At 42.4% G+C, this 72,089-nt stretch overlaps 1 protein-coding gene across 4 annotated transcripts; it reads left to right on the forward strand.

Moving 5' to 3' along the window:
• Nucleotides 1-2,003: 2,003 nt before the first annotated feature.
• SS18 (SS18 subunit of BAF chromatin remodeling complex) lies at nucleotides 2,004-37,910 on the forward strand. Of its 4 annotated transcripts, XM_060243873.1 has the most exons (11): nucleotides 2,036-2,236; nucleotides 6,910-6,986; nucleotides 8,868-8,952; nucleotides 12,526-12,679; nucleotides 21,529-21,750; nucleotides 22,814-22,981; nucleotides 23,746-23,850; nucleotides 25,979-26,071; nucleotides 26,787-26,903; nucleotides 29,759-29,892; nucleotides 36,293-37,910. In XM_060243873.1, the coding sequence occupies exons 1-11, from the start codon at nucleotides 2,168-2,170 to the stop codon at nucleotides 36,317-36,319; spliced, it is 1,251 nt and encodes a 416-aa protein (XP_060099856.1). In that variant the 5' UTR covers nucleotides 2,036-2,167; the 3' UTR covers nucleotides 36,320-37,910. The 4 variants fall into 4 exon arrangements, with proteins under 4 accessions (XP_060099857.1, XP_060099856.1, XP_060099858.1 ...); XM_060243874.1 differs by lacking the exon at nucleotides 25,979-26,071 and having other exon boundaries at nucleotides 2,004-2,236; XM_060243875.1 differs by lacking the exon at nucleotides 23,746-23,850.
• Nucleotides 37,911-72,089: the final 34,179 nt, after the last annotated feature.

The raw sequence follows: 72,089 nt of genomic DNA on the forward strand, positions 1-72,089 counted from the left end.
ATGTGCAGAGGTATGGCAGGATTTTCCTCCTTGACAAACAAGACAATACAGCTGACCAAATGAAGAGCTTAGTGCAGACATTTTGAATCTGACAAAGGGTAATCCCTAATGGAAGATTGTTGATCTCTGGGGCTCCAACTGCAACTGTCTGTACAACAATTGTAAAAGCCAGAGAGTGCCTAAATATACATTTGAAGGCAATACTGGTATTCCATTATTGAATTAAAGGCTTTACCTAGTGTACTGCAGTTTGAAGAAGGCAAATGAAATGGATAGTTACCTAGGCAATCCATTGCTGCTGCTGCTGTTGCTGTAACATCAACCCTCTCTTGTAATTTTGCCAATGTTGTTAAAATCTGGCATCTAGTGTGTATTGCTTTTTTGTCAATAATATTGATAATAAATTGTTTGTTTCAAAATTTAGAGTAACAAGCCAAGATTTGTATCAACGTTGTTACTTTTAAACAGTTTTCTTTTGTTACAAGACAAGAATAAGTAAATTGCCACCAGGTCCATTATTGCCTGTATTTATGCCAAATTCATCTCCATGCTTGTAACATTTTTCACCTAATTTCTCTTGTAAGAAAGAAGAGACTGGGGCTTTCCAGTTTCTTAGTTCTAGCAAAAAAGGGCAGCACATTATTATTTAATATAGTATATTTCTATTTTTGCCCTGTGGCGCAGAGTGTTAAAGCTGCAGTACTGCAGTCCTAAGCTTTGTTCACAACCTGAGTTTGATCCCCGGTGGAAGCTGGGTTTACAGGTAGCCAGCTCGAGGTTGACTCAGCCTTCCAGCCTTCTGAGGTCGGTAAAATGAGTACCCAGCTTGTTGGGGGGAAAGCGTAGATGACTGGGGAAGCAATGGCAAACCACCCCGTAAAAAGTCTGCTGTGAAAACGTTGTGAAAGCAACATCACCCCAGAGTTGGAAACAATTGGCGCTTGCACAGGGGACCTTTCCGTTCCTTTTTCCTTTCCTATTTCTATTACTGTAGTGGCATCTGTTGGATTTTTTGCCTTAAGAACAGTTGATATTGTAGCTTGTTGAACAGGTATATTCTAGCATCTTGAAACTTAACACTTAAAAAAAAAACCTACTTAAGTTGCCACAAGATTTGTCTTTATTTCTGCTGCAACAGACTAGCACAGCTAGGCCTCTGGAATTATGTGGCATTATTGAAACTGTGCATGAAAACTTTATTTTCTCTGTTCACTACTTAAGGGCAAACGGGATTTAAGCCAGTAAAATCTCTTTTAGCTACAGTGCTAGCCCTTTAACACTCCTAGCAAGTTAAGAATTTACCAGGGAAAATTTTCCTCATGTATCCTTGCATATCCAACTAAATTTCTGCCTACAAGCGAGCAGTTAAAGGAACAGGAGTCCTATCAGAAACAAGCTGGCAATCCTATCTGAGTGATAACAAAAATCAAGCAGATGAATTTTAGTCAGCCACGATTTTTTTTTTTTTTGGGGGGGGGGGGGAGAAGAATACTAACTTGGTGACTCTGCCGGCTGCTTAACATGGCAAGCACAAGCCGTACCAAGAAAAGTTGGCAGGCTGAGCTACTATACGCGTTTGCAGCACTCCTGACAAAACCAGTTACATTGAAGGATCATGAGTTACTAATTTTCAGTCTGCTACACCAGACAGCTAAAATCCTTTTACTGAAAAATTATGTTTTTCCCCAGGAACCACTTGGAACACCGCGGAGACAGCCGCTCACAGAAAAGTGGGCTGGACCATTGGTGGGCGGGGTTGAGGCTCATAGAACCTCTCGGTCTCCCCTTCTGCTCAGGCAGTAACATGTTGCAACTCTCAGCCCTCTAAGAAGGGTAGGAGCGTACTATTATAACAAGGAGGAGCAAGATATCATGGTGTGCTTCAATCCTCAACAAAGTTGCTGTCTTTCAACTAAGCCACCAGTGTTGAGTGACAACCGTACAATCATGCGGTGCTGAGGAGACTTTCTTTTGCTGCTGAACACTTCAGGAAGGACATAACTCTCCCCCCTCCCTTTAGGAGGCAAGTGGTTCGGTCCAACAGGCAACCGCTTCCTCCTTCAGCTCGCTTGCTTTCCCAGATCTTTTGCCGCCGCCTCAGAGGCGGAGGACGGATTGGAAAAGGGGCCTGTGATAGCGGGGAGTCCCTGTTCACGCGGGCCCCAAGATGTCCGTGGCGTTTGCAGCCCCCAGGCAGCGGGGGAAAGGCGAGATAACGCCGGCTGCTATCCAGAAGGTGGGCTGCGGGGCCTAACTTGGGAGGTTGCTGGGTGTGGAGAGGGGGCTTGGTTGCATCTTCTCTTGTTTTTTTCGGGGGGGGGGGGTGGCTAGAAGGGGTAGGGGGTGGAAGGAACAGTGGGCTGCAGTCCTGTCGTCATAGTGGTCTCCATCCCATCCCCCGTGGGGGGGGGGGAAGGACGGAGGTTGCTGGGAAGTCACGTGCCCAGAGGTGACTGTAGTAATACTTGCTGTTTCGTGTCCGCTTTTCTTTTCTGCTCTCCTCCCCTATAAAGGGCGTAGGGTGAAATATTTTATGTACTATTTCAAAATAAAACGGGGCAAGCACCTTTTAAAGACGAATAAAGTATTATTTTAATAGCCTTTGCAACAACCTTGGAAAGTAGACCTATTTTATGATTCTTTCGTCTCCCCCCACATTACGGGTGGATTACAAGTTCTGGTGGAACAACCTGGGTTAGTTGCTTTTAGCAAACCGAAATGCAGCCTTATGACAATGATAAATGTTCGTCTTTGGTTTGGGAGGGAGTGGGTGGCCTGAGCTCAACTCCTTGAATTTGTAGCTTATACCTGTTCTTCATGTTAAAGGTATAGTCGCATAATAAAAAGCCCATATCACTTTTAAGCATTCACTCAATAGAGAAAAGAATGTAAACAGTTACTAGACCAAGCAGTCAGATATAGCTAGAGAGAAAGGAGGGATTGAATATGTTTGAAAAAGGATAATAGGCACAGAGTGATGGCATCAGTGGAATCCAAATAATACAGAAATCGTTTTAGATGATAGAGAATTGTTTACTTATGCACAACGAAGTTGTCAAAGCTGATTCACTGATTATGTGACTTTTCTCTTGGTACAGGGAGAGAGAAGGGGGGAGGCAGAGTAAAAAAAACATAAGCTTCAAAAAGGTGCCAGAAATAATTATTTTGTCTTACTTCCCCCCCTTAAAAGTACTTCAGATTCCTGTGTGTGATGTATTTTGAGGATTGGTATACAAATTAAAAACTAAAGATAACTAAAGGGCAGAACAAAATTTTTTCTTGTTTGTGACTTATCTCTCAAATAAGGGTCCACTAGGAAACCACTCAAAAACTAAATTGCAGAAACTTAACAAAAAGTAATTACTTATGGCATCTCTTTGAGGTTCTCCCCCCTCCAAACTGGGAAAACATGGGTAAGAAATAACCATCTTTTTTGTGGGAATATGGTACTTCCAATCGTGCAAGATGATTTCTTTTGACTGTCTGGATCTGAACCATCTGATTACTAGGAATTGTTTACTAAACAGGTATTTATCCTAGATAAAATATTAAAAGATAAGATTAATTGAAGAAAACAAGTGTTAGACTTCATTTTCACAAGAATTTTACCCATTTATTGTGAGAAGCTATGACATTAAAAGGGGGATACTTTTTGTTTTTAATATGTGATTAACTGTTTTATTGGAGTTGATACATTAGGATTTTCATGTTCTTTGTAAGGAGGGAAAAGAATAATGCACTGTTTTGTCACGACAACCTTGCTAGAATGAAAATTCATGCCTTCGTTAAACTATGTTTAATATAAAACCAATGTGAATTAATGGTGGAGGTATTCAAGTAGGGCCTGAGAGACCCTGGCTCTGATCCCTACTCTGCCATAATGCCCACTGGGCAATCTTGGAGCCATCACTTTCTCTCAGCTTTAACCTGCTCCAAAGAATTAAGGTATGAGGAAAGGACTATTGTATGCAGTTGGGCACATTGAAGGAAAGGCTGGATAAAAATGTGCTATGTAGATAAAGCCATTAGTCTGTTTTGGGTGGACAGGACCTTGATAGCCCAGGCTAGCCAAATCTTATCAGATCCTTGTTAGTATTTTGATGGGAGACCACCAAGGAATACTAAAGTCACTATGCAGAAGCAAGCAGTGGCAAACTAACTACCTCTGTTAGTATCTTTCCTTGACAAAACCCTGCTCATTGGCCATAAGTCAGCTGTGACTTCAGTCCAAAAAATAAAACAAAGGCTGGTGCTGGGGTTAGGGTCCATATTTGAAAGATGAATCTGTAAGATACAAGATTGCTTTTTGAAAGTTTGTAACGCTCATCTGTAGAAATACTTGTATGACTGGAAATACAGCTACAGAAAATGTGTAGGTGTTGTGGCTTTTGGTACTGCTTAGTTCATGAAGGTAATAGTTTGCCTTAATAGGAACTCGTGTTGGTACATGTTGCAGACATTAGGACCTCTACTTTCAAACCTGATTCATTGAAGTGGGCAGCATTATCACAGGATTATGTTTTGAGCAACAGATTGAGAGATGATTGTCCTTCACAAGGTAAATTTTGTTCCTGGTATAGCTTAATAGCTGAAAGATAGAGGTACAAATCAGGAAGTCTATAGCAACCTGGTCTTTGTCATACTTTTAAGTGGCTTAGAGAAGTTATTTTTTCCAGCCTCAGCACCTTTGCTGTCCTTTTCCCTTGCCATCCTCTATGGCGGCACTAATATTGGCCTATGTTATGGCTAGTTGTAAGGATTTTAAAAAGGTAATGTATGTGTAGCACTTTGAACATTCTAAAATGCTACATAAGTGCTAAGTATTAATTCTGACAGATGTCTGCATAAAAACTGCAGTAATACTGCTAAAAGTATTTTTTGTGTGTAAATGATTTCAGTAGCTAGCTTATTGAACAAAATGTAAAATAAAGATTTTATTAATTTGATTTTCTTTGTGAACTTTTGTAGAAGGAGTATTTGGCAGAGGTGACAAAATCCTCATTGCTTAAATAGCTATCTCCTGAGAGGAGATGCTCTTTCCTTAACAAATAAAAATATTCCAGGCCTTGATGTTTCTGGACACCAGGTTGCCATTGCAACCTGTAGCTCGCTTGTAGAACCAGAGAGTTTGGTAGCCTTCAACCACTGAAGTCTGTTACAGGTTTTAAAAGAATAAGAAAAGGGAAGGGAAGGTAGCATTCCAGAATTTTGGTCCTGTTCTTCACGTATAACTGGTGTTCTTACCTCTTAGAGTAGGCTCTGACCTGCTGAATTTAGGTGTGGAGAAAAAACTGTCACTTTAATAGAGGCAAAATGTATGGAAGTTGTCTATGAAATTAGTCATTTTCTCCAGGAGAGCTGATCTATGTAACCTGGAGACTATTTGTTGTTCCATGAGATCTCTGGGCCCCACCTGAAGGTTGGCAACTCTACTTCTGAGGTCTGTCTCCAAACCCTACACTCCGCAGGCTCCACCTCCAAGTATTTCCCATCCTGAATTTGGCAGCCCTAAAGTTCTGAATAAGAGTCAGCTACTAAGTTTTGTGAAGCTCTCAGGGCTCACTGATTCTTGATCTTTCCTCTGCTTCTCAAGCACGAAAAAAGTCTTGCTCTATGTGGACCTTCCTTTGAGGCTGACCCAGAAACTCCAACTGGTGCAGAATGCAGTGGCACAGGGTACCCAGCACATATTCAACCTGTGCTGTATGCATTGGCTTCCAATGGAGTACCAGATCTGGTTCAAGGTTCTGGTGCTGACCTTTAAGGCCCTTGATGGTCTGGGACATATGTACCTTTGGGACTACCTCTCCCCAAAATATCCCAGAAGGTCATTAAGTTCAGTAGATCAAAATGTTCTGGTGGTCCCTGGACCAGGGATATCTGACTATCCTCAACTAGAGCCAGGGCATTCTCTGCCCTAGCTCCAACCTGGCGGAATTCTCTGCTGAATAACATCTGGGCTTTCCAGGATGTGAAACATTTCCACAGAGCCTGTAAGGCAGAGATGTTCTACCAATATATGTTGGACTGGATGAGCCATTGGCCTGATCTAACATGGCTTCTCTTATGTTCTTATGTTCTCTTGATCACATCCTATTAATCCTCTAATTAAAGGGACATGATATTTTTCCCAGACTAGTGGGCATCCCTATTTATAACTTAGAGGCTATAAACTTAGAGACTTGCTTAATATGAAACATGAAATTGTAGTTGACTGGTTTCTAGGTAGGGGGGAAAAACTGTTTAGCAGATTCATTGCTTCTGATTAAAGAATGGTTCCCACTTTTGCAACAGAATAATCTTGGTTCTGTTACATCCCCATTTCATAAACATTAAAAAGGTAGTCTCCTGTGCAAGCACCAGTCAGTCTGGGGTGACGTTGCTTTCACAACGTTTTCATGGCAGACTTTTGAAGGAATAGTTTAAAAGCTGTTACATTCCATTTTCTTCATCCTTCCCACCCCAATTTTTTTCAAAAAACTGCATAGAAGAAAATGGTAATGAAACTGAACCTAAGGTTTCCTAAAATAGTTCTAAATCTGGACAGAAAACACCTGTCAAACGACAAGTTTACATGGGATCACCAACCCCAACACTGGTATAGGATATCACCATATGAGATGATAAAATGGACAAAGTGCTAAAATTTTAGTATACATTAAAAAGTTTAAACAACTTGTGATTAAAGAAAATAACTAGAAATGGGCTTTCGACTTGTATTCTAGTATCTGTTCCTGAAAACAAAAGCTAAAACAACCCTGAAAACGAAAACCAAAGTAACTCAGCCAATCAGCATTTAAAATGAAATGAGTAAGCAGTATTGCAATAATATTCATTAGCAAGAAAACCTAATTCAGTGTACATTAGACTGCATTCACTGTGTTCTAAGAATCTGGTTTATTATTTCAGATGTTGGATGAAAATAACCACCTTATTCAGTGCATAATGGACTACCAGAATAAAGGGAAGACAGCAGAATGTTCTCAGTAAGTTTATTATATGAATGTATTTGGTGTTTACTCTTTCCACACTTGAGCCACACTCTGCTCTACCTGTGGAACTGGGAGGTTGCACAGCAAGAGAATGAAGGATATATGGCGAAGTCTGCACCAATACAGGCTGCATCATTACTGTAACTTCTGTGCAGGTATCTTACCAAAAATCTCAGTTCTGTCATGTGATGCAGACAAGTGTGAACTAGCGGATTGATAAGATATTGACTAAACAGAACAATTTAGCTTGCACTTTATCAGAACTGTTATGACAGCTCAGGAAACATAAGGAAATAACACAACGGTTCTTAGATAATAGTACATTTTAGCACATCTAGATAGGGAGTGTTAGTTTTGAAGGGATGGAATTCCAGCTGATGGGCGCTGCATTCTGATATGGCTTTGCATGCAGAGGGTCCCACATTCAATCCCCAGCATCTCAGGTTAAAAGGATCAGGTAGTAAAAACCTCTGTCTGAGAGCTGTTTCCAAAGAGAGTAAATGATACAGACCTTGAAGAACCAATGATCTGATTCAGTATAAGGCATCTGTGTCAGATAGTTTCAGGTTCTGCCTTCCAAGAGCCTCAGCCAATCACTTTCAGATGGTGGACTGGAATATTCAAAAGGGGGAAAGAGGAGTTTGGTAGTTTGGGGGTTGTTGGATTTTAGTAGTAGAAGGGTTAGGAGGTCTTCTGGTTAGCTAAGGAGTCCGTTAGGGACTTCAGGTATTTTGATGGTAGGTAGATTTTGAGTGCTGTTTCTGTCAAAAAAATTTAAAAGCCTTTTCATTCTGTGTTATAAGTCTAAATCAGTAAAACAAGAAGCCTACTCTGTAACAGATTCAGGTGGGTAGTTGTGTTGGTCTGAAGCAATAGAACAAAATTTGAGTCTAGTGGCACTTTTAAGACCAACAGAGTTTAATTCTGGGTTTAAAGCTTTCATGTGCATGCACACTTCATTATAGAATAATAGAGTTAGAAGGGACCTTCATGGTCATCTAGTCCAACCCCCAGATGAGATACATAGATACCCTAACTAGCCCTTCTTGGCAGCTAACACGTTCCCCCAACCTCTGTCTACCTATATGTAAAACTTGAGGTAAATTGTGTATCTGATGAAATGTCCATTACTCCCAGAATTAAACTTTGTTAGTCTTAAAGATGCCATTGCTCTGTAACAGTTATGCTTTCTTAGGCCCCAGGTCTCCAGTAGCTTTGTTACCATAGTACTGACAGGACTGAAGAAAAATAGAACAAAGAAACAATAAAGCCATGCATGCTTCTGAAATAAGCCTGTTTCTTAGTTGTTTCCATGAAGTCTGTCCCTCATAATCGGCCAAGAGCAAACTGTGTAGCACCATGAATCTAAGTATTGCCCTCATTGAGGGCTAAAAGACTAAACAGTCACCCAACCCACAGTCATAAAAATTTAAAGGGGGGGGGGGAGAGGAGAAGCTTCTGGGGTTTGAAATTTAAGTTCCTAGTTTCTATGTCTGGAGGCAGGGTGTTCAAACATTTTTCATATCGGTGGGAGAAGGGATTTCATCTGGTAGGCAGTAGCCAGGCTGTTGGGAGTTTCTGAATTTTAAAAACAGCGCCACCTACCAGGCACTGGCTGTCAGTTCACTTTGAGGCAGTATTCTGCAGGCCAGAATTGGATAGGAAGAGGCACCTTAGCCTCCCTTGACAGTAGATGGACTGCTGCATTCTTCACCAACTGAAATTTCTGAACAGTTTCTTGAGAACAGTATAAGGCACATAATATTACTGTGCCCTAAACAAAAGGGCTACCATTGAAATAGGTATAGTGTGGGACAACCATCTGTAAGAATTCTTAAGTGTTTAAGTGCTCTCTCCTCTGTTCCTCTTTAATAGGTATCAACAGTTGTTGCATACAAACTTGGTCTATTTAGCTACAATAGCAGACTCCAATCAGAATATGCAAACGATATTGCCACCAGTGAGTACCTAAAAAACGTTGCATGGTACATAAAGATATATTTGAACACACATAGCAGATGTATGTGCTGCCTTTTCTGCATGACTTCTTACTACATGTATCAAATTGCTGTAGACTTTTACCTGTATTTTTTCCATACAAGGTATATTACAACAAAATGTTGTGACTATTTAATTCTTAACTTAAATAAAATGTTTAAGTAACTTTTGATTTGTTAAATATGTTGGGCGTACTAACAAACTTATCCAGTCTTTCTATGAATACTGTAACATGTTGTTTTTTATATGTAGTTTGAACTCTACTTCTAAGGGGAAGTAAACACTCCTTTATTTTATCCTGATATTCACAATCTACACTGCTGCAAGCTAAAACCACATGTTGAATATATAGAAAGATGGGAAGGTGCTGTAACAGAGTTTTTGTATTATGTTAAATAAAGCTCCTACTGTTAGGTACTATTTTGTGGGGGAGGGGGTTCCTTGTGTTCTTTGCTATGATAGTGCCACTGGGGCTCAGCTTATGTTTCTTGTCCTAATCTCTGAACAGCTGCTCACCATCCTGGCGTTTATGTGGCCTAATAAGACCATGATTGTCTCTCAACTTCCTGTCAGATCTTGCGTATCATGTGCTTGCAGCCGTCATGGTTCTGAGTCTGCAAAGAACTGAACATTACTGAGGGCCAGTCATATGGGAGGTTGAGGCTTTTAGTGTTTATACCCTTCCTTGTAAATGTGAGCTTGGAGCTGGTAATACCTATATTAAAAATTAACACCAGTACACTCACAATTTTCAAAACCTGCAACTTAAAATTTGTTGCTTAAAGTTAGCATTGTCTCCAACCACTAAGCAGTTGCCCCAGAAACCTTAAAACAGTTCTGGAAGATAGTGCCCCTTTACAAATGTTGTGAGCAAGAAAGCAACCACGGAAAGTGTTTTGACTGAATGGTTCTGTTGTAATAGATTGTATGCAAGTATGCAGTCAGTTGAGGGACTGCGGCACAATATTATGAATAAGAGTCACTTAAGTGTGCAGATAAAAATCAGCACTGTGTGAGTTGTGTGTAAAATGCTATCGGAAGTTATTGTTCTAGCATCTACACTAGCAGTATGCTTCTGATCTACCACCCCTATCACAACATGGGGTTGTAGCTGCACCTCTTGAGACTCCTGAATTGTCTCCAAACAGCTCTAAATAGAATCCTTTAGCCTTGAGGTTGCAAAGGCTGGTTGCTTGATCCTGGGCTGATGCAAAAGGAACTCTGTGAAATTGTTTAAAGCATCCTTGCCAATATTCATAATCTTATTGAGGTGCAAAGTGGACACAGCAGCATTTTGAGGCTGCAAGCCTGAGTGCCCAGGCCAAGCCCCAGGATGTGGAAGCACAAGTTCTTTCAAGATTCAGCTAGTTTCTCCTCTGGCATAGATGGTTTACAGTGATCAGATACTAAGTACAGAGTTTGCCACCCTGAATGCACGGCAAGAAGACTATTTGGTACCATGTTATGATGATGCAAAACTATATCATCAGTTTTATGTTAATAGATGTCTAGCAGCTGAACAAGAACCAATCTTAAGAGATCCCATAATAAGGAACATCTTGGCATTAACGAGCAGGTGCCCATCTGCTGGGACTGCCTTGTTTGTGTCAATAGCTCACCCAAAATTATGGCTAACAGAGTCAAAGGTTACTACACAGTTCTTGGAAGAAGGCAAGCATGTGAAAGTGAAGAGTAGCAGAGTGAGGGGGAAAGGACCCAGAATTCCCATTTTGTCATTACAGCTGATTACAGACGGGCATTTTGGGCCGGATTGGAGACATTCCAAATCAGGCTGGCCCCAAAAGAGCCATCCCAAAACCTCCGCACACTCCCCGGGGAAGGCGGCCCCATCCCATCCTGGAGGTGGCTTTGCGCATTCAGATGGGGAGGCGCCTTAGAAGCTGGACCACTCTTTGTCTCCCATCTTCCAAGTTAAGTGCTAAAGCGCTCCTGGCAGCTTTTAAGGGGGGGGAGAAGCCAAAAGCAGCTTGGGGTGGCTTGGTGGTTTCACATGCCAAGGCGCCTCCCTTGCGCCCTTCCGCTTCCAAACAGCGAGGAGGCAACTGGTGTTCAGCTCAAATATTTGCTGCCACTTTGGAAGTGGTAGCTTTTTGAGCTGCACTGGGGAGAATGGGGCACGGATGGACGGCAGATGTTTGTGTGTGTAAGGATTTTTCTGATCAGTTCTTAAGCCATCTCTGAATCAGCCCAAAGTGTTGGTGTGTGAGCAACCTACTTGAACTTTTTAAATATTTAGCATAAAACAAGAGGTGGAGAAAATCACATGTTAAAAGAAAAAGCAGATTAATAATATTTAGCGTTTAAAGATAATTAAATGCATAATACTGAAATACATTATCAGATGCATTGACTTCTGATTCTGTAATCCTAGCCCAATTTCATTGTTCATTGGCTATCCCACTGTATCATTGCATTTTAAAAATTCTGATATCTGCTTTGAGTCTTAATGAGTAAGGGGGGGTATAAAGTAAGTGAATCATACATTTTAAATCGTATAGTAGGCTTGTAAGAAAGATCACTAGTGTAATCCTCCTGTTGGGGGTTGGGAGAAGTGAAATGATGGCCCTGGGCAAACTGTCCAGTGAGTTCACATCTGAGGCGAGATTGAAACTTGAAGGGAAGAAGGAATGCATAGGTAAGTACTTTTTAAAAACTAACAGCTCGAAACCTAAAGACTGGTGTCCACTGAATCTTTTTATATCTTTGTTTTACTTTACAACCATTTAAGGTAAATAAAAAGCTGTTTCTTCAACTATGCCCTCTGGGAAAATATACACAGCTGCTGCCCTTTCCTTTTGAAGAGACAGTCTGATTCTAAACTGAATGTCTTTAACACATAAAACTCATAGCTTATTAGTGGAGGGCTTATCAAATTTCCTTTAAAACTCAGGGCGGGAGAGCATGCATACCCATGTGCTGTACACACTACATAGATTGATAAGTATTGTGATACTTATAGGAATTTAAAAAAACCTTTTATAGTAACTAAATATATCCATTTAAGAGGGATGAATTCCACAGAATTGATTTGTGAGTTCAGACTTTCATCCATTGAACTATGCTGGGCCTTTAATGCCAGAGGAACAAATCTGAAATCTTTTATAAAGGAGCACATTTTTGACACTGTCATTGTGTTAGAAATCATCTAAATAATTGCTTCAGCAAGTATGGATGGGGTCACTACCTTAGCATTGTCTTAGTTTCACATTAAATATTTAGCATACAAATAAAAATCCTTTAGTAGCAGAAAAAGAATTACAAATTCAAACTCAAACATGTGTAGCTTGTTAATTATGAAAGTGTCATTTAGTGGTTTTGTTGGAATATACAGCAGTGGTATAAGTTTTGAAAAATTTTACATGAGGCAATAAGAGGAATTCAGTGTTCCTGAAGAAGCAGTGAACACTTTTACTGCTTGTCTGTGTACTGTGGTCACATAGGTAGTTGTTGTACCACATGCACATACAGTTATTTGTTGGACTAACTGTTTTTGTTTCACTGAATTGTCTTTCAGCCACCCACACAGAATATGCCAATGGGTCCTGGGGGGATGAATCAGAGTGGTCCTCCCCCACCTCCACGTTCTCATAATATGGGTTCAGATGGGATGGTAGGTGGGGGCCCTCCTGCACCGCACATGCAGAACCAGATGAATGGCCAGATGCCTGGTAAGTTTTTTCTCCTAGAAGACATTAACATCAGGGTTGCTCAGCAACTGAAACAACATGTGCGCTCAAGGGATAGAAGATTGTTGATGACAAAACTGCTTTGAATGCCCCTGGGTGCAAGCTCTTTTAGTGTTTGTTAGCTACAGAGCAACATGACCTGTATTCTGTGTTTATCAGGCTGCCCTTGGGCTTTGATGTAGCTGACACGCAGCATTCCGCTGAACAGAACTGTGTATGTTAGTCTGTCAAAACCATGTGGTGCAGCTGTGTTTAGAAGGCTTATTGAAGAAAGGCATTGGCCTATGGTTAAATATAAATTCTTCTTTAAGAAAATTATATAAAACCATTGCAGCTCCATGAGTTTAAGATTTTCAATACTGACTGCTAGCTGAGGCAAGGCAGTGTTCAAGTAAACATGCAACAATTCAAAAAAGAGTAGCAGTAAAACTTCCAAACATTCAGAGTAGATTAAAATGGAATACAGTAAATAAAATAAATTTGGATTGCAGATAAAGATAAGTCCATCAGAGCAGTTGCAAGACCAACTTGCTTGTGAGGAGAGAATTTAGCAAAAAAACAAATGGTTAAGTAAATAAAACTATTTTGACCTGATGCCAAGCAGATTGTTGTTGGAGGGAGTTCTGTCGCCAAGGTGCCAGTATTGGAAAAGCCCTATCCCACACAACCATTCACCTCCCCAGGCAATATGAGTATGCACAGCATGGCCTCTGAAGCAAATCTTAAAAGTTCAGGCAGGTTCATGTAGGAGATGGCTGTCTAGTCCCTAAGTAAGGGCTTCGAAGGTAAACTCTGCTTAGGGCTTCAAACGTAAACTCTGGTTCTTTGAACTGTGCTCACAAACAAATCTGCAAATATGGAAGTGCTTTCAAAACTGGTGGGAGATGTCTGATGCAGACTGGCCCACAGTTTTGTGTACCATTTTACGTTTCTGCTGTCTTCAGATGTGGACATATTTCTTCATACATAGGGCATAGCTGTAGTAATCCAGTCTGGATATGATTACAATGTTTAGTAAAAAGGAGGACAGCAGGTGTACTGACTGGAACTAGCTTAGGGCACTACACTGCACATTGAGACTGGGATGTCCATTTTCAGTGATAGGTCCAGTAATCCTCTAAGCATAGACTTGATCTTTCAGAGGAAACATGATATAATCTGTAACACCATGTTCAACCAGCAGAAGTACATCCATGCCTGGACTGAACTTCAGTTGATTGGTCCTCATCCTGCTCATTACCATCTCCAAACATCAGCCTTCCACTTTCTCTGCCTTTCTGGATCCTGTTAAAAAGCAGAAATAGTTGCATACTGATATGAGCACTTAAAAAGAAGAAAAACAAAAAGTTTATTTTTACTAGTCCCAATTATGGAGACAGCATGGCCTCGGAAGCAAATCTTAAAAGTTCAGGCAGGTTCATGTAGGAGATGGTTATTTCAGAAACCATTTCTAAACAGTAAATTTGAGAGAAGCTTCCTTTATCAAAAGGCAGTTTCTAAAGAGTTCTGTCACAGCAACCCCAGTCCCTGTGATCTATTGTGTTCCATCTTAAAGCTACTCTTATGATTTCCTTTGTCTTCACACTCCTTGTAATTGAAATCACCATGCCCATGTTGTATTTAATTGCTTTGAAGGAGAGTTGCCACTATAAATTCCTGAAAACAGTCACCAACCTAACCAGTTGTAGGCAAGCAACCTAGAATCAGATCGCGCAGGGGGAAAAAATCCTAAAAGGTAATAATTATTTTAGTCCTTTCCAAACTAATATCCCAGTTTCCCCCACAACTTGGTATAAAGCTGTAATCTTCAGCCTTTCTGGATCATGATCCACCTTCAATACTAAAATGAGAGCCATTAAAAATGATTATAATTTTCCATACACCAGTGAACAAAATATTTATACAGGTCAATTTAAAGAAAAAGAAAATACCATAATCCTACTATCTGTAATATTTAGCACTTTTGTACGCCCATAATTTTGCAGCTGCTGCTGTACTGTATAAATAATATTTCCCCTAATATTTTCTTCAGATATATCAAAATATCATTTTTTGTTTGGTGATTAGACTTGTTTCTATTCCAATACAAAATAAATGAATAATACAATGTATCCATAAATGTCTCCTGAACCTTAGTTTTCCCTTCCAGATTTTCTTATATATTGATATCTTATCCATTAATATACCATATTTTGCTACTCCGTTCATCAATGCCCAGCAAATTTGGCTGTTTCCAAGCTTGCACTAATAATTGTCTTGCTGCAACCGAAAGATTTTCAAGCACATTTTTTTCCTGCCAAACATTACATAACAGGGTATAGTGTGGGACTGACAGTGTCAGTGGCCTTCAATGAGTTTCGTAACAGAATGGAAACTCAGAGTATTTCTAGCACAGGTATTTATAATGAAAATGTGCTACTGAAATTAGCAGCAGAAACGTTATTTTGCTAATGTGTATTCCTTTATGTGTGATTTGTCAGTCTCTTCTTTAGAATCATATAATGAAAAAGTTTTGGATTTGATATGTTGGATTGGATTTGAGAAATTAGTATGAATGTTTTCTGGCAAGCTATATGTTGAGAAAAATCACTAGTTATTAATGTATTTCTTTTCTAAGAAACCAATCTACTTTTAAGTGGACACTCAAGCAGCAAATTTCATATTGAAGGGGACAGTTCAGTACACATATGTCAGTGGGGGCATCCTTCAGCACATACTGGCCATTACTGACCCCCACACATTCTAAGGAGAAGGTTCTACTGGTGTGCATATGCACGTAATGTAGAAGTCTTTTAAATAAGTAGATTCATGAGTACAACTTCCAGTTCTAACTGGGAAATCCCCAAGAGAATACTAGTAAATGAGGTTTTGCATCCCTAATACCAAAGCTGAAAGGAGTTATTTTCAAGTGGGTGGTCGTGCTAATCCGTAGTAGAACAAAATTCAAGACTAGCAGCACCTTAAGGAGCAACAAAAATTTCCAGAATGTAAACTTTGTCTCATGAAAGACTATACTCTGGCAAATGTTGGTGTTTAAGATGCTACTGTATGTCAGTGAAATTAGAACATGAGAGCCCTTAGTCTGTCTTAAAATTTAAAGGTAAAATACAATTCTAAGATTCTGACCAAAGAATTTTCGGAAAGGATAAGAACTAAGGGGTTTTAAGGCATGATTACTTTACATATGACCAGTTTCATTAACTTCACATGATTGCATTAAATCATGTAATAGTTCATTTCCTCTGAAGGCCTGATTTAACATCTCTCTGAGCGTTGAATGACACTGTTCCAAAGAATATTTGTTTCAAACTGTATTCTGGTTATTCTGCTCTTTCTAAGATATAAAGCCATTTATTCTTAAATTATCTTTCTCAAGGTTGGAACATTGAGACCAAAGCTGTGAAACAGTAAGAAACAAATACTTTTTTTTGAAATTCTGAGGCCTACTTTGTATAAGAATCTATACTATTTAAGGTCAGAGCCTATGACAGTATTACTATGCGCACACACACAAACACACACCCCAAAAACCCCATGAGGAACGGCTCTTGTTCTGTGACATCCTCCAGCAGTTCTCACTAACATGCAATATTCAGAAAAGAAGAGTGATGGGAATGCATTGGAAAAATACAGAAAAGGGAAAGTTACATATAAGGACATAATGCACCTTTCCTACATGGTAAAGCTTCTGTGACTTTGCAGTTTAGAAAATAAATAGAAAAAATGTTGGAAATTATAGATAAAATGAGGGACCTTCAAGAACTTGCATATGGCATCTCATTCCCCCTCATCTCTTATTTTCTTTTTTCCTTTCTGGAAAGCTCGTGTCACTTCTCTCTTTTTCCAGCCTCCTTCTCTACTTCCCACCCATGAACCCAGCCTACCATTTGCCTCCCTGTCTTCAGCTTTCTCTCCTTTCTTCTCTCTGACAGCTTCTTTCTAGAAAAGGGAGCCATTGGGCCCAGTTGCATGGTGCTGGCTGCTGGACCAGACCCAGTAGCATAGCGGGAAACCTGCAGAGGTTTGTTGGGGGAGGCTGTTATCCAAATTAGTATATGCATGTCAGGGCCATAATGTGTAAAGATGTCCTCCTGCTTGCATGGAAAGATGTATATTTTAGGCAACTATATATGATATCTTAGCCTGTGTATACCATAATTCAGATCAACACATGGAAAAGCAAAGGGGGGGAACGACTCTTAAACAGGGGTGGCCAAATTTGCTTAGCATAATAGCCATATAGAGCAGATGTCTGAGAGCCACAAGGCATGAACAAATATTACACACATGTCTTTATTAACTCGTAATACTTTCTTTGCACATAAAGATAAAATACGTATCTATGCAATTTACAACACAACCATGCTAGAAGGAGACTTTTTAAAAAAAGAAACCCCCATAGCTGTTGTCCATAGCTTGATAGGCAGCTCTGGGAGCCAATCATGGAGCTCCCATTCTGCTCTTTGGGAGCAGACAACCTGACTCAGCTGGTTTTAGTTTGCAGCACAAACAGAGAAGTTAATAGTCATGAGAGCTGAAGCTGAGCTTTCCTGGGGGCACCTGCTTTTGCTGGGGCTATAACTCAGACACTCCAGACTTGGAGGGCGGGTAGAGGAGAGCCTGCTGAAGACTCACAGTGAGTTTTACACCTCTCAAACCAAATGAACCAATGACCCACAAACTGATTTGGGCAACCATATGAACCAACACAAACCACCATTTCCCTGGTTTGTGCCCATCCTTAGTTTGCCACTTATTCAATTCCTCAACAGTTCCTCAGTGGAACAGGCTTCCTCAGGAGGTGGTGGGCTCTCCTTCCCTGGAGGTTTTTAAACAGAGGCTGGATGGCCATCTGATAGCAGTGCGGATCCTATGAATTTTGGGGAGGGGGGCGGTATTTGTGAATTTCCTGCATTGTGCAAGGGGTTGGACTAGACCCTGGAGGTCCCTTCCAACTCTATGATTCTATGAAAACAAAAGCTGGGAATAACAGTCCCCATAAGTCCAGCATAGGGAAAGGTTTAGGGAATTATTTTTGGCACCAATGGGAGAAGGTACCATGTATGTGCCATATAAATCACCACCATTTGCATTCTTATGTATCTCTCTTTGACTTGACCCCAAGGTTAGTAAATACAAGAGCTGTGGAAATAAGGGAGAATTCTGTGCTACCGTCTTTAATTCTATACTTTCTTCCAGTGGCTCCCTTGGCTCTTGCACCCTCTTTTCCTGCACTAGATCTCTGGGCAACCTCTGTGGTGCAGGAGAAGAGCTTGCAAGCCTGCCTGTTTTCCAATGGAAATAGGCACCTACCTATGAGTCAGCACTCAGAGGCTGACTAAGGGCCTGATGCTAAGCATCCTTACTTGAGAATAAGCCTACATTAAGTTGCTCCTCAGCCTCCAGGAGCTTCACAATATGTGCGAAAGAACTGCACGTAGCTCCCAAGCCACAGTTTGACCAATCCTGCTCTTAAACAAAAGAGTTTTTATTTCATTAACAGAAAAAGAGACCCAGTCAATCTACAAAGTGTAATAAAATGGCAGTACAATTATGAAATGGAAAAAACAACATGATAAATAAAAAATTTCCCTAGAAAGCTGCCTCCTTAAAGGCGGAATGACCTATAAAAGAAAAGGATGCAAATGAGCGTGTCTAGAAGAGAAGCAGTGGAAGGGGGGATGTCCACTGCAATGAAGCTGCTTCAGAAAGCATAATTGATCAGGGGAAGGAAGACTGGCAGCATGTAGGTGGAGTGAAGAGTTGATGTCAGAGAGATGAGAGGCCAGCCATAAGGCTAGGGACTGGAACTATCCAGTTGTTTAGATAGTTTGAAAATTGCTGGACTCAACCTGCTGCTTATTGTTTTGGAGGTCTGTGTTACTGGTTGAGATCAAATTATCGGGGGGGGGGGGGAGGCTTCAATGCCTTTGAAGGAAATAGCACTTGACTGAATCACTCAGGGCAGGCTTTTGCATAATCGACGTTCCTCTTCTCCTTTACTATGACTCTCTGCTGGGCCCATTGCTGGGGGGGAGGCCCTGTGTCCTGACTTCCTGCAGGCTAGGGCCCTGACCTTCCATTGCACCTGCTGCTGTTCCTGCAGCTGCCAGCCTCCTGCACAATTTAAAGGGCACGCCGATCAATTGATGGGTGGGGCCTTTAAATCGCACCGGAGGCCATCACTGCTGCCCCTCCTGCAGACAATTTGAATGGTGGGGGAAGGGGCAGTGGTGATGAGAGCAGCTGCTTGAGGGCCACGGCCCCTCCCTCCCTCGCCCATTCCTTCCCCTGGCCAATCTCACTGCCGTGGCCTCCCTCCCTTCCATTCCCAACATTCAAATTGCATGTGGCAGAGGCATGAGCAGCCGGCGGCAGCCTCCTGCATGATTTAAAGACCCCGCTGATCAGCTGATTGGGGGGGGCCTTTAAATCAGGTGGGAGGGACGGAGAGTGCCGAGGGGGTGGTGTAGTGGCGCTTCCCTCCCCCCCATTGATCTGAGGCAGGGTGGCTGCAACTGTCACTGTTGGGGCCAGGTGAACGGGTTCATCTGGAGCCCCAATCTGCTGTGGTCTAGCAGCAGGAAAGTGTGTGTGTGGGGGGGAAGCCGGAAGGACGGAAGGAACTGTGAGCTGAGGCGGGAACGGGGTGTGTGGGACAGCAAGCCATCAGCCTTCCTTCTCAAGTAGCAGTGGTGGGAGGGAAGGACACAGGGTTGAGGCTGTAGGGCGTGCAAAACCGCCCTCTTCCGGCTAGCCTTCCAAGATGAAACCTGAAATGAACACCATGCCATCACTAACATCAACAATCGAGTTAGCAATAAGATAAGATTATTTTAGATTGATTTTAGATTTTTATATTATGTAAATTTAATGGTAAATTTTAAATGGTACAGAAATGTATAATTGTTTTATTGTTTAATATGGCTTTTGCCACACTCTGTAAGCCGCCCTGAGCCTGCCTCGGTGAGGAGGGCGGGGTATAAATAAAATTTTATTATTATTATTATTATTATTATAAGTGCCCCCTGAAAAAAATGGAAGGCCCTCCTGGCTACAAGGCTGCTCCCTGCCTCTTGATACCACTTTGATTTAGGCTCCTTTTAGTAATCCTAGTCCAACACTGTGTACATTTGTACAGGCAAAGGAACAAACTGTAAGAGAAATGTGGTTCCCTGGGGGTGAGGGTTTTGGGGGACATCAGAGAACCTTACTTTATCCTCTTCCACACATAATTTCCTCTTTTCCTCCTCTGGCAGTTCCATATCCTCACTTTCCTTGATTCTGTTTCATACAGGAGAGCCAGTTTTGTGTAGAGGTTAAGTGTGCGGACTCTTATCTGGGAGAACCGGGTTTGATTCCCTACTCCTCCACTTGCACCTGCTAGCATGGTCTTGGGTCAGCCATAGCTCTGGCAGAGGTTGTCATTGAAAGGGCAGCTGCTGTGAGAGCCCTCTCCAGCCCCACCCACCTCACAGGGTGTCTGTTGTGGGGGAGGAAGGTAAAGGAGATTGTGAGCCGCTCTGAGACTCTTTGGAGTGGAGGGCGGGATATAAATCCAATATCATCATCATCTTCTTCTACCCAACCTGGCATTCATCCATTCTCCTAATCAGCTAGATTTATTATTTATTTAAGAACATAAGAGAAGCCATGTTGGATCAGGCCAACGGCCCATCCAGTCCAACACTCTGTGTCACACAGTGGCAAAATTTTTTATATATATACACACACACTGTGGCTAATAGCCACTGATGGACCTGTGCTCCATATTTTTATCTAAACCCCTCTTGAAGGTGGCTATACTTGTGGCCGCCACCACCTCCTGTGGCAGTGAATTCCACATGTTAATCACCCTTTGGGTGAAGAAGTACTTCCTTTTATCCGTTTTAACCTGTCTGCTCAGCAATTTCATCGAATGCCCACGAGTTCTTGTATTGTGAGAAAGGGAGCAAAGTACTTCTTTCTCTACTTTCTCCATCCCATGCATTCTCTTGTAAACCTCTATCATGTCACCCCGCAGTCGACGTTTCTCCAAGCTAAAGAGTCCCAAGCGTTTCAACCTTTCTTCATAGGGAAAGTGTTCCAGCCCTTTAATCATTCTAGTTGCCCTTCTCTGGACTTTCTCCAATGCTATAATAATTTACTTTATTTATATCCTGCTTTTTCCATAATGGGAACACAAAACAGCTTACAACATTCTCCTATCTTCCACTTTATCCTGTCATCCCCATTACCAAGTTCAGCATAAGTCCACCCCACCTCTGACACTGGCAGGCTGGGTCTTCATTCTTCTCGCCGACTGCCTCTCACTTTCCCATCCTGTTCAGGGCTGGCAGGCCGGGTCTCCGTGCTTTCGTGGCCGGCTCGCAGGATGAGTACAAAGACCCGCTGCCTTTTGGCACAGGATCAGGGGCCCTGAGTTGAGGAGCTTCTAAAGGAAGTTGGGGGTGGGGCCCTCAGAGCCCCCTCCCCCATGTCTATGGGCTCGATGACAAATAATTTTTTCTTATGAGAAGAATATCATTTGTTTTCTTATTAACGATCCCTGTCAGTTTTCTAAAGAGTACCATGATCCCTTCAAGAATCCAATTGTTTTCATTCATCCTTTTGTTTTTCTCAAAAGCAAATAAAACTGCATTTGGATTTTGGAAATGGTTCAAGTCACTCAGTTTTATTTGTTTTATTCTGCTTTATGTTCGATTATACAGGGAATAGTGAAACTGGTTTTACTGAGCTGCCTGAATGAATCTTATGAATGTGAATGTCATATTAGCCTTGGAATTGTGGAGTTTTAGAAACTGGGATAAGGAATTTGTTTTTCTTCAAAGGACCTAACCACATGACTATGCAGGGACCTGGGCCAAACCAGCTGAACATGACAAACAATTCTATGAACATGCCTTCAAGTAGTCATGGATCCATGGGCGGTTATAATCATTCAGTGCCATCTTCTCAAAGCATACCTGGACAAAATCAGATGACAATGAGCCAAGGACAGCCTATGGGCAGTTATGGTCCCAGACCAAACATAAGTATGCAACCAAACCAAGGTAAATCAAGAAATGACTGTTTTCTTCCATTAACTGCAGGAAATCACGAATGTTCTTTAAAAGAATTAGAAGAGAAATGTACTAACCAATTTTCTGTTTCATCTCACTGAGTTTAGGAAATCTGTTTATTGCAGTCCAGAATATATAGTTGATATCTTAGTGAGTTTATTTTGGGTACACAAGAAATAAGGAATGCCAGAATGGTGAGGGAAAAATAAAATGTGTTATTTTATAGGGTTTGCTGACAAAAATTAGAAAGTGGATGGAAAAGCTGGAGAGAGGATTTAAGAAAGGGAAGAGTTTTTGTTTTCCTGATACAATTATTTCACTGTTAATTTAGAGCACCATAGTTTTCCAAAACTAAACAATGCAATCCTAAAATACTTCCATGGGTGTAAGCCCCACTGAATGCACTTCAGTAAACCTGCTTAGGATGACACTAAGAAAATTTTCAGGTGTAACAGCTCAAAAAGTACACAACAACTCAAATGTGTATATAGAGCTTTACTTGACATTTTAGGAGTTTCCTTATAAAAATTTATTAGCAAACATTAGTCGTAATGGTTTGTATCTAGAAATTTGACAGAGAGAACCAGGTAAAGTGTTATTTGGGCGTTTACAGTCTTCAATTACAGTCTCCAAGCTATTAACTAGCTGATGTCTTCTACATTCAGCCCATGTCAAGTCTGTTCTTCAGTTTTTTGCAAGATTATTTTTATTATTTTTATAATTATTCCCTAAATGTCTCCATTTATCTACTTTTTTGCATTATTAGCTCTGCATGCTATTGGTTGTGCTTTTCACTGGAGCAGATTTTAAATCTTGTTGTGCTTCTAAGTGTAGATGACTGGGGAAGACAATAGCAAACCACCCCAAGTCTGCCATGAAAACATTGTGAAAGCATCGTCACCCTAGAGTCGGAAACGACTGGTGCTTGCGCAGGGGATCTTTCCTTTTCCTTTCCTGTGCTTCTAAATAATTTTTAAAGGATCAGTAATTAAATAATTAATAAGCAATGGTTTTGATTTATTATCTTGGCATTTGTGGGGGTTTTTTATGCTAGGCCCAATGATGCATCAGCAGCCTCCTTCCCAGCAATACAACATGCCACAGGGAGGTGGGCAACATTATCAAGGACAGCAGCCACCAATGGGAATTATGGGCCAAGTTAACCAAGGAAACCATATGATGGGACAGAGGCAGATTCCTCCCTACAGGCCACCTCAGCAAGGTAAGATTAGGAGTTAACAGTTTTCATTGTCAGTTAACTAATATATAAGGTAAATATTCTGTCTGCATCCAGTTACATTATTTCTATATTGCTTTTTTCAGCTACTGAGATAAGTCTACAAAAGATATTAGTGCAGGACATGTTTTTACAAGCCCACCTGCCTCCAGTATCTTTTACAGTAATATATGTTTATATGTTGATCAGTTCAGACTAGAAAGGTCTACCTTTTGTAAACCTTTCCTGTGTTAGCACTTGGAATCAAATCTTATTTGCCCCAGCAAGTGGCTGTTGACAAACTTTTACTAGTTTTGTTTTTCCAAAAATACTTCTTGGAGCTAAAAAGTCAGATTTCATCTGAACGTTTTGCTGTTCATAAGCTTTTAATGATTAAAAAAAGTTTTATACAAAAGGATATATTTTGGTTTAATATACGGATACATTCTATAGTTGGAATGGAATACGTAATTTAAACATGGTCTTGACAGCTTGAACACTATAGACAGATTGTCTTCTACAACAGATGTCTGTTTAAAAAAGCAAAAAGTGTATATTGTGTGTTTTTAGAAATTTGCTTCACGTTACTGAATGTTACTGCATCAGGATAATGTCTGCTCACGAAGCATTAAATATGCTTTCTGAAACACAGTGACACGGGTGGGGGAACGCTATAGATTAAACTGTTTCTCATATTAAAGTGAGAAATTAGTAAGCGTGATAACGGACAAAATAAGTTATTTACATATTGACTGGTTGTGGTTTTTCAGGCCCACCACAGCAGTACTCAGGCCAGGAAGACTATTATGGGGACCAATACAGTCATGGTGGACAAGGTCCTCCAGAAGGCATGAACCAGCAATATTACCCTGATGGTAATCTCTCATAATGTTAACTTTCCCATTTTACACACCTGCCCATTATTAGTGATACACAAAACTATTGAATGAATAATCTCTAGTAACTGATAACTAGAACACTTCTTAATTTTACTAAAGCTTGCAAGTTCAAGTAATTTGAAATACAATGGATAATTTTATTTTACAGTTCACTGAAACTACAAACATTATAATTTCAGTTCTGGTACAGTTTTCATGTTTTTATTTTTTAAAACTCTTATTTGGCTAGAAATACAGCAGTATCTAGGAGAGTTCATGTAGTCATGCCATGCACCTGCTTTACAAGATTATTTTGCTTTTTTTAAAAGATGGATAGTCCATAGTTTTAAATGAAAACATTGATACTAGGAAAGATCAATATGCTTTTAAAAGTAATTTGGGATTTTCCCTCTATTTTAATAATATGATAACACATTGATACTCATAACAATGCATAATTAGGCTCATGATTTTGAAGTTCAGTCTTTTATATCTGATTATCAAATTAAAGATCCTTGTAATATATGAAGTATGAGGAGATATAAAGATAAAATTAAATTTTAAATTTAGGGCACATTATAAGCATAGATTTGTGGCTATTACAATAGCTGACGTGACATTTGTTAATTAGTTTGTGAACGTCAGGATGCATGGGTACATGATTATCTTTTTTCAAAATATTTCTTAGTGGCTACTGAAATATCAATTGTATTGGGTTTTTTAGGGGCTCAGGTTGGTTTTTTGCTGAGTTTTTAACTGTCTAGTCACCTTTGGTCACCACCATGCTCATGGTTTACTTAATTCATATGTCACAAAATCAGCCTTGAGCACTTCTTAGGCTGGCTTAACTACAGCCAGTTTTCTGACATGTAAGAATATACGGTAAGATTGTTGCACAAAAATGGTCGTGCAAATACTGTTAAAGAACTGCAGCTGCATCTTCATTCTCAGAAGTCATACTGTATCATTCCTTACTGCTTGGTATTACACATAGAGCAACACTGAAATTGTAGTATATATTTTGGCTCATAAAGCTGTAAGTAATATGCATGAGTATTTTCTAAAGCTAGCTTGTAGGCTAAACAAATTTAAGGGACCCAACATTTATGTCATATTTGGCAAATATATGCTGTTCACCAGTAATGATGTGTTAAACATGATCTACAAATATAACTATAATTCTAAAATGGCTTTCTTCAACAAATAAAAAAGTAACAGAATACAGAGATGATACACTGTAGAGTGGAGCAAAATTTGTAATATCTGTATTTGAGGGAAATTGATTTGTTTGGGTGATTTTTTGTCTTTCAAAACCTTTTATGAATTTATAAACAAATGGCTGTGAAGTCTTACATGTTTTGATAAAATATAATGCCACTTTTAACAAAAGGGAGTTTCCTTGTTACAACTATGCCTATGAGGAGATTTCTAACTGGGAGCAAGGGAAATGTTTGAGATCCTAAGGCAAGCATGAGGTACTATATTTCTTTTATCAGCAGCATCCTAATGGCAGATATCCAGAGCATATGCTTGTAATAGTAATATAGTAAAGAAGAATTTGCAAGGAAGTATTTCCTCTCCCCTCTCCAACAGATTTGAAGAAATGGTACATGGGGGGAAATTAATGTATGTTAAATACTTTATGGCTAAAATGCATTTAGGTTATTCACAATTCCATTGAATTTTATTTGTTATAATTCACATTGCTTTTAACATATATTTTTGAATTGGAAATCAGTAGGACATGTGTTAGACAAAGTATGATAATTGGTATCTTTGGTTCTAATTAAATTCAGGTTTTTTACATGTGAAAGGCTTAAATGCTTTCATTTTTTTTAAAAAAAGACAAAGTATTTTCCCCCTCTAATAAAGATTAGAAGAAGCTTAAGACCCTCACTTGCTGTGATGTTGCTAAATCTACTTTCATTAGCCAGTTTTTTTTCTTGTCACATGTTAATTCAATATGAAAGAAAAACCTATTGGTAAATCCTGCTAATTCAATTTCAAGAGTCTTCTTTATGTATTTCCAGCTGACACTAATTTTTTTCAGTAAGATGCAGTATTTTTAGGGTATTCACTCAGAGGCCATTAACGTTTCTTCCTGTCTCTTGTCGAATTGATGTAGGTCATAGTGATTACGGTTATCAGCAACCGTCGTATCCTGAACAAGGCTACGATAGGCCTTATGAGGATTCCTCCCAACATTACTACGAAGGAGGTATCTATATACCTTCACACACACATGCGCACATACATTCCTTTTCCTCTCCCCTTCCACAAAGGAAAAAAATTCTTGCACAACATAACTTATTTCCTGCCCATGCAAAGCTCTTGTAGACTATTAGTTGCTGGCTGAGAATTGCAGGGAATTTGAAGCATTCAAAATAGTTTCTTGCAAACATCTAAAACTATAACCTTGATTTGTCATTTCTAACAGCAGTAAAATGACTAAAACACTGTTAGTGTTTTTTTCAACCATATATTTTTATTTAAACATAAATCCATTGGTCCAGTTGTATATTTTGTGTGTATGTATACATACAAGTATAGCACCTTTAGGAAACAGCTTGCTGATTTTTGTGTAGCTAGTCTGTGCTCTGTAGCTGTCTTTAATTTTGTCCTTTTTTCATTTAGCATAGTCATGGCTTTATCAAGTCATGGCATCATGTTCCAGTAAGCTTAATGCTCGTTTGGCAGAGTTGCTGAAAATACTGCAGTGTAGCCTTGCAAAATCTGGCTTTAACTGCAGTTTGTTTGGCCGAATTCCTTTTGTTTTGGTTTGAGTTTTCTTTCTTTTGTTTTTCTTTCCAGTTTTTGAGATCAAGACTTGCATTTTCATTTTGTTTTTGTGGTGTTGGCTGTGCATCTTAAAAGAAAAACTAACTAGATTCAGAGGAAGTGCCTTTAATTGTTTCTGCTTACCATACTTACAGGAAATTCACAGTATGCTCAACAGCAGGATGCATATCAAGGACCACCTCAGCAGCAAGGATATCAACAGCAACAGTACCCAAGTCAGCAAGGTTACCCTGGACAGCAGCAAGGTTATGGTAAGTGATGGAGGACAGGTTGCCATAGGAAATGAGGTCAGGCAGACATTTTTTATCACACTCTTTTTGCACCCACAGACTTCCCTACTAAAAAGTTAAAACTTGCACATACATGCACTCAACTATGATAGCAATTTTTATCAGACCAAATGGATTTTATTTACTTTCATTTATTTGTACTTTATTTGTACCTCAACTTTCTCCACAATTGGGACCCAAGACGCCTTATGTCATTATCCTTGCCTCCATTTTATCCTCACAATGATCTTGTAAGGTAGGTTAGGCTGAGAGGGTGTGACTGGCCAAGGGTCACTCAGTGAGCTTTCACAGCACAAGTGGGCATTCAAATCCAAGTCTCCCAGATACTAGTCTGACATTTTTTAACTACTCTACACTTTCATACTAGGCCATTTGGAATTGCCTTAGTTTCTCCTGTAAAATTATACCAGCCATTTGCTAGTAATATGTAGTACCTCAGTGCATATGTAGCCCCTCTGTGGGCAAATAATACCCTCTAGACTGAAGCCCCCTCTCCACACAGTGCAGGATTTTTTTTTATCCTGTATGATGTGAACCATCATAAGACATGTTATAGCATACTTTATTCTGTTGCTTTTATGTAACCAGAAGATCAGTGTGGCTGTGAAATTCACCTAATTATAAAATTGATAATTTCCTATTTTTGGAAGTCTTAACAGTGGAGTCCTAAGGAAAGTTACAGCCTTCTAAGTCCAGTGAAGTCAGTGCACTTGGAAGGGTATAACTCTGCTAAGGAGTTCACTGTAAACCAACAAAACTTTAAACGGCAGTATATATTCATGTCATTTTTCAGTACTTGTATAATTATAATTGTTCAAGTAAATACTGAAATAAAAGCCCATTTGTGTAATTTGTTTTACTCATCTAGTTTTCATAATTTATGTTTGAGCATATCATAATAAAATATAACATCAACATGTTAAATAACAAAAGAAAGATCAGTGTCTGAGTTCTCTGAACCATTTTGTTATGTAGTTATGATATTCAGTGGACATATCTAAGAAATGGTAAAAATGTTGACTGTACACCCCTGGAGTGTCAAACCTATAGCTTGCAGGCTGAAACTGGCCTGCCCAAGACTTTAATCTGTCTTGGTGAGTAGAGCTCTCTTCTCTCCCCCCTCCCCTGCCCATCCTTGGTGTTCTGAGTTTGTGCTGTCTCTGCATATAGTGAACAGAGGGTGGGGCTACCTCTGAGAGCAAGAAGCAGAGGGCAGGGCTGCCTTGGAGTGCAGACTGCACAGGGCCAGCTGCCTCTGAGGGCATGAAAGAAAGGGCAGGGCTGCCAAACTTCCCAGCCACTGCTCCCAGCCTCGTAGTCCTCCTCACAGGTAGGGGCTGGAGGGGAAGGTGTTCTTTTGCTGTGATCCTTGTGTTTCTTCTTTATTTTAAAAATTAATTTGAAAAATCCCACTATCCCCCCACCTTTCCATGCACTTTTTTTGTGGGGGGGGGGAGTTTAGGACCAGCCATGGTTAAAATATAGAATTCCACAAACTCAAGGGACTCCAGTTTTGCAGAGAAATACCAGTTTTAACAAACATTCTCTCCTAATGTGGAGCTCCAGTGGAATAATAGCAGAACAAGTGTTGAAGATGACAACCAAAAGTATTATCTCAAACCACCCTGTTATAAAATCCTGAGACTCTGGAGAGCCACTGCCAAACAGAGCAGGGCGGGGGGGGGGGGTAGAAGCTTGCAGTGTTCAGCCATTTCATGTTTTTCCACTGGGTCCTAGGCTCAGATCATTTATATTTTTAAGGGCAGGTGAGGGAGGTTTGGGACGAACCACAGTTAAAATATGGAGTTCATCAAACACAAGGAACTTGTTTTGCAGAGAAATATTAGTTTTAACACACACACACACTCCTAATGTGGGACTCCAGTGGAATAGCTGCTGCAGTATCTTTGATTGTGTTTGTGTCCTTTATAAAGTTTATATCTCTGCTACCTGGCATTACATTTTATCTAAGCAAAAGTTCTCAACATGGCAACAACAGAACATATATTGAGGGTATAATGAGGGTTTGGAGTTCCAACCTAGGATCAGCACAGGGGTAGTAGATAAACACCTAGTTTCTTTATGTATCAGTACATACTCACACATTGCCAGAAAGCAAATCATCAGGAAGTGTTTGCTAAAACAAAGCAGGTTATTGTACTTGTACCAATAGGGATGTAATTTTTAAATAAAGCAAGCATTTTAACTATCAGAAACATAATTTGAGCAATAGCTATTTATTTAGCTCATACACATATTCTTACGTATTTATCAGCCCTACTGCTGATTTTTGCTAAGGAAAATTAGTATGTTTGAAAGCTCCAGTGTCACTCTTATTTGCAGATGATAAGCAGTAAAACATATGTTCTGCAGGCACAGACAGTGCAGTATACAGGCAACCCTCTGCCAGTTTGCAAACATTGGAAACTTTCAATATTTACAGCAATATATACACAATAAATAAATTGTTTAATCATTTAACGTTTAATGCTTTACATCCCTATTACCTCTCATCGCAGGGATGTGTAGTACATGTAATCTGGCCTTTTCAAATCGAGAAAGTTGAACATATTTGCAAGGCAAAAAAAAATGCATGTTGAAATAGAAAAACTGACATCAAATTGTATTTTACAAATCTTTATATAGGTATACTTTATAGTTTTCTTATTATACCATATAATGAACCATTCTAAATTTGCTTACTAGCTTTGGGCAAAGAGAGTGAATATGCAGGAGGGGGATGATGCTTTGTTTCTGGATTTGTAGTGATAATGTTTAGTTATGTCTTGTCCATTTCGGTCCATAAAATCTTTCAGGTCCTTCACAGAGTGGTCCCGGACCCCAGTATTCCAATTATCCCCAAGGGCAAGGCCAACAGTATGGGGGATATAGGCCGACACAGCCTGGACCCCCCCAGCCACCACAGCAAAGGCCTTATGGATATGACCAGGTATTATTTTTATATTCTTATTTTAGTCTCACATGGTTTATTATTCAAATGGTTTGTTAAGAATTTCAAGTATTATTTGTATATTGTTACTTCATCATCATATGAAAATCAAATACCAGGTATGACACCCTTCTTTTCATTGTTAGTTAATTGATAATTTCAGGTCTCAGTGCAAACAAACTCCATAGTGGCAGACCAAAAACTGGAACAAGAGTAAAATCTAAGCTAAAGTCTTGCTCTTTCCTTCCCACACACCCTTATCTCAAAACATTAAAAGACTGGCTGAAAAACAAGGTCTTTCAAAACTTCAAAAGAATCATGGTTCTTGCTGCAGCTGCTTGCTGTTAGAAAAATACAAGTTATATTCTTAGCAGGTTTTTTAAGGATCAACAGCAACGGAGTCTACATATACTTTTTAACGTGCATACTAGCTGATATTAAAAAGGAACTGATATCTCCAGTTCCTGATGGGAATGGGCACAAACTGGGGAAATGGAGGTTCATCCTAGTTTGTGGTTCATGAGATCATACAGACCTCGCCATTTACCAGAACAGTTCAGTTCATGAGGTTCGAGGGAAGATCTGAGACTTTCCCTGCCGCCTCTCTGCTGATGGTGGCTTCCTAAGTCCAGTGGAATGGAATGGGAGGAAGATTTGCAAAGACATTTAAAGGGAACATTTTCAAACAGTCCTTTGCAAGTGCGCCTGCTTGCAAAAGCCATTTAAAGGGAATACTTGGATGTGGGGGAAACAAAAGGGATTGCTGAAATGGCTTGCATCTATTTCAGCCTATTAGAACTAGGGATGTGCAAAAAAAAAAATAATTCGGTAGTACACGGATTCGGAAATATACGGGGGGAAAAATACGGAATCCCATATATTTCTGAATTCTGTAGTCAGAATAGCCACATATACAGTAGATGCGCGGCTATTTCCGAATATACGGCCCTATTATACCCTATGGGCCATTGAAATCAATGCCATATAGGGTATATTTGAAGCCGCCTGGAGGGGAGGGGGTTTGAGGGAGAGCCCCCAAATTTGCAGGGGACTCTCCCCTACAAAACTCCCCAAGTCCCAAAAAGATTGGGCCAGGGGGTCCAATTCCTGGGGCACCCAAAGCCAAACCTAACTTCACTCCAGAGAATCTCTATAGGACCCAAATGCACTATATACATCTATCTACTCTATGAACCCTGCCACACAAAACACAATCTGCTCAAGGCTGCAGCAAACCTAGATGCCAGCTCTCCAGCACTGCCCCAAACGACATGGGGAGAGCTGGCCAAGCACAACAAGCCTGTTGGTTCTGGGTCTCTCACCCAGGTGCCAGCTTCCCTGCCACAGAACACACAATCTACAGATGCCAGCTCTCCAGCACTGCCCCAAACAACATGGGGAGAACTGGCCAAGCACAACAAGCCTGCTGGCTCTGGGTCTCTCACCCAGGTGCCAGCTTCCCTGCCACAGAACACACAATCTACAGATGCCAGCTCTCCAGCCCTGCCCCAAACAACACGGGGAGAGCTGGCCAAGCACAACAAGCCTGCTGGTTCTGGGTCTCTCACCCAGGTGCCAGCTTCCCTGCCACAGAACACACAATCTACAGATGCCAGCTCTCCAGCCCTGCCCCAAACAACACGGGGAGAGCTGGCCAAGCACAACAAGCCTGCTGGTTCTGGGTCTCTCACCCAGGTGCCAGCTTCCCTGCCACAGAACACACAATCTACAGATGCCAGCTCTCCAGCCCTGCCCCAAACAACATGGGGAGAACTGACTAAGCACAACAAGCCTGCTGTTCTGGGTCTCTCACCCAGGTGCCAGCTTCCCTGCCACAGAACACACAATCTACAGATGCCAGCTCTCCAGCCCTGCCCCAAACAACATGGGGAGAACTGGCCAAGCACAACAAGCCTGCTGGTTCTGGGTCTCTCACCCAGGTGCCAGCTTCCCTGCCACAGAACACACAATCTACAGATGCCAGCTCTCCAGCCCTGCCCCAAACAACATGGGGAGAACTGGCCAAGCACAACAAGCCTGCTGGTTCTGGGTCTCACCCAGGTGCCAGCTTTCCCCCCCCCCCCCAAAAAAAAACCAGAACCAGGAAAAGGGACAACAGGAGAAGGCCAAGAAACTCAACTGTTAAAAAAGTGGCCTTTTCACCAATAAGAAACCTCAGGCCAAATCAGTCAACAACACCCCCCCGCCCTAAAACCAGAACCAGGAAAAGGGGGACAACAGGACAGGAGGATGCAAAGCCTGCAGCAATAGAGAATAGATCCAAACAGAAGGCCAACACAAACTCAACTGTTAAAAAAGTGGCCTTTTAAACAATGAAAATTAGGCCAAATAGCCCCCCCCAAACCAGAACCAGAAGACAAAAGGAACAACAGCAGCACAACACAACAGCAACAAATCAAACACAGAATCCTTTTAAAACAGTAAAAAACTTAACTTTTAACAATACAGGAACTTTACCAACCCCTCCCCCCCCAAAAAACCCCTTCACCCTAACCCCAAGAAATCCAAGCCACCCAAATCAGGAAAAGTAAAAGGACACTGCACTTTTAAAAGTCCCCTCACTAAAGTAAGATATGGGCAAATTGGCAAACCCCACCCCCAAGCCCCCTCCCCCAGCAGAACCCCCTAACCCCAAATAAGCTACCCACCATCCAAATCTGGATAAGCAAAGGGACTCTGAGTCTTAAAAAAGTTTTTTTACCAACTAAAATAAAAACAAGAACCCCAAGACTGTCTTACCTTAGACGTCTTCTCTACTCCAGGCAAGTCTGGTACGGCTGAGAGAGAGCAGCAGCAGCTGAGGCCAAGGGACAGCACAGCACAATCTCTCTCCCACACCAACACAGCAGCAATGGAGGAGTCCAGCCAGGCAGACTCCTTAAAAGGTTCTCTGGCCCTACAGAGAGCAGTTTCAAAAAATAGCACTGCTCTGTGATTGGCCAGACAACAGTGCTTACTTGGATACCCAAGTAAGCAAAAGATCAAAAGAACAACAATGTTGCTGATGGCTGGGGGATCAGCTACACAACAGCCTTGCAAAGCATGCATTTGCAATGCATTTTGCAAATGCATGCTTTGGATTGGCTGCTGGGGCTCCTCTTCCCCCTCCCTCCCCCTGATCCCAGGGAGGCTATGGGAGAGGTGGGAAAAGGCTACCAAAGGCAGGAAAGGAGGCAAGCAGCTCCCCTGAGGCTGCAGAAGCCCCCTTCCCGTCTTTTCCATGGATTTCCATATACTTCCAAATAGCTATACAGAAGTATACGGGGAGCCATACTTGGCTCCCGCATAATGGGCCCCAATTGGATTTGGCTGTATGCGATTCCGTATACAGCTGAATCGGGTGATTCGACGGTTGATTTGGTTCGGCCGAACCAAATGCACGCCCCTAGTTAGAGCCTCTGAAACCACATGGAGGGTCATGGATAAGGATGGGCTCAAACCTTTGGTTTGTGAACCACAAACTGGCAATATTTGTCATGAAATTAGGCTTGTGCCCATTCCTAGTTCCCACTACACCAAAGAATTTTGATCCAGCTAATTAAATCTTGCCTGAGGGAGCTTAGATGTCCTTTATGGGACATCATAAATCTCTCCTGGAGGGGCGTTTTCCAACACCCTTGAAAGAGGCTATGGTCTGCCCCCTCCTAAAAAAAAAGTACAGCAGATCCGTCCGAATTGGCAAACTACCGACCGGTCTCTAATTTACCGTTTTTAGGTAAAATTATTGAGAGGGCAGTGGCGTTGCTGTTGCAGGGTTTTCTGGATGACGCTTCTGTCCTAGACCCTTGCCAGTCTGGCTTTCATCCAGGTCACGAGAAGGAGACAGTGCTGGTTGCCTTGGCAGATGACCTCCAGCGGCATCTGGATTGAGGTGGCGTGGCGGTGCTGATGCTGTTAGCTGCGTTCGACATGGTCGACCATCGGCTACTGACTCGCCGACGTAGGGGTTAGGGGGTTGGCTTTACAATGGCTCTCCTCCTTCCTCGAGGATCGGGGACAAAGGGTGGCAATCGGGGGTGAGCTGTCCCAGAGGCGCACACTAGATTGTGGGGTGTCTCAGGGAGCAGTTCTCTCACCAATGCTATTTAATATCTATATGCGCCCCCTTGCCCAGATTGCCCGGAGGCATGGGCTTGGGTGTCACCAATACGCAGATGACACCCAGCTCTATCTGCTAATGGATGGCCGGCCTGGTTGTACCCCAGGGAATTTGGACCTGGCACTGCAGGCCGTGGCAACTTGGCTAAGGCTGAGTGGGTTGAAGCTGAATCCAGTGAAGACAGAAGTTCTTTGCGTGGATCGGGGCACTCTGGGGAGGGAAATACCTCTCCCGGTTTCCTGTTGCACCGGGTCAGGAGCTTGGGAGTTCTACTGGAGCCTTCACTATCAATGGAGGCCCAGATAGCAGCAACTGCTAAGTCAGCCTTTTTTCATTTAAGGCGGGCAAGGCAGTTGGCCCCCTTCCTAGAGCGCCAGGACCTAGCAACAGTGATTCATGCAACGGTCACCTCGAGACTGGATTACTGTAATGCCCTCTACATGGGGCTGCCTCTGTGCTGAACCCGGAAGCTGCAGCTGGTGCAGAACGAGGCTGCTAGGCTGCTATTGGGGCTCCCAAAATGGGAGCACATACAGCCAGGGCTGCGCGGACTGCACTGGTTGCCAGTTACATACCGGATTCGTTACAAAGTGCTGGTTATTACCTTTAAAGCCCTATATGGCCGAGGACCTGCCTACCTGAGGGACCGTCTTTCTCCATATGTACCCCAGAGAGCACTGAGGTCAGCAGGGAAGAACCTGCTGACCATCCCCGGGCCGAAGGAAGCAAAACTACAGGTCACTCGCATGCAGGCCTTCTCTGTTGTAGCTCCACACCTATGGAACCAGCTCCCGGAAGAAGTGCGGGCCCTGCGGGACTTTGAACAGTTCTGCAGGGCCTGCAAGACCATCCTCTTCGGGATGGCCTTCACTGATTAAAGATAGAGAGACTGCTTAAGTGATTTTTACCATCTGATGAAATATCATCAAGATGTTAATTTTATTAATTTTAGAATTTTAATTAAATTGCTAAATTAGCTATTGCTTTTAAATATTATTTTATAACTTACTGTATTTGATTTAATGTTGTTAGCCGCCCTGAGCCTGCTTCGGCGGGGAGGGCGGGATATAAATAAAATGATTGATTGAAAATGATTGATTGATTGATACTATCCCAGTATAAAATAATTGTGATTTTATGTATTGGCCATGGGGATATTTTCTGCCACATAGAGTGAAAGGCAATGCTCCAGTTCTGTGTATCAGATAGTGTCTTGGATTCAGCAAAACATTTCCATCGGCTAAAGTAGTTTCATCTGCAGAGATAAATTTTCTTTCCTTCCTCTGCAGCCCAAGATATCCCTCCAGTGCTGTTCCTGTCAGATAGATGATCTCCCCAGACAGCACTTCAGGGGTGATCTTGGGCTGCAGCAGGGAGTGGTAGAAGAAAGTTGTGTTGTGCAGACAGAAATCTTTCACCTGTTGAAATGCTTGGCTGGATCCAAGCCAGTCTCAGTCTGTATTTTTTCAGAGTGTTCATGCATGATTGAGTGTTGCATATTAGGAGGTCAGTTCATGCATGATTGAGAGTTGCATATTGGGAGGTCAGTACTATCTGTGTTTCCCATTCTTTGAGTATACCACATGTTATTCCCAGCAGGTGGCTCAGATGAGAAAAACTAAAAAAATGGCATTATTCAGCATCATATGCTTGTTAGAACTTACTTTAGTACAAGTGAAATTTGTGTTTTTATTGGATATTCCTATGAGACTTGCATCTGGACAACAAAGTATTGTCTGTATATTTCAGACTTCTCAAATAACCTGTGTTGGGTCTGGGGTATGTTATATAATTATGCATGTTACAGTATATTGTAGAAAAACCCACTATTTATGTATTCACACATTTAGTTTTATAAATTCTAGGCTTCTACATTCTGATCATTTTTTTTCATATTATATTTACATATTACATTTTTTTCATATTATATTTACCGTTTTCGACTGTTACTAGTAATAATACTACAGAAATTTCACTGGAGGTCATGTTAAAGAGGTGAGGGTGACACTAGAAGTCACACGTTCTAAAGCATCCTCTCCTTTTAATCATTGTCCATACCAGTTTGAGGGAAAACAGTAAACTAAAATTTTATGTAGTAGAGTTTTCTGTTGAACTTTTGCAGTGACTTATCAGTTTAAGAAGACATGAAAGTCCAAGGAAGTTTTCAGATGTATAAACCTTGTTAATTGTGGGCTGTGGCCCTCCATTCTTTGTTTTATTTTGTTTCTGAGCAAAATAAGAAAACTGTATTCTATTTACACTGTCTTATTTTATTTCTAGGGACAATATGGCAACTACCAGCAATGAAAAATGTCATTTGAGTACAATAGCCAGTATCTGTTAGCAGCCGTATTGTCTTGTCAGCACTGTGGACATCTCCCTGTGAAGAGAATCTTCCATTCCATCTAGTCTTGGAAACAAAAATACTTTCCCACATTGTTGATAAATGGCTGTTTTACAGTATATTGCCTGCTTGGGCCAGTTATAAACTGAAGTGATAGTCTTTGTGAAAAACAAATTTCACATCTCTACTCTAGATGGCAATATTGGACAGAAAATACACTGACAAACAATTTTTTTGCAATGAGCTTAGAACTGTATATCAAACTGTTACAGACTGAAATGTGTGAACAGCATTGTATGTTTATGAAGGTTAAGGGAATTTAATATTTTTCCACAGATTCTTTTGTAAGGGGGAAATTTTTACAGCAGCAATATTTTGTATATTATGTTTTTCATATGGAATATGCAAGGCAGTACACTACGCACTGGGCAGGATCAGAAACCCTCATAGATAGGAAATACAGATTGAGACATGATGCATTCTTGATCATGTTGGTCTCTAAATCTGCAAGGAGAGCTGGGAAAGGATGTAGTTGCATATACATCCATAGCAGACTCGGTATGCAGAATATCCCAATTATTTAAATGACAAGATGATCATGGGAAATATGACACAATCTATAAAGAAATAATTTTGAAAGATTTTGTGTGAAATTATTTTGTAAAAAAATGGTTTCTAGCAGAGGCAAAAAAAATTTTGGTAACAGGAATATGTTTGGGTTGGATTTGTAAGCATCTTGCAATGGTTTCATGTAAACCAAGCTGTAATCTTTTTTTTTTATTACAGTAACAAGGAATTTTAAAAGTGTTCATTTAACCTGGCTTGAATTTACAAAGTATTTAAAAACAAATATAGACACGTATTTTATTTCATAAGTGTATTTAACTTTTAGTAGGATGATTTGTATGTTACAAGAATAGTATAGAAGCTTTTGTAAACTCTGTCTAAACTATCTCCACTGAAAATTAATGTTGTTAAGAAAGGAGGCATTTGTTGTGTATGTCCATGTTTGTACTGGTTAATATGAGACCAAGATTAAGTTTTAGTGAGGTTTTAAAAAAAAATGCCAAATCCTGTTGTGAGCTTCATGATGCTTACAGTGTTGCATGTGAAGCAGCCACCACTTGGATCAAGAGCATAGCCATAAAGAAGACAAGCTGCTTGAAACTGTTCTGCAGTTGTGTTTCAGGTGCACTACTCGATACTGTGTTGTGAAGGATGTGAGCATTCTGACATTAAAAGAATGCAACTAAAATCAGGCCAGAATGTTCATGATATTTTGCTATATTTTAACACAGAAATAGCATTGATGTATTTTGTCTTCTTAATTAATGACCTAAAAATATACATTCTTCCATAATGTAAAACAGAACAAATTTGTTTTTACATTGGTTACAGATTAAAATCACGTTTTTGAACTGAAACCCAAGGAATATTGGTACGAATTAAATGCTTCAAGGTTTTGTGCCAATTTTCCACCACTGTGTACTTCATAGCTGTTTAAAACTGTACTCCATCAACTCTAACAGAAGAATAAATTATTTGTGATTTTAATTTCCTCATTTGCTCCTTTAAATTAGATCTCTGTCGCTCTGGTATTTCATTTGGAGACTTTGCTGCAGATTTTTATTTTGTAGTAGTCGTGCCAGGGTAACCAAATTGTATTTGTATTCTAGAACTTTATCAAAATTCTCTTGCCATAGCCAAGTTAATTAGAATTAACTGTTCAGTAATCAGCATGTTGTTGTGTGTAGGCTGTTTGTTATACAATTCTCTCTGAAAATGATGGTCCGTGAGGCTATAATCAAGATGACTGAATTAGATAAATGAGTTGAGACAAAAAATGTGCTGAACCCAACCTGCTATAGATATGTTATCTCATTTAAAATAAGCTCAACTGACATTAAGAAATAATTTGTCTTTCCAACCGATCTTGTGTTGTCTTATTCTCATTTTTAATGGAAACTAAAATTGCAGTTTTAATAACCAGAATTTCCTCCAGGGCTTCTCTCCTAGGGAACAATGCGTTTTCAAGGTTTAATTGTTTTATAACGTCCTATTTTGTAAAAGTTTTTAATTGGTGGTGGCAAACATTACCTTATTCCTCTGATATTGTGTTAAAAGAACAACTTAGGCAATGGCTCCCTTTATTGTTGGTATCTCCTCTGAAACATAAGCAAAGTATAAAAGCAAGAGGAATACTACAGAATGGCAAAATACGATATTCTGCATGATTCAAGTAACTATTCTTCAGTAAGTGAAAAGAATTTTATCAGGAAATTCTGTCTGAATTATGACATTCTGGGCAGAAGGAAATTAGGAGTAACAATCAGTTTGAAAAGAAGCCAAGGTTGTAATTTTTATTCTTGCTCAAGGTATTTTGGTTTGTTCCAGAGAGTCAGTCTAGGACTGGGATGACCTTGGGTCAGTCACTCTCTCTTACCTTAAGCACTCTCAGAAGGTTGTTGTGAGGATAACATGTTTGCTGCCCAGAGCTGCTTCAGGAAAAGGCAGAATAAAAATGTAATGGATAAGCACTGTTGCAACAAATATAGCAGTTATAGTCATATTAAATTCTGCAGCATGACCCTATATAGATTTGGTACAGGCACTGCATAAAACTAGTACTGTTGTATGTAATAGTTTAAAAGCTGCTCTAACTATAGATGGTAAAAAAGGTAAAGGTAGTCCCCTGTGCAAGCACCACGACTTTGGGATGACATTGCTTTCACAACATTTTCACGGCAGACTTTTTACGGGGTGGTTTGCCATTGCCTTCCCCAGTCATCTACACTTTCCCCTGAGCAAGCTGGGTACTCATTTTACCGACCTTGGAAGGATGGAAGGCTGAGTCAACCTTGAGCCGGCTACCTGAATCCGGCTTCCACCAGAATCGAACTCGGGTCGTGAGCAGAGCTTAGGACTGCAGTACTGCAGCTTTACCACTCTGTGCCACGGGGTTCTTCTATAGATGGTAAGAATATATACAGCTCTGGAAACCATGATTTGAAGTGGGTTTATTTATCACAGTCTTTTAACTATTTTATTTATTTTATTTTATTTACGTTATATTTATATCCTGCCCATTCCATATAGACTCAAGGCAGCTAACAGCATAAAATAGACAGTAAACAAAACAATATTAAAACAATCAGATATATTACACAAAACTGGTTTTATGTAATATATGAATATAGATGTTCTGGCTTTTTGTGCTGCCCTCACCGCAGTGCAAGTTGGTATAGCAATGGGGCCTCAATAGGGCAAAAAACAGGAAGAATAGAGGCAATAAAACCAGGATTTATCAAGATAATTCAGAGTTCAATCGCCTGCAAGCCAAATCTTGGTTTGTCAAAGTAACATTGCTAAAGTTAAATTAAGATTTCACATTATGCTTGAACTAAGCCATTCTTTCAGGAGAAGCCCATGAACATAGCTGCTTCACTATTTCTTCAACAATAGTATTCATAATTTTTTGTCCATATCCCCTTCCCCACACTATTTCCTCCTCTTCTGGCAGTGCAATATCGTCTCCCATTTTCCTGCTTCCTTCTATCCTTCCCAGTCACCAGCCAACCTTTTATCTGTTTCCCAACCTTCAGCTGTTTATTATTTATTTGCTTCAGTCAACCTTTCTTCCACACCAGGAACCCAAAGCAGCTTATATCATTCTCTTCTCATCTGTAATGTAGATTAGAGTAAGTGTAGCTGGCCCAAAATCACTCAGCAAGTTTCTATGGTAAAGCAGGGGTTTGAATCTGGGTCTCCTAGATTCTAGTCTGGCACTACAAACTGGCTTTCAGTGTTTCTTCCTTCTCTTCCCATGGTAACCCTTTCTTCAGAAAAGTCTGGCAGTGTAGCAAGTCACTCAGGTAAGTTGTATGGTGGCTGCAGCCCAGACAGAGTTGTGCAGAGGCTGCTACTGGGCCCAGCAAGCCACATGGCATTATGTCATTTGGTGGCCACTGCTGTGCCTGGATGAACTGAGCACATTGCATAGTAATAAGCTGTCTGATAGCTGCTGGTAGGCCCAGATAAGTCCTCCTCCAGAGCAGAAAGGAGGGGAGCAGGAGTAGAGGCCAAAACGGCTCTAGAAAGTCCTCTGCTCCCTCATTTTCTCTGACAAACCAAGATTTGGATGCTAGCAATATTGTTTTAATGGCAACTGAGACAATTTCATACAGTTGCTGCTTTTATTTTTTGGGGGGGAGTGTTAACTTCCTTTCAGATTTTAGAAATGCCTGCCTTATCTGTTCATTGCTCCAGTCTGGATTTAAGTATCCACAGATGGCCTCAGGTGGAGATAGGCTGATAGGTGGCGATATATCAAGAGTTTAAAAAGAAAGAAAGCCGTAGTGGTTGAGGACTGATCGAAACTCAATTTTCTAGGTAATTATTTTTTATGGTGTACACCTATGTATTAATATTTTGATACACTACCTGAATTTAAGAAGATACCTAAGTCACAGCAAAATGTCACCATTAAGACTAGTATCTACAGAGTACTGAAGTGAACTCTAATGTGAAGTAGTTATCAACAGGCTGGCAGCTAAATACAAAGCTTACTTGGATTTCTTGGTGTTTTGGCTAAGGTCTTTATAGCTCAATGAAAGTGTCAACTGTCAACCCAGTGAGTTGTGATGGTGAAATAAGCAATTTCTGTTAAGGATGATTAGGGAAGGAAAATAAAACAGCTGACATTATAATGCCCTTATATAGATCCATCCTGACCTGGCTAACTCAGTCTCATCAGTTCTTGGAAGCTAAGCAGGGTCAGCCCTGGCTAATATTTGGATGGGAGACCTAAGAGGAATACCAGGCCTGCGATGTGGAGGCAGACAAGAGCAAATCACCTCTGAATATTTCTTGCCATGAAAACCCTAAGGCCGCCATAAGTCACCTATTCATGCTACACATGCACACAGATCTGTGGTTTGGTTTCAGAATACTGTGTGTAGTTCTGGTCATCAAAAAAAGTACATAAAAGAGCAGCCAAGACAACTAGGGCTTTGGAGCATCTTCCCTATGTGGAAAGGCTGAGTAGCCTGGAACTTTTCAGTTTAGAAAAAGGATAAGATGAACATCATAGAGGTTTATAAAACGGCACACTGTGAAGAAAGATGACAAAACTTTCTTCCTCCCAAAATACTAGAACACAAGGACATCCAGTAAAGCTGGTGTGCAGTAAATTCAGTAAATGACAGTAAATTCAGTAAATGACAAAAGGAAATGCTTTGATACACAGAGCATAATTAAAATACGGAATTCACTGCCAAGGAATGTATTACTGGCTACAGGTATAGACAGCTTTTAAAAAGAGATTAGTTACATGGACAGTAGGTCTGCTATAGTGCCTGAAGGGAATGTCCACATTCAGACAAAGTAAATCTCTGAATAACACTGGTAGGAAGCAACATCCGGAACGCCTTGGCCTCTAGGCCCTATTGTTGGTCTTCCAATCTGATTCAGTGGGGTTCTTACAAGAATAGGGCATCCATGTCAGTAAAGATACAGTCAGTTCTAAGGCAGTTTTGTGGAACATAGGTGTAGTTGTGCACAGTGGAAACTGCACTACACACAAATTCTGATGAAGTAACAAGTTGTTATGAATTCAATATCAAATAGCTAAATATCTAAACAAAGAAAGGAAAACAGTAGAATACTGTGATCTGATCTGGAGTTTTGACAAATTTATAGTACTGGGAAGGTGACATGGGATTAGAGATTATATAGATGTGTGCCTGCTACCAACCCATTCCTACAATTGACAGCCATCTGGGTATATGGAATTCCTTCTGATCGTGGAACCCAGATCGAACCATTATACAAAGGTTCCCCACAAGATCTACATCTTCCTTTCCATTCTGTATGCTAGATTAGCTGTTCACCAGCAAATGCCACAGCAGCTAATTCAGATCAGGCTTCATCCTGAAATGAAATGAGTCTAGCAGTAGTGGGGCTTCAGCATGATTCTTGTATAGTTTGTGTGCATTGTATAATGCTTTATAAGTGATCCACTGACAATTCTGCAGAGATGCCCATTTTATTATTTTACTACACAGTCTTTTATTCTCATGGCCATGTTTCAACCAAAAGCTTCTATATATATCATGATCCTGACAGTCTATTGCCTACACTGTGGAAAGCAGTCTTTTCTCTGAAAGGTAAATTTGATGAAAAGGGTATCATCATAAAACAGAAAATGATAGACATCCAACAGGGACTGATGACAAGTTTATTGATACTATAAATTGCAACATGTTTTAAACCAGGGGTGGCCAAACTGCAGCTTGGGAGTCACATCTGGCTCTTTCACACATGTGTGGCTTTTGAAGCCCCCACTGCCCCAGTGGCCAGCTTAGATAAGGCATTTCTCTCTTTAAATGATTTTGCCAAGCCAGCCTTGCAGCTTGGAGAATGCATTTAAAGTTGCTTTCTTTCCATCTCTCCCTCCCCCCTCACATCTATCTGCCTTCCTTCCTTGCAACTCTCAAACATCTGACATTCATGTCTTGCGGCTCTCAAACATCTGACATTTATTCTGTGTGGCTCATGCATTAAAAAAGTTTGGCCACCCCTGTTCTAAGCAGTTAGATCTCTATCAGGAACCAAAAAGGGAGAAATCTTACATTTGGAATAACTTCTCTGATGCCTTCCTCCAAAAGGAGTATCTAGCCAACCAACTCCTGCAGTGATGCACTTCTCTTTTTTCCCTCACCTTTTGCCTAGATCACTTCTATTGTTAACATACTAAATCTGATCCATAAAGATAGCGGCAATAACCTCTAGAAATCTTCAAAATGACTGGCACTTTGCGATATGCTTTTCACAGTGGCACAAAGGCAGAAAAAAAGAAAGGAGTAACAAGGGGAGAGTCACTCAGCTGATGATCTGACAGGGGCATCTTCTAACCTCAAGACTTAGCTGATATCCCTGCCAAAGGTCATTTTCATAAGTGAACCTCTGTTCATTGTTTCCACTTTTTGCCAATAACTTCATTAAGAAAATTGCTTCCATAATAAAAAAGCAGAAGTCAATCCTGTATTCTTCCTTTTTTGTTCTCTGCTGCAATGTTGTGCCTGAACCAAGAGGTCATACATTTTCTTATGTCCTCTGAAGGCAAGCAGTGCTGATGAGGTGGACTAGAAACGTAGCCTATGTCATTTCCCCACCACCACTACTCTGTACTGCAGCAGAAAAGCAAATGTTCTACTTGTATCCAAATGCAAGGTGGAAGGATAAAAGAAAATACTAGGTTGTTGTATCCTCTCGCCTTAACAACTTGTCAGTTCGCTAGATGATGAGCATGCTATCCAGTAACCTAGAAAGGCAATGGACTTCAGTATCTTCCCTTCCAACAAAAGGTGGGACAAGTCATACATGTAAGAGATCACTGATGAGGAAAGACCTGAGACCTTACTTTGTAAGAGATCAGTGATGATCAAATTTCTGAGGTCTCCATTTCATGTAAAAGTATTTCCCTGCTCATTAAAATTATTCTCTTCCTCACTTATAATCCAGGAGAGGGGTGCAACCTTCCATTCATATGTGAAGAAAGCAAGGGTGATTGGAATGTGTTTTTGTGCTCACTCCCCACAAACATATTAACACTTGAAGCATTGTTCTTGCAGTCCCATTCAATCTTCTTGGATAAAAATGATAAAAACAACTGAGACCAGCATAATAAACCATGGTGGATTTAGGGTGCAGAGTTCAGTGCCCTTTCCCTTTAAGCTCCAGCTTTGTTTAAAGTATATCTTTTTGCTACCCCCCCCCCCCCTTTGAGGATTTGGCAAAAGAAAGAAAAAACTCATATGTTCACACCTCTGTATTAGTGATGTGCAAAAAAAAAAAATCAGTAGTACACGGATTCGGAAATATATGGGAGGAAAAATACGGAATCCCGTATATTTCTGAATTCTGTAGTCGGAATAGCTGCATATACAGTAGATACGCGGCTGTTTCCAAATATATGGCCCCATTATACCCTATGGGCCATTGAAATAAATGGCAAATAGGGTATATTTGAAGCCGCCTGGAGGGGAGGGGGTTTGAGGGAGAGCCCCCAAATTTGCAGGGGGCCTGCAGGGGATTCTCCCCTACAAAACCTCCAAGTCTCAAAAAGATTGGGCCAGGGGGTCCAATTCCTGGGGCACTCAAAGCCAAACCTAACTTCACTCCAGAGAATCTATAGGACACAAATGCACTATATACATCTATCTACTCTATGAACCCTGCCACACAAAACACAATCTGCTGAAGGTCTGCTCTGCAGACCTGGCTGCAGCAAACCCAGATGTCACCTCTCCAGCCCTGCCTCAAAGAATGGGGGAGAGCTGGCCAAGCACAACAAGCATGCTGGCTCTGGGTCTCTCACCCAGGTGCCAGCTCCCCCCCCCCCCCGCCAAAAAAAAACCCAACCAGAACCAGGAAAAGGGACAACAGGAGAAGGCCAAGAAACTCAACTTTAAAAAGTGGCCTTTTCACCAATAAGAAACCTCAGGCCAAATCAGTCAACAACACCCCCCCACCTAAAACCAGAACCAGGAAAAGGGGGACAACAGGACAGGAGGATGCAAAACCTGTAGTAATAGAGAATAGATCCAAACAGAAGGCCAACACAAACTAAAAGTGGCCTTTTAAACAATGAAGATTAGGCCAAACAGCCCCCCCCCCCAAAAAAAAACCAGAACCAGAAGACAAAAGGAACAACAGCAGCACGACACAACAGCAACAAATCAAACACAGAATCCTTTTAAAACAGTAAAAAACTTAACTTTTAACAATACAGGAACTTTTCCAACCCCTCCCCCCCCAAAAAAAACCCCTTCACCCTAACCCCAAGAAATCCAAGCCACCCAAATCAGGAAAAGTAAAAGGACACTGCACTTTTAAAAGTCCCCTCACTAAAGTAAGATATGGGCAAATTGGCAAATCCCACCCCCACCCCAAGCCCCCTCCCCCAGCAGAACCCCCTAACCCCAAATAAGCTACCCATCACCCAAATCTGGATAAGTAAAGGGACTCTGAGTCTTAAAAAGTTTTTTTTACCAACTAAAATAAAAACAAGAACCCCAAGACTGTCTTACCTTAGACGTCTTCTCTACTCCAGGCAAGTCTGGTAAGGCTGAGAGAGAGCAGCAGCAGCTGAGGCTAAGGGCCAGCACAGCACAATCTCTCTCCCACACCAACACAGCAGCAATGGAGGAGTCCAGCCAGGCAGACTCCTTAAAAGGTTCTCTGGCCCTACAGAGAGCAGTTTCAAAAAATAGCACTGCTCTGTGATTGGCCAGACAACAGTGCTTACTTGGATACCCAAGTAAGCAAAAGATCAAAAGAACAACAATGTTGCTGATGGCTGGGGGATCAGCTACACAACAGCCCTGCAAAGCATGCATACTCGGCTCCCACATAATGGGCCCCAATTGGATTCGGCTGTATGCGATTCAGTATACAGCCGAATCAGGGGTGATTCGGCGGTTGATTCGGTTCGGCCGAACTGAAAGCACACCCCTACTCTGTGTGTCTGCCCTGCAACTGAGAATTTTAATTGCCTATAATGAGGGAGCTTTTCTCCTGTCTGCCAGAAGTCTGTCAGGGTGGGAGTATCATGATTGTATAAGTTCATCCCAATGAATCGGGAGCTGAAAATTTAAAGCATAAATAAAAACCAAATTTAATGAAGAATCCAAAAAGTATCATAAAAACACTAGCAAATAAAACATTTTCCCCCAAACTAAAATGGACCCATGCCCATTCATCAGAGTACGGTAACAAATTCCACAGCACCTGGTACTAAAACAGAATAGAACTTTATTAGAACATAGGCAATGCCTAGTTTTGGCCCTTCTAGCTATAACCAGCCACAGCCAGCAACCAATTTAACAAATGAAACTAAACCAAAGGACTTCCTCTTAAGGGATCATGATAAAATAACTATATAAAAAAATAAGAGAACATCAACACCCCGCAACATAACCACTCTGTGTAGAATTTTGCTTACTTTCTGATGAATCTAAACACTGTAATAGTTTGACATCTAGCTAGCAGTTCAGAGGTATGTCAAATAAGAAGCTCTTAGAATAACCTCTTACAAAGCTGTAGGCAGATTTCAATCAGACCATTCCTTTCCCTCAACATATAGAAATTGCACATGTTTGGGTATGCTCTAAGCAAGAGCTGTAATATACCAACATACTGATTCCATGGGATTTCAGAGGATATATACAAGTACAGTTTCTGAATTTTCTCCTTACTAAATATGTTTGTTTTTTTAAAAAAAGAAAAGAAAGAAAACTTTTAGCTCCTACAAGACACAATAGAGTGAGACCAAGTCCAACAGAAGCACCGTTAACTATTTGAAAAAGCAAAGAAAATCCCATTCACAATGTACTGCAACAATTTCCACATCTCCCTCTTCACCACCTCCACAACAAGGGCGCCTGTTTTAATGTATACAAGTTAGTACTTAGTCTTCACTCCCACATAAACACAATCATTTTGCAAACATGTTCTAATATTAATTACCCCCTTGGCACTAAAAGTCAGGATTTCCTGATGCAGCCCACTAATGTAAAATGCATTAGTGCAAATGCTGGCTCCAAGAGTTTAGATTCTTTAAATAAACTGCAATTGCTTTTTTTTTTTTTTTGCAAGGAAGAGGTGGGAAAAGAAAGAGAGAGGAGAGACACTGCCTAGTCTGAAAAGCTAATTTTTCTAGCAAACGATTGTCACCACCTTGTATTTTGACATCATAAAATACTTATTTTAACAGTAACTGATTTGCCTCATTATATTTGACTCTTCTCGAGGAATGTCCAGGACACATTTGGCATTTGCTTGCTAATTTTGCATTAAGCCACACAATGGGGTATCCTATAGATATAAAAGCCCTTTCTTCTTGCCAAAACAGAGCTTTCCTATTGGTTGGGGGTGTGCTCCATCAACCTTTGGTCTGTCAAACCATCAATCAAGAGTACTTTCCTATCATTGGTTGAGTCTACTCCTCTTTCCCATCCAAGTGGCTGTTGATAGTTCTGGCAGTTTCTGGCTCGCCCTACTTTGCCATTGACTGAGCTGCCCATCCCACTGCTTTTTCAGAGGAGAAAAAGAAAGCCTTCCCTCAGTTGGCTGAGGAAAGGAGGAGGAGGGAAAGAGCCAGAGAAAGCCTTCCCTTAACTGGCTAAGGGCTCTTCCCTCCCCTCCTTTGGAAGGGAAACAGCCAGAGATGGGGGCGGGGGATGGCATCCTGTAGTATCAGACCACATACAGAAAGAGAGGGAGGGAAAGCGAGACAGAGAGATTGAAGTCCTGTGCTTAAGACCAACAACTTTATCAGAGAGACAGTATTGGTCTGAAAGATATCACTAAAGGCCTCTGAAGCAGAACTCATTGGGGCCACTACTGGCTAGGGCTACCAGCAATGCCGGCTCTAAGGGGCATGGCGCCCCAGGCAGGCTCCCTGCCATGGCACAACCCCTGGCCACCAGCCCCCCACCAGCCCCTTCTTGCGCCTCATTCCATCGTGCGCCCCCCCTGCTCAGCACGATGAGGCTGGCCCTACCAGCTTTGAGGCAGCTGACAGGGCTATGTTATGTGAAGAGAAAGCTAGTGGAGGCTTCTCCCCATCTCCTTTCCGGAACTGGAAGTGGGGTGGGGGGAGCGAAACCTCTGCCAGCTTTCTCCTTGCAAAATGAGGCCCTACTGGCTGCCTAGAAGCTGGTAGGACCAGCCTAGTTGCAGCGAGTGTGTGTGTGGGGGGGTGCATGATGGAGTGCGGCGTACGACGGGAAGGAAAGGGGGCTGGTGACTGCAGCAGGGGAGGGAGAGAGGGGCAAACTAGGTGGTACAATGCTATACACCCCACCCTCCAAAACAGACATTTCCCCTTAGGAACCACTGTTGCCAATCTCCAGGTGAGGGCTGGAGATCACTCAGAATTACAACTGCTCTCCAGATGGCAGAGATCAGCTCCCCTTGAGGTGGTGGTGGGAGGAGTGAATGCCTTCACTTGGGTGGATGGGAAGACAGCAAGGGTGGAGGCACCCACCCAGAGCATCTTTCTAGAGCCCATTGTTATTTTTCTTCACAATGGGCCTTATTCCTAGTTAATAATAACTGTTGTAGAATCCAGTGCTATTTCTTGGGGCTCATTAATCATACCTGTGCAGGCTGTCCAACATATGCTGCTCCCATAGTCTAACAACCATCTTCTGAGGGAGCTGACCAAGAAGGGTGAAGAATTGAGTTGGTACAAGGACCGGAGGTACATCTGTCCTCTTCAGTGCAGCTGTTTAGATGCACCTTCACTCTTTTGGGATTAAACCTAAATTAAACTTTGTAATCAAGTGTCAGAAAAAATACAGAACAGTGATTCCATTATGTAAAGCAGCAAGATCATTACAATGCTATCTTCCCTAATATTCTAATAATTACCCCAATTCCAATTAACTCCCAATTCTTTGCACATTTGCATGGGCTTGTGCCATTGACCACAATGGGACTTACTTCCAAATATTCTGGTACAGACTCTTATGCATCATTAAAATTAGGTGTCAGCAAAGCACTGTGGGAGTGCAAAGTGGTATGGATGAGTTCTTTCTCCTTCACAGCATCATGCTTAACTCTGTTACTTTTATCATTTTAGCTGCACACCAAAATCAAAACCATCAACCCTCTGGTGATATGACACGCAGCTGCTGTTCAGAGGTTAACTGTTGTTTTGCTGTGGTCAACATATTTATAATCAATTCTGTGCAGTCTTGCAGACCCTGCTTTAGAGTCTACCATAGGATCCCTGGATATTTGACACTTAGCACCTTCTGACAATCCCACCAGCAATGTACAAGTCTGCTTCTCCAGAACCGCCTTTCAAAAAGTGATCAGAAGAATCTTACTTTAAAAATAAAAGATTTAATTTTAGGACTTTTGAAGAAAATGCCTAAATATTACATTTATTTTCTTCATTCCTGTGAGGAGAGAGGCTGGATGGGCAGCACAGGATGCACTCCCATCTGGAGGTCATTACAGTGTCTGCATAGACAGGTGAACAGCAGCCCAAAGAACCAGAAGAATTTATTTCCTTTCCTATCTGAGTTCTGTTTTTGTGTTATTTTTAGTCTGATCAGACATAGAAGGGGGAGCAGATAGTGGCAAAACTCAGATTAGGAATAGAAAGCAAAGCCGGAACTGCTCCGAAAATCAGTAGGTGCTCAGACACTACTGTGCAGAGTGTCATAGACATGCCTATTAAAAGACCATCTTCATGCTTGGAAGAGCAGAACAAAGCAGTTAAAACCTTGGGCTCTGCCAATTTCCCCCCACAGTTTTTGTATGAAAATAATATTTACGTTAAGTTCTACAGTTCTAGTTTCTAGGAGTAAGGTGGGTGTTGGAGATGCTTCACTAGTGATGCGAGTGACAGAGCAGAGCAAGGAGATGAAGAGTCACTGCAATGGAATGAAGAGGGAATCTTTCCTAATAATATCTGCAGAATAAGATAGGAATTCTGCCTGAGATTCTTGCAGAGGGTGTAACCACAATGACAGTGCCTTCTTTACTAAAAAGCTGCCAAAAGAACCAAGTAGATGCTTGGTGAATGCAATTCCCTACAGCTAACTTAACTAAATCAGAAGGGGCATCTAATGTGCCCAGGCAAAAGTGTAATGGAGCACATCTTTTGCATGTGGAAAGTCCTTGGTTCAGTAATCCAGTTCAAAACAATCTGCCTCCATTCCTGAGGACTGGAAATGTCACCCCTATTTTAAAAAGGGTTCCAGAGGAGATCCGGGAAATTACAGGCCAGTCAGTCTGACTTCAATACCGGGAAAGTTGGTAGAAACAGTATCAAGGACAGAATGAGTAGGCACATTGATTAACACAAGTTATTGAGGAATACTCAGCATGGGTTCTGTAAGGGAAGATCTTACCTTACTAACCTGTTACAGTTCTTTGAGGGGGTGAACAAACATGTGGACAAAGGGGACCTAATAGATGTTGTTTACCTTGACTTCCAGAAAGCTTTTGATAAAGTTCCTCATCAAAGACTCCTTAGTAAGCTCGAGAGTCATGGAGTAAAAGGACAGGTCCTCTTGTGGATCAAAACCTGGCTAATTAATAGGAATTGGAGAGTGAGTATAAATGGGCAGTCTTCACAGTGGAGGACGGTAAGCAGTGGGGTGCCGCAGGGCTCAATACTGGGTCCCATGCTCTTTAACTTGTTCATTAATGATCTGCAGTTGGGAGTAAGCAGCGAAGTGGCCAAGTTTGCAAATGACACTAAATTGTTCAGAGTGGTGAGAACCAGAGAGGATTGTGAGGCACTCCAAAAAGATCTATTGAGGCTGGGTGAGTGGGCGTCAATGTGGCAGATGACGTTCAATGTGACCAAGTGCAAAGTAATGCACATTGGAGCCAAGAATCCCAGCTACAAATACAAGTTGATGGGGTGTGAACTGGCAGAGACTGACCAAGAGAGAGATCTTGGGGTCATGGTAGATAACTCACTGAAAATGTCAAGACAGTGTGCGATTGCAATAAAAAAGGCCAACGCCATGCTGGGAATTATTAGGAAGGGAATTGAAAACAAATCAGCCAGTATCATAATGCCCCTGTATAAATCGATGGTGCGGTTTCATTTGGAATACTGTGTACAATTCTGGTCACCGCACCTCAAAAAGGATATTATAGCATTGGAAAAAGTCCAGATAAGGGCAACTAGAATGATTAAAGGTTTGGAACACTTTCCCTATGAAGAAAGGTTAAAACGCTTGGGGCTCTTTAGCTTGGAGAAACGTCAACTGTGGGGTGACATGATAGAGGTTTATAAGATTATGCATGGGATGGAGAAAGTAGAGAAAGAAGTATTTTTCTCCCTTTTTCACAATACAAGAACTCGTGGGCATTCAATGAAATGGCTGAGTAGTCAGGTTAAAACGGATAAAAGGAAGTACTTCTTTACCCAAAGGGTGATTAACATGTGGAATTCACTGCCACAGGAGGTAGTGGTGGCTACAAGCATAGCCAGCCTTAAGAGGGGATTGGATAAAAATATGGAGCAGAGGTCCATCAGTGGCTATTAGCCACGGTATATATATATGTGTGTGTGTGTACACACACACATATATTGGCCACTGTGTGACACAGAGTGTTGGACTGGATGGGCCATTGGCCTGATCCAACATGGCTTCTCTTATGTTCTTTTGTTTACATTTTTTTCTTAGACTGTGTCCCAAAGAGAGCTTGAGCAGAGATCTGTTTGAGTTTAGCTGCACTCTTCTGCAAAAGAGTACTTGTTGTATGCAATAATAATAATAATAATAATAATTCTACTAGGCCAGAGTGAGGATTAATTTAAAGACGTTTCAGTGACATGGCTTCTTAAATCATAACAAGCAACTCATTCAGGATGTGCATTTTATTAGGTATGGGCCCCTCCATTTTTTAAAAAAACAGGAGTGTTTTTGTCATGCATGACATTTAGGACCTTAGATTCTTACCGTTTTCTAGGATGTAGTGTTAAATTTTCTAATATGGGATTACCCAGAGCAGTTCCTCAAGTACATATGCTAATCTCTTACTCAGTAGCCATTTTACACCTGTCCTGAATACTTATGTTTGACCTAGAAGGGAATGTGGGTCATCCTCTTCAACTGACTGCCCTGAAGTAAGATCCTCTATTAATTAATCCATATTCACAATGTGATAATCCTCTTTAGAAAGTTTCCTTTTAGTTGTGGTATAGTGAACTATAAGAAAATGCAGGTACTCTATGTCAGAGATAGTTGCAGATGAGAAAATGCTATTTAATCATTTGGGTAAAACAAGTAAAAAAGGTAAAGGTAGTCCCCTGTGCAAGCACCAGTCATTTTCGACTCTGGGGTGACGTTGCTTTCACAATGTTTTCACGGCAGACTTTTTACAGGGTGGTTTGCCATTGCCTTCCCCAGTCATCTACACTTCCCCCCCAGCAAGCTGGGTACTCATGTTACCGAAATCAGAAGGATGGAAGGCTGAGTCAAAACAAGTAGACACATACATTTTATATGTGAAGACTGGGAGCTTCTCTTTAACTCCCCATAGTAATATATGGGACTTAGGTTGCTTTTCTTTGGCTGAATTCAGATGGCCAATTTGGACTGACCCAGGCACCCCCCCCCATTTCTGGATTAAAATGGTGTGTTCAAATGCACACATCTGTGTCCCACCTCACTCTCACCCTTACCTTGTCCTCCAGTTCCTGCATGCCACTTCAAAAAGCCATCAGTTACTAACTGGTGGCCCTGCAAGCAGCAGGGAAGCACCTCCCAGGCGCACAAGCAGTGTGACTGCTCCTCAGGGTGCACACAGCTCATCCCTTTCCCAGCAGCGGGGTGTGTGCTGTCTGAGCACCCCAGGGCACCTCAACCTACGTTGGCTTTTCCTGAGCCAGGAGGCTGCCACCTCAAGCTGCCCATCTGTACCCAGCCTTTGACTGAATTGTGCCCATCTAACTAGAGGGAAAATTCTACCTTGGTCCTAGCTATTACCATTAGTTACTTGCTGAATTGGGATAAAGGGAAGAGAGGAGACTGCAAAAGGAAGGTGCAGAAAAAACATTCCTGACAAGGGGAACCACAGCACAATTTAAAAAAAAAAAAAACACCATGAATACCCTCCCCCCCCCCTTTTTAAATAATATTGTTCTTTGCCCCCAAAGCCTTTCCTGAATAATGTAATCGATAGATTGCACTGGAGGGATCTAGTGTGCTTCTGTTGGGAGGAGCCTTTCAGTTGGAACAACAGTCATTCCACTGGAGAAATTAGTCCTTTCTCCAAAAGATAGACTCTTCCCCCAATAGAATATTTCTTACTTTAGTAGAAAAGAACAGCTTTTAGCCCATCCTAGAAAGAATAGCTCTGTTTTCTGAATTTGTTTTTGACCAAGTTGGGCTTTTAGTTCTACTGCACTGATGCCATTTAGTCTTCAAATGACTTTCATATTCTTCCTGAGTATTCTAGACACCATCTAAACACCACTGGACTCCATGCTGGCTCTTAAAAATTAGTAACATCATTCTTTGAAAGGCACTGGGTGCTAAAGCAAGACCATAGGTAATGTATTTAAAATGAAATAATGCAGGGGTCTTCTTACAGGGCCCAGTGTAAGCTCTTGGAGGATTGATTACATCAGGGGTGTGTGTGCCCTAATATGCAAAAGAGTTCCTGCTACCAAGAAAAAAGCCCTGGTCTTCAATAATATTTCTATACCAGCTGCTTAACCTGGATAGCCCAGGCTAGCCTGATCTCATTAGATATCAGAAGCTAAACAGGGTCAGCCCTGGTTAGTATTTGGATGGGAGACCACCAAGAAATATCATGGTGATGATGCAGAGGCAGGCAATGGCAAACCACTTCTGAATGTCTCTTGCCCCAAAAACCTCATGGGGTCACCAGAAGACAGCTGTGACTTGATGGCAAAAAAAAGTTCCTTAAGTTCCTGTGCTAAAACATTACTCAGTGAAAATGATTATCATTGTAGCTTCTGTTATGCAGTTGCCCCATTATGTTGCATTCTAATGTGGACAACTGCACTACTATGCACTACTATGTTTTTCTTTGAACATGACATAATCACAGATAAAGCTAGTATTTCCATTACAGTGTCCTGAGGGGACAAACATGCCTGTTAACTACCATGAAGTTTTATGTAGGAAGTATATTTCTGAAGGGCAGATGAGGCTTTACAGACAACACACAGTACTGCAGATATAAAATGTGCCCCAAAAGTCACATTTATCAGAATTCTACATATAGTTTTGATTTAATAACTTTTCTAAAGTGCTACAAATAGATTGGATTGGGTTGTTTCAGAGAAGTTGTGAACCAGTTTCCAGCATTAGTTAAATAGCTGTGGCTTTGCTGAGGCTGTGGCAGAAAAATTAACACTTCACGTGAATTCCACCCCCACAATCCCAGTAAATGTATAGGGATTTTGTCATAATTGAAAACAGTAGCTTCTCACATTGCAGTTGCATGTACTTGTTAGGTGCACTGTCCATTACATCATAACTTAGCAAAATGTGTACTCTTTTTACAAGGGTTGCATTGAACTGCCTTTACAGGACAAGTTGTTCAGCTGTATAGAGGCATAAGTAAAATGTGTGGGTTTTGTTTTTGTTTTTTGTCCTGGACTCTGAATTTGCTGAGTTTGTGATTTTTTCCATGTGTATTCTACCATCATTGGCCTTTCTGCAGAGCATCCATAGCTTGAAATGTGAATCTAATTCCACTGATCATGCTTCTGCCATAACTGTCTTGACTGGAGTTGAAGTGTGAAGTCTGGTTCTAGACACAAGAGTTATCTTATATGTGTGGGATAGTTGTTTTCTCAATAAACTGATCTTGAATTATTTCATCTGCCATAATTCCAGATTCACATGCAACAATTAGTTCCCTTGGAGTAGCAAGTGATGATTCCCATATGCTAAACCCACTCTCACTGAACATAGCTATATATCCACAGTATTCCAATGTACTTCTTTTTTAGAATAGTGTATCAGAATAATATTTCTTGTATTGACATACTCATATAAGGGATATTGGCTGTTTATCTCATTACATATACTTTACCCATTTTCACTATATTTTAACGTATACTTTTTTCTAACAGTAAACTAGAATGATGTTTATAATGTATAGAATGATGTTTATAATATATGTTACATGTTAAAAAGTAAATTAGGTGGACAAGAACATCACTAGGAAATACATTTCCTTTTGTTTTAGCTAGACTTGTAGCAAGAGCAATTAACAGGCAACTTTTATTACCTTTTATTGGTTTCCCATGCAAATACTATCCAAACCAAATGGTCTTCCAATTTATTACACTATTTTGCCATTTGATCCCAACTTTGTATCAGTTTACACTCTTAACTCACCAGCTGTATGTATTTCTGTACCCCATTCCTTAGTCTGAAGAAGTATGCATGCATACTAAAGCTTACATTCTGAATAAAACTTTGTTGATCTTAAAGGTGCCACTTGACCCCTACTTCGTTCCCCTGGTCATGTTGGCAACATTAGTAGCAATTAGATACCACATTCACTGTGGGCACAAAAAACCTTTAACACAAATTTATTTTTATCATCTCTACAGAAAAGGGCATAGAATAAGCATTGCCCTCTTTCTCCAGAGAAGAAGATAGCAATGCAATTTTTGTATCACTTGTGTCTCTCATGGAACTAAAGTTAAGCACATGATGCTTTACCTGATTTATGGATCAAAGTGTAAATAATCTTTTTCAAGATCCCTGAAGTCACTCAATTAACTTTCATGTAGGGTGGCCAGACCGTCCCGGTCTCCCGGGACATTCCCGGATCTGGCCACCCAATCCCGGATCCCGGGCTGCCTATACCGGGACCATTAAAGGTCCCGGTTTAGGCAGCCCCGGAGCCGGTGGGCCGCGGGCGCGGGCGGGGAAGGCGGGGAGTGAGGGAGGGAGCGTCCCTGCGCCTGCGCAGGGCCCCTGCGCACGCGCAGGGACGCTCCCACCCTCACTCCCCGCCTTCCCCGCCCGCGCGCGGGGGCCCGGCGGCAGTGGTGGAGGCCTCTCCGTGGCCTCCGCTGGTCGCTGGAAGCCCTCCAGAGACTCTGGAGGGCCTCCAGCGACCAGCGGAGGCCGCGGAGAGGCCGCGGGGCACCCGGCGCTGGTCCCGGAAGGCCTTCCAGAGCCTCTGGAAGGCCTTCGGGGACCAGCGCCGGCCAGCGAAGGCTTCCCCGCGGCCTCCGCTGGTCCCTGGAGGCCCTCCAGAGTCTCTGGAGGGCCTCCAGGGACCAGCGGAGGCCGCGGGGAAGCCGCGGGGCACCCGGCGCTGGTCCCGGAAGGCCTTCCAGAGGCTCTGGAAGGCCTTCCGGGACCAGCGCCGGCCAGCGAAGGCTTCCCCGCGGCCTCCGCTGGTCCCTGGAGGCCCTCCAGAGTCTCTGGAGGGCCTCCAGGGACCAGCGGAGGCCGCGGGGAAGCCGCGGGGCACCCGGCGCTGGTCCCGGAAGGCCTTCCAGAGCCTCTGGAAGGCCTTCCGGGACCAGCGCCGGCCAGCGAAGGCTTCCCCGCGGCCTCCGCTGGTCCCTGGAGGCCCTCCAGAGTCTCTGGAGGGCCTCCAGGGACCAGCGGAGGCCGCGGGGAAGCCGCGGGGCACCCGGCGCTGGTCCCGGAAGGCCTTCCAGAGCCTCTGGAAGGCCTTCCGGGACCAGCGCCGGCCAGCGAAGGCTTCCCCGCGGCCTCCGCTGGTCCCTGGAGGCCCTCCAGAGTCTCTGGAGGGCCTCCAGGGACCAGCGGAGGCCGCGGGGAAGCCGCGGGGCACCCGGCGCTGGTCCCGGAAGGCCTTCCAGAGCCTCTGGAAGGCCTTCGGGGACCAGCGCCGGCCAGCGAAGGTTTCCCCGCGGCCTCCGCTGGTCCCTGGAGGCCCTCCAGAGTTTCTGGAGGGCCTCCAGGGACCAGCGGAGGCCGCGGGGAAGCCGCGGAGCAGCCGGCGCTGGTCCCTGGAGGCCTCCAGAGGCCAGCGCCGGTAGCGGAGAGGCCCGGCGCTGGTCCCTGGAGGCCTCCAGAGGCCAGCCCCGGCAGCTCCCTCCCTCGCCGCGAGGCCGCCGCCGGAGGACTCCCCGCCGCCGCCGCCGCTGGATCCGCCGCCCTGGAATAAGGTAAGGGGGCCGAAAGCGGGGGGGGCGGGGGGCGGCCTTCCTTTCTTCCCTCCCTCCTCCCTCCCTCCCTTCCTTCCTTCCTTTCTTCCTTCCTTCCTTCCTTCCTTCCCTCACTCCCTTCCCTTCCTTCCTTCCTTCCCTCCCTCCCTCCCTCCCTCCTCCCTTTCTTCCTTTCTTCCTTTCTTCCTTCCTTCCCTCACTCCCTTCCCTTCCTTCCTTCCCTCCCTCCTCCCTCCCTTCCTTTCTTCCTTCCTTCCCTCCCTCCCTTGCCTTCCTTCCTTCCCTCCCTCCTCCCTTCCTTTCTTCCTTCCTTCCTTCCCTCCCTCCCTCCCCCCTTCCTTCCTTCCTTCCCTCCCTCCCTCCCTCCCTCCCCCTTCCTTCCTTCCTTCCCTCCCTCCCTCCCCCTTCCTTCCTTCCTTCCCTCCTTCCTTCCTTCCTTCCTTCCTTCCTTCCTTCCTTCCTTCCTTCCTTCCTTCCTTCCTTCCCTCCCTTCCTTCCTTCCTTCCCTCCCTTCCCTCCCTCCCTTCCTTCCCTCCCTCCCTTCTTCCTTTCTTCCCTTCTTCCCTTCCTCCCTTTCTCCCTTCCTTCCTTCCTTCCTTCCTTCCCTCCCTCCCTCCTTATGTTGTTATGTGATGCAGAGTGTTGGACTGGATGGGCCACTGGCCTGATCCAACAGGGCTTCTCTTATGTTCTTATGTGACGCAGAGTGTTGGACTGGATGGGCTACTGGCCTGATCCAACAGGGCTTCTCTTATGTTCTTATGTGACGCAGAGTGTTGGACTGGATGGGCCACTGGCCTGATCCAACAGGGCTTCTCTTATGTTCTTATGTGACGCAGAGTGTTGGACTGGATGGGCCACTGGCCTGATCCAACAGGGCTTCTCTTATGTTGTTATGTGATGCAGAGTGTTGGACTGGATGGGCCACTGGCCTGATCCAACAGGGCTTCTCTTATGTTGTTATGTGACGCAGAGTGTTGGACTGGATGGGCCACTGGCCTGATCCAACAGGGCTTCTCTTATGTTGTTATGTGATGCAGAGTGTTGGACTGGATGGGCCACTGGCCTGATCCAACAGGGCTTCTCTTATGTTGTTATGTGATGCAGAGTGTTGGACTGGATGGGCCACTGGCCTGATCCAACAGGGCTTCTCTTATGTTATTATGTGACGCAGAGTGTTGGACTGGAGGGGCCACTGGCCTGATCCAACAGGGCTTCTCTTATGTGACAATACTGACTTTGGTGGACCCAAGCACTGATTCAGTGTAAGGGAGCTTTGTGTTTGTGTCTTCTAGTGCAATTTTGTTCTCAGATCCTGTATTTACTTCATCAGTATATGGGATAAGGCACTTTCTCAACTGTGCTGCATAATGCAGCCTATTTATTTTGTCCTGTTGGCTCTGTTGGCTCTATCTGCGCCACCTTTATCACTTTCGGGGTGTGGATCCCCCAGTGGAGTGGTCTCCCGACTCCCTCCGCCGGCTGTTTCTGATAGCCCTGCGCCCCCTCTTTCATTTGATATGTGTCCCGTGCGGGTGCCACCCTCCCGCCGGGAGATGCCGCAAAATGAGCCCCCTTGAGGCTTATGGCGGCAGGGCTCGGGGGAAGCGAGCTAGACTGCTGTTCTTTTGAGGGGTTATAGAGTGTTTCGAGCCCGTCCCTGTGGCATCGGTCCCATCATTGTGGGGCCCAGGGGGCCGGCGCAGCCTGTCGGTCACTTCCAGGTTCCTGTCCTGCATCTTGACCGGTGTTATCAGAAACAGTCAGCGGAGGGAGTCGGGAGACCACCCCACTGGGGGATCCACACCCCGAAAGTGATGAAGGTGGCGCAGATAGAGCCAACAGAGCCAACAGGACAAAATAAATAGGCTGCATTATGCAGCACAGTTGAGAAAGTGCCTTATCCCATATACTGATGAAGTATATACAGGATTTGAGAACAAAATTGTTTCCGGCGGTGATATTTGGGGGATTTTTGGGGACGTCACAGGAAGTGCTGTGAAGTCACTTCCTGTTTCCGGCAGGTGACGCGGGGGAAATGATGTCACAGGAAGTGATGCCACTTCCTGTTTCCGGTGGTGGCATGACATCACCGGAAGTGACGTCACCGTAAACTGGACTGATCAGCACAGTTGGCATGAATTCAGTTGTTTCATTTCCTACTTTTAATTTCCACAAAGTGTTCAACAACTTTCTCAGGCATCTCACTAGCATTTTATTGTTGATTCCTTCCTCATCCTTGCTCATAGGTTCTAGCCATTTTCAGATCCCAAGCCAGTTTCTCACAAGATAGATAACCTCACTCTTTTGCTACCATTCCTACTACTAAAATCCCACCCTGTGGTTTGTTTGTTTTTTTGTCTCATAATGGCTTTCCTTTGTCATTTCATTACACAATGTCTGTTATGGTTTCATTTCCTAACTTTTCTCTTTCCTCCATTGTGCCTGCGAATGACATGGCAGAGGTAATTCACATTGCATTTCTAAAGCAGAGTTACACTAAGAACATAAGAGAAGCCATGTTGGATCAGGCCAACGGCCCATCCAGTCCAACACTCTGTGTCACACAGTGGCAAAAAAAATTATATATACACACACACTGTGGCTAATAGCCACTGATGGACCTGTGCTCCATATTTTTATCTAAACCCCTCTTGAAGGTGGCTATACTTGTGGCCGCCACCGCCTCCTGTGGCAGTGAATTCCACATGTTAATCACCCTTTGGGTGAAGAAGTACTTCCTTTTATCCGTTTTAACCTGTCGGCTCAGCAATTCCATTGAATGCCCACGAGTTCTTGTATTGTGAAAAAGGGAGAAAAATACTTCTTTCTCTACTTTCTCCATCCCATGCATAATCTGGTCTTTCCCAGTGGCAACAAAGACACAAGAGAGCAAGATGCAGCCCTTGAGTAATTAATCGTGAGGTTGGAAGCAAATTTCCCCTTGCCCTTCATTACTTGACTCTGGCTCCATGGGTCTAGAAAAGGAAGCAAAATAATACACAGGACCCCAAACAACCTTTTGCATCAGGTATCATTGAGTTTCCTGCAGAGTCACTCACAGCTGCTGCTATGCTCATGCCAGTGTAGATTTCATTTCTGTACCTGGATGATCTCTTTGGATGCTCCTTGTTCCATGTGCTCTTCATTCTGATATCTGAATTGTGACTGCTTCCGGAGCCTGTTCATATGGAAAGTATTTGGGAATGACAGTTTTGTCTGTGGCCTCTGCCCTGCAGAAGCTCAGTTCCTGTGAGGGAGCTGGGTGGGGGATTAGGTGAACAGTAGGTGGTGGGATCTGCTGCATCCTCTCTAGTTTTACAGTGTGAATTTTTCAAAGACTTGACAAGTCTTGATTAAAGGGACCATGCTGAATCATCAGAAAAAAAGTATTATATAGAGGTGGATTATGAATATCCTGGACTAGGATGTCATCAATGTGCAGATGGCACCCAGCTCTATCTATTGATGGGTGGCTAGTCCGACTGCACCCCAAAAAATCTAGACCTGACTCTTCAAGCCGTAGCATCTTGGCTTAGGCTGAGTCGGTTGAAACTGAATCCGATGAAGATGGAAGTTCTCTATCTGAGCCAGGGAGGTCTAGGCGGGGAGATCCCTTTGCTGGCTCTTGACAGGGCATCACTAATACCGGCACCTATGGTCATGAGCTTGGGAGTGCTCCTGGAGTCCTCTCCTACAATGGAAGCCCAGATAGCAGTCACTACCAGATCCGCCTTTTTTCATCTTCGGCAGGTACAGCAGTTGGCCCCCTTCCTGGAACATGATGACTTAGCAATGGTGATCGACACTATGGTCACCTTGAGAATAGATCACTGTAATTCTCTCTACATGGGCTACCCTTGACCCTGACTCAGAAACTACAACTAATGCAGAATGCTGTGGCATGGCTGTTAATGGGGCTCCCTTGCTGGGGGCACATTCAACCAGTGCTGAAAGAGCTGCACTTGCTACCTATTGTGTTCTGAGTCCATTTCAAGGTGTTGGTATTGAACTTTAAAGCCCTTTATGGTCGGGGGCCTGCCTAACTATGGGACCGCCTTTCTCTGCATGTTCCCCAGAGAGCACTGCATTCAGGGACACAAAACCTACTGTCCATTCCTAGACCAAAGGAGATCAGGCTATGCTCCACATGGGCTAGGGCCTTCTCGGTGGCAGCACCAGAAATGTGGAATGCCCTTCCAGAGGCCATAAGGGCCCTGAGGGATCTCTCTACTTTCAGCAGGGCCTGCAAAACTGAACTGTTCCAACAGGCCTTTAACATCTAAGCCAGGAGAGGACTGCCAACCCACATCGCTAAAGAGCTACGACTACTATACGATCACCATCAGGAAAGAAGAGCCTGCCTATATTGAAGTTGTGCAGCACCATAGCAGGTTTCAAATTGTAATTGTATTTTATTGGTTTTAAATTGTAAATATAAACATCTGAACTGACTGTTAGCTGCCCTGAGTCCACTTGTGGAGAGGGCAGGATAGAAATTTAAGGTAATAAATAAATCCTCATGCACACAACCAAAACTTTTTGTAGCTAGACTATTACAGTCATATGGAATATACACCAAGAAGAAAAACTGAAACTGGGCTACAAATCTTCATCAGGTTGACCACCCATAGTATAGCAAGTTGACAGAAACAGCATGGGGGAAGAAACACAGTTCACTGAGATAGCCCTTCAAGCATGGAAAGGAATAAGTGGAAGTAAGTGGGGAAAATGACATGTCAAATGGTCAGTTAACATTTTGGATCAGAGGTAGCTATCTCAACAGAAAGCAGAATGCTTTACTTTTACGTGCATTTCATAGACTTGTGGAGAGAGCTTGTACTTAGTCAAAACATGGTGTGACTTTTGTTGGGCAGCTTTAACTTCCCAGATATCCAATTGACACACAGGTCACCAACAGCTGATAGTATAGTCGATGGTCATCAAGAAGGGATGCTGAACTGTTGATAGAAGCAGAGGGGAGCATATACAAAGGTCTGTATGAAGTTAAATGTCTTGGACACAGGACACAACGATGATGCAGTCAGTGCAAGCAAACAGTAAATGTTTTGTTTTTGTAACTGAAATAGCTATATTACAAAGGACAAGGCAGGGCTATATCTGTAAAAACTCTCAGGGCCTCCTGGACAGGTTAGAAATAATCAAACTTTGGCTGGGAAGTGTTCTAGGTTCTGATGGAAAACATACACAGGACCAGTATCATCTTTACCTTGTTTGGAATCAGTTCTATCTTGCCAGTTTGGTATAGTGGTTAAGTGTGTGGACTCTTATCTGGGAGAACGAGGTTTGATTCCGCACTCCTCCACTTGCACCTGCTGGAATGGCCTTGGGTTAGCCATAGCTCTTGCAGGAGTTGTCCTTGAAAGGGCAGCTGCTGTGAGAGCCCTCTCAGCCCCACCCACCTCACAGGGTGTCTGTTGTGGGGGGAGAAGATAAAGGAGATTGTAAGCCGCTCTGAGTCTCTGATTCAGAGAGAAGGGCAGGGTATAAATCTGCAATTCTTCTTCTTCTTTATCCATTCATCCACTGCTTCCAAGTTGATACTGAGACACTCTGTACTGGATATCTGCAAAAGAAAACATGACTCTCAGAAGATTATTACCAGACTTGCCCAAATTGGTGAGGGACCACATACCCAGAGGAAGTCAGTTAAAATAGAAGAGCAGCAGATGAATCATTCAGCCAGTCCACCTATGGGTGGATAATCAACCATTTGCTTCTTAGCTCTAGGAGACAAAATCCAAAGTAGATTGAGTGGAATGGGAAAACAGGGAGCTTTGATTTGCTCCCTGCTAGTCAACTGAACTATGGACGGAGGCTCGTGACATTGTACAGAAGTCAGCAATCAGCACCATCCCAAAGAAAAAGAAAAGAAAAGTGGTTATCTGATGAGGCTTTACAAATAACTGAGGAATGGAAAGCAAAAGGCAAAGGTGAAAAGGAAAGATTCACCCAACTGAATGCAAATTTCCAGAGAACATCAAGGAGAGATAAGGAGGCCTTCCTGAAGGAACAATGCAAAGCAATAGAGGAAATTAATAGAATGGGAATCTGGATTTGGAAAGCACAACAGTGGCCACAGGATTGGAAAAGATCAGTTTATATTCCAATCCCAAAGAAGGGTAATGCCAAGGAATGTTCAAACTATCGCACCATTGCATTCATTTCACATGCCAGTAAGGTCATGTTAAAGATCCTACAAGCTAGGCTTCAGCAGTATGTACATTGGGAACTACCAGAAGTTCAAGCTGGGTTTCGGAGAGGTAGAGGAACTAGAGATCAAACTGCCAACATTCGCTGGATTATAGAGAAAGCACGGGAGTATCAGAAAAACATCTATTTCTGTTTCATTGGCTTGCTAAAGCCTTTGATTGTGTGGATCACAACAAACTGTGGCAAGTCCTTAAAGAGATGGGAGTACCAGCCCACCTCACATGTCTCCTGAGAAACCTATATAAGGGTCAAGAAGCAACTGTCAGAATGGGATATGGAGCAACTGATTGGTTTAGAATAGGAGAGGGGGTTTGACAAGGATGTATATTGTCATCCTGCTTATTTAATTTATATGCAGAGTACATCATACGGAATGCTGGCCTGGATGAAGCAGAAGCCGGAATTGAGATTGCTGGGAAAAACATCAACAACCTCAGATATGCAGATGACACCACTCTAATGGCAGAAAGTGAAGAGGACCTAAAGAACCTCTTGTTGAGGGTGAAAGAGGAGAGCACAAAAGTAGCTTGAAACTCAACATCAAAAAAATTAAGATCATAGCATCTGGCCCCATCTCACCTTGGCAAATAGAAGGGGAAGACGTGGAAGTAGTGACAGACTTCACATTTCTGCAGACTTCACATCACTGCAGATGGTGACTGTAGCTGTGAAATTAAAAGGCTTGGCATGGCCGACTATCCAGGGCCATCAATGAGATCGCACCCCGACGTCCTCTGTGCCCTCGTGTTAAGCTGGCTCCGTGGTACACCCTGGAGCTACGGCAGCTGAAGCAAGGGCTCAGACGGCTAGAGAGGCAGTGGTGGCATACTCACAACGAAGAGACAAGAACATCTTATAGAACATTTATGAGGTCCTATGAGATGGCAGTCAAAGCCACAAAGAAGGACTACTTTGCGGCTAAGATTGCGTCTGCAAATTCGTGCCCAGCACAATTATTTAGGATAATTGGAAACCTCACAACACTGCCCCAAGGCAGACCAAATGTTAGATAATTAGAGATTGGCTGCAAGGCCTTTGTGAAATTTTTTGCTGATAAAATCACGCTGCTCCGCCACGACCTCTCCGCGACATTGGATACAGTGCAAGAACTTGAGGCTCTGTGCCTGTCTTCTGGTTCAGTTCTGGATCGCTTTGACACACTCAGCTTGGGGGAAGTTGACGGAATCCTCTCTACTGTACGTCCAACAACTTGTGATCTGGATCCATGTCCCTCTTGGGTAATTAAATCTTGCCAGAGGGAACTTAGATGTCCTATATGGGACATCATAAATAGATCCCTCTCAGAGGGGCGTTTTCCAACACCTCTTAAAGAGGCTATGGTCTGCCCTCTCCTGAAAAAGATTACAGCAGATCCGGCTGAATTGGCAAATTATCGGCTGATCTCAAATTTACCATTTTTGGGTAAAATTATCGAGAGGGCAGTAGCGTTAAAGTTGCAGAGTTTTCTGGATGACGCTTCCATCTTAGATCCCCACCAGTCCGGCTTCCGCCCAGGTCATGGGACAGAGACAGTGCTGGTCGCTTTGGTAGATGATCTCCAGAGGCATCTGGATCGAGGTGGTGTGGTGGTGCTGATGTTGTTAGATCTGTAGGCTGCGTTCGACATGGGCAACCATCGGTTACTGACCTGCTGCCTCGCCGACGCAGGGATTTGGGGATTGGCCTTACAGTGGCTCTCCTCCTTCCTTCATGGATGGGGACAAAGGGTGGCAATTGGGGGAGAGTTGTCCCAGAGGCTCTCACTAGATTGTGGGGTGCTGCAAGGGGCAGTTCTCTCTCCGATGTTATTTAACATCTACATGCGCCCCCTTACCCAGATTGCTCGGAGGTATGGGCTTGGGTGTCACCAATATGCAGATGACACCCAGCTCTATCTACTAATGAACAGCCGGCCTGACTGCGTCCCAAAAAATCTGGACCTGGCGTTGCAAGCCGTGACAGGCTGGCTCAGGCTGAGTAGGTTGAAGCTGAATCCAACGAAGATGGAGGTCCTGTGCTTGGGTCGTGGCACTCTAGGAAGAGAAATCCCCTTTCCAGTTTTTGACGGTGTGTCACTGAAAGCGGCACACAAGGTCAAAAGCTTGGGGGTTCTACTGGAGCCTTCCTTGTCAATGGAGGCCCAGATAGCGGCCACTGCCAAATCCGTGTTTTTCCATCTTAGACAGGCGAGGCAGTTGGCCCCCTTCCTGGAGCGTCATGACTTAGCAACAGTGATCCATGCAACAGTCACCTCAAGACTGGATTACTGTAATGCCCTCTACATGGGGCTGCCTTTGTGCTGAACCCGGAAGCTGCAGCTAGTGCAGAATGCGGCGGCTAGGCTGTTATTAGGACTCCTGAAGTGGGAGCACGTATGGCTGGAGTTGCGCGAGCTGCACTGGCTGCCAATTGTATACCGGGTTTGTTACAAAGTGCTGGTCATTACCTTTAAAGTCCTATATAGTCGAGGGTCTGCCTATCTTAGGGACTGTCTCTCCCCATATGTGCCCCAGAGAATACTGAGATCAGGGGGAAAGAACTGGTTGACAATCCCTGGGCTGAAGGAGGCCATACTGAAGAGCACGTGAGAACGGGCCTTCTCTATTGTAGCGCCACAGTGGTGGAATCAACTACCGGATGAAATGTGGGCCCTGCAGAGTCTCGACCAATTCCGTAGGGCCTGCAAGACTACTCTTTTTACAATGGCCTTCGCTTAAATGTAGACTTAATGCAGACCTGCTGTAGACATAATCTACTATATCCAGCCACCAAACCCACTGAGGAAAATCTGATCTATAGCACAGTAAATGTTAATTTAAATTGTAAATGATGGTTTTAATTATGATGGTTTTATTTAATGAATTGTGTATTTAATTGTATTGATGTTTATATTGTAAACTGTAATTTTACATGTTGTGAGCCATCCTGAGCCTGCTTCGGCAGGGAGGGTGGGATATAAATAAAATATATTATTATTATTAAAAGACGTTTGCTCCTTGGGAAGACAGCTATGGCAAACCTAAGCAGTATAATAAAAAGTAGAGACATCACCCTGCCAACAAAAGTCCGTATAGTCAAAGTGATGGTATTCCCACTGCAGTTATAGAATAAGTAGCAACCAGACAGCTCCCCCCACAATGTACTTTGAGCACAGACTGGCCATATTACTGCTATCCTTTAGTATTAGGTATGAGATAAGCATTATTCATAATTTTTCTGGGCTTTAATGAAGAAACTGAGTGATAACAATAATCTGAGTAAATACTTCATTCTTACTGCTGGAAGTTCATGTGATGTTATTACCATACCTCTTATTGTGAATTTTCTTTTTTTTAATCTTTAGATTAAATCTTTTAAGGCAATATAATGGAGCAATGGAAAGGACCAAGGTCTCTTTATCCTGAGTTAATTTAGTGGAATAGAGCCAAATTCCAGAGTCTAAATACTCGCATTCTCCTTTTTCATTAAAATGAACACTGCAATATCAAAAAAGTGTATGAGAATTGTTTTCCAAATTTTATGCCTCCCTTCTCTCAATATCCACAAAATTTAAAAACTTTCAATGCAGACTGAATTAATAGCTGTCCACAATGTGATGTCCCATAAACAGCCATAAGAATAGCGGTTTTAAAATAAACTTGAACAAGAACTTTTTTTTTCATGTGCTGAATAAAGATCTCAACTCAGTGTCTTGGTTTCCTGGGCACAGAGCAGTAGTTTAGTTCTTAATTCCCTCTCAAGTGACTTAATGGTACTGTATTGCTTAATTATAGCAGTTGCTAACTCCATCCGCTAAGATGTAACACTGGGACCCAAACATCTGCAAGATTTAGAAAAGACAAGGATGCCGCATAATAAGATACCAATTTTTGTGTTATTTTGTTTTTCGTTATGTGTTGAACAGAGATAGTAAGTTGATGGAGCAATTAACTATATGTGCATGTGTATATTTGTCAGGAGTAAACCATTACTTTATGCAAGTGTCCATAGCTGTCTTTTTAAAGCTCTAGGAGATCCAGTGCTGTCACAAGTACATTTAAGGCTAAGGGATATCAGTTGGTACTGGGTCACTGTATACAGGTAAGATCTGAGTAATCTTGATTCTAGTCTTTCATGTCTTATTTTTGAACCTCCAGAACTGTTCAAGTAGAGTTATGGACTCCAGAACAGAAATGAGAGCCTGCTATACCTATATTAACTGAATGTGTGTGCATGCAACTGTGGCTTTGTGAGATGGCCTAGGGCAGTGATTTTGGGTATACCATTAAAGTACAATGAACAGTCAATGTAATGTATTATATGTTTACCATCATGGGAGTACTATTTGAATTTTCTGTCTCATGCATTGTGTTAACAGCTCCATGCACATACTTTGAATACTAGGTTTAAACCTCATCTCACACATGTGCTTTGAATACTAGTTTTAGACCTCACCTGTGTCCTAAATAAAAAATAAATTATTTATTGTTTTTGGACTGTTTTTTCCAGTAGGTCAAAGAATCAGCAAAGCATAATAATTTAAAATCTGAAGCTTGGAACTTTAAATCAGTCAAATGCATGCTTAAATAAAATATTTGGCACCTTTTCTGGAAATTTGAAGAGAATTATTTACAAATATTCTCTGGACTGAGGCTCCAGAGCATTTTGGGCTGTCATATTAAAAGTCCTACATGTAGATGCTGTTGTTGTCAGCTGCCACAAGGATAGCACTGTGAGCTGGCAGGGTTTGATCTTAACTGGCTGTTATGGGGAAAGGTGGTCCTTTAAGGAAGTAGGTCCTCCTAGAGCTTTAAAACAAGCATCTTGATTGAACAGGGAAGCAGTTTAATAACCCATATAACTGGATGTGATCATGCTTCTGTGGCAGTCATCCCCCAAAAGTCCTGCTTCTCCTCCAGGGCTCTGAACCAATCCTTATGATTTTAGCCTCATGCAAATCCACATGACTGTCAGCCAATCAGAGCCCATGGAAATGCAGTGGTGGGAGGAGTGAGCCAGTCTCAGTTTAATGAGCATGAAGAAAAACTTTTCCCCTCAGAATTTTACGGCTGCAGCTCTGGGTAAAAATGTCACTTTAGACAGGATTCTATTTGGAGTTTAGTTAGGGTTTGGGGTCAGCTTGGGGAAGAAAGGTTGCTTTAGTGAGACAAATGCATATCCTTTGACACTCCTAACCAGGGCTTTTTTTTTTTTAGCAGAAATGCACAGGAATGCAGTTCCAGCTGGCTTGGCATCAGGATGCAAATGAATTCTGGCTGGACTTTTTCTACAAAAAAAAGTCCTGCTCCTAACTTAAGTGTACAGGAGCTCTGTATCTTAAAAGAGCAACCTTGGATCTGGAGAGAATTTATGGAAACAAGTTCCAGTGAAACCGTGTCAGCTAAGGTAACTTGTCTGAAGGGAAACTAAATCTCCCCTCAGGGTTTATATACATTATTTTGAGGCTTAGCTACAAAGTAGTTACTCTAACTAGGGGAAAGTCTGTAATCCATGGAGATGAAGTTAAGAGTCAGTTTTACTTTATCTAACTGAAGTGTGTATGTCTATATAACTACAAAAAATTTACCCTGTTAAATCATTTTTTTTGTTAAATAAACATTTGTTCATTTCCATATGTGTCTTGCTTGGCTAGTCAATTATCTATGGAAAAAGTGATTTCTATTTATCTCACAAATAATTATAGTTTTGGTCTAGCAGGTTCCCAAATAAGAGACATTGGGGAAACACATAGCTTACAAACTACCAAGCCTTTAATCAAAGCTTGTCTTCCCCCTGATTGTGGACAGTTGAGGTTAAAAGAACCCCTAGGAGAAGCGAGAGTGGTGGGCTGGACATTCTTCAGTCCAGTGAGCAGTTGCCTCAGAATCCTTCCTCTCTTCCCTCACCCACCACCACAATTTACCTACTCTTGATGAGAGGCATACAACACTTCTCTGCAACAGCTGTGTACAGTTGACCTACTGGAAAAAACAGTCCAAAAAAGATATTATAGCATTGGAAACAGTGTAAAGGGCAACTAGAATGATTAAAGGATTAGAACACTTTCCCTATGAAGAAATGTTAAAACGCTTGGGGCTCTTTCGCTTGGAGAAACATCAACTGAGGGATGACATGACAGAGGTTTATAAGATTATGCATGGGATAGAACATAGAGAAAGAAGTCCTTTTCTCCCTTTCTCACAATACAAGAACTAATGGACACTCAATGAAATTGCTGAGCAGTTGGGTTAGAACAGATAAAAGAAAGTACTTCTTCACCCAAAGGATGATTAACACATGGAATTCACTACCACAGGAGGTGGTGGCAGCTACAAGCATAAACAGCTTCAAAGGGAGACTGAATAAACATATGGAGCAGAACTCCATCAGTGGCTATTAGCCATAGCGTATTGTTGGAACTCTCTTTCTGGGGCAGTGATGTTCTGTGTGCTTGGGGGGAGCAACAGTGGAAAGGCTTCTAGTCTCCTAGCCCTACTAATGGACCCCCTGATGGCACCTGGGTTTTTTGGCCATTGTGTGACACAGAGTGTTGGGCTGGATGGGCCATTGGCCTGATCCAGCATGGGTTCTCTTATGTCCGTTTGTGGTATTTTTTTTACCTGCATATCAAGAAAAAGCAAGGGGCAAAGTAGTCATATATCCTTCCTTTAGCAACCCTTCCTCAAGCTTCAAAGCAGCCACATATAACTCCTAAAAATACATGAAATTTTAATGAGGAATTACAGATTTGACCCTAAGACAAAGGGCTCTGTGTAGGTTCTTAAAAACTGTAGTTTTGCTTTAGGAATGGTTCTTAACCCACACCTTCCAAAATCTCCCCCTCCAGGACTACAGAATCTTGCGCAGGCTTATTTCACTCTTTCCTTCAATTGGCTTTGAGATACTTTCAATGTTCCATCATGTCTGGAGCATATTCCAACATCTTCAGGGTATTCTTTATTGTTTTCCCTCTAACAGAAGTGCTACTGGTGAGTGGAAGGCTTGTTTGGAACTTAATGTGCCAGTTGTTCTGAAGAAGCTTGTACTCCCCTTGAAGAAACAAGTCCATAGTTTGTCTCTGCTCATGGACTACAACATTTCTCTTTGTCACTTCTGCCTTTCTCCCTCCTGTTGGATGCAAGCCTTGGCTTGGCAACACTAACCACAACACCTTCCCAAGAAAGCTCTGCCCCTGAATCAAACCACTGGTCCATCATGCCCAGTGCTGTCCACTAAATCCCAGTGGTATGGGTCTTTCTTCCCTGTTCTTTCAAGCTCAGTAAAAAGATTCACTGTAGAGTCCTATCCACTGTAGGGTTGCTAGGTGGGGAAGGGTTTTTCTGGGATTGAGAGTGGCTGCAGAGTACTGCAGTGTGCTGCCACAATGCAGAAGTGACATAATCACATTAGTGACACTCTTCTTTTTAGACAAAACTCTATGGTAAAATTGCCCTCAAACCATAGAGTTTTGACCAAAAACAATGTGTTGCTGCACAACATTGCCACCATGATGACTTCACGTCCACATGATGTCAGGATGGCGTAGGAGCAAAATAATAATAATGAGGAATCCCTCAACCCTAACTGGGGAATAGTTTCCTTAATCCACTGTCTTCTTTATTATTACTTCATATATTCCAGAGCTGAGGCCTAGCATGGAGGCAGGTTTTGGGCCTGAGTCCAATTGAGGCCTGACTCAGATAAAACTCTGGTTTCAATGAGTGGGTGAAATAGCTGTGTATTGTCTGAAAACGGTATTTTGAGAATGGCTTAATGGTGTTGGGGTTTTTTATTTTAATAATATGGGCTGAAATCTACAAATCATTTACTCCAGAGAAGTCTCACAAGACTACTCCAAGTGATCTCTAGAGTAAGTGGTTTTCAAAAATGCAGCCAGAATTTTCCTATTGCTGCTGTTGTAAAGGGGTTAGCAAATAAACTCTAGTGTGTTGATGCTGGAAACAAAAACCACTTGAGAATATCACCCAACTTGGCTTCTCTTCCATTTTCCTTTCAGCAAGAAGTTTGTAAAATGTTGAAGCTTGTTGACATGTAATTTTCTCCTCCAAAGAGCTTGTCTAAGAATAGCTTTCCTTGGGTCTTAAGTGAATGGACAGCTTTGCAAAGACATAAAGCTGGGTGTGTAACGGCAGCCAGATTTGCAAGAGGTCAGCTGCTGCATTTAAATGTGAGGTCAAAGCACCCATTTTTCTTAATTGATAAACAATTCACACATATCAATAGCAGCACTGGAACTGCCTCCCAAGAGGACAACGATGTGGTCCTATAATTATCAATTCATAAAAAAACCAAACTTCTTGGCAGAACACAATGTGACTCACAGGGATTCAAAGTGGGGGCCACAGGTTTTGGGAAAGGGAGCAGTTTTTGTCTCTGCTGCTGCTACTATCTTACCCTTACTTTCCCTTTTATTCACTGGGGTTTACCTCCAGGGAAGCATTATCCAGACCACAACAAGCTTATGCTGGAATAAAAATGTATTAGTCTTTGACAGGCAACAAGATTCCCTGAGTATTATTATTATTATTATTATTATTATTATTATTATTATTATTATTATTATTATTATCATTTTTTGCAACAGATTAACACAACTTCTTGGCAGGAACCCAGTGTGGCTCACAGGAATTAAAAAGTCTGTAGGACAATAGTGATGTCTAGAAGCAAAAGTATGTTTGCCAGGCAACCAGCTAGAGTGGGGGAGAGACATGGGACATGTTGCCAATGGCTTGTCACTTTTGTAGAAAACTCACAACTCTCTACCAATCATTGAAGACTTGATGGTTTTACCACAGAGTTTCCAGCAATTCCTAGAGAGGTGC

The sequence above is a fragment of the Heteronotia binoei genome, chromosome 7, assembly GCF_032191835.1.
Source record: "Heteronotia binoei isolate CCM8104 ecotype False Entrance Well chromosome 7, APGP_CSIRO_Hbin_v1, whole genome shotgun sequence".
NCBI classification, from domain to species: Eukaryota; Metazoa; Chordata; class Lepidosauria; order Squamata; family Gekkonidae; genus Heteronotia; species Heteronotia binoei.

Bases quoted from the DNA above. Each gene is read 5' to 3' on its own strand.
- SS18 (XM_060243873.1), top strand. From the start codon at position 2,168: ATGTCCGTGGCGTTTGCAGCCCCCAGGCAGCGGGGGAAAGGCGAGATA. The intron at 6,987-8,867 runs GTAAGTTTATTA...CCTCTTTAATAG, and splicing joins AAGACAGCAGAATGTTCTCA to GTATCAACAGTTGTTGCATA. The intron at 12,680-21,528 runs GTAAGTTTTTTC...TTTTCTTCAAAG, and splicing joins GATGAATGGCCAGATGCCTG to GACCTAACCACATGACTATG.